Source organism: Takifugu flavidus, chromosome 1 (genome assembly GCF_003711565.1).
Source record: "Takifugu flavidus isolate HTHZ2018 chromosome 1, ASM371156v2, whole genome shotgun sequence".
Lineage (NCBI taxonomy): Eukaryota > Metazoa > Chordata > Actinopteri > Tetraodontiformes > Tetraodontidae > Takifugu > Takifugu flavidus.
In genome coordinates this window covers 4323155-4384102 of record NC_079520.1, presented here as the reverse complement: position 1 = coordinate 4384102, position 60948 = coordinate 4323155, and the positions used below count along the sequence as shown (strand labels likewise).

The window sequence follows — 60948 nt, the reverse complement described above, 5'->3', positions numbered from 1 at the left end:
GAGAATAGGCCATTCCCAATAAAACACAGCCAATCGCCCACGACCATGAGACAGAAATGGCTGTCTCAGCAAAGTGGCCTTTAATAAAAGCCTCTTTTATATTTTACTACAATGGCCTTTTGTAAATCTTGATGTTTCTTTTTGTGGCCGCAATAACACGGCTTAAGGTCACGTCCTTACAGAGTAACTAACCTTCTCCTTCATGCCACAGCGGTTTTAAATGAGGTCCACTTTATTTCTAATAAATACCAAATGGCACATTTGATGAGATGATTAAGATTATCACACCGGTTCCATCAGATCCAATAATAACATATATAAAAAACCTTATTTCATGTGTAAGGAATATTGATGTAGCCTCACTGTCTCTACAAGCACATTGAGAATTGTCAGCTTAAAAAAACCAAAACCATTAATGAATATAAAAAGTTGGCTCAGATCAGGGAAAAATCTTGAGTCAAGTCTTCATACAAGCAAACAGCTGTGAAATAATCTGCAAGTTTGTTGTGTGTTGACAAGATCTCTCTCTGTGCGATACAATCAAAGAGGAAGTAATAACCCTCGGAGGTGATCTGTTACCTCTGCAGAGACAAAAACAGCCGAGGAAGAGGGATCAAGAGAGGTAAAAGCAGAATGAAACAGCTCTGGGTTTAATATAAAGCTGAACTTCACGCTGGGGAATATATTGTGCATTTATTTGCATGCACAGCGGCAAAAGAGATGTGTTCAGCAAAGATGAGCATGGAGGCGCAGAAGTCGAAAACAGCTCCTTTAATAGCTCTGCACTCCACTGAGGAGGGACTAGAAAGGCACTGTGATCTTACACTGTGGTGCTGGTTCCTCTCCAGAACTGACAACAATCCTCAAAGTCAGAGATTGGCTGCCAACAAAACTGTGATTTATTTGCCGAAATATCGTCTTCGGCTTAATTAGAACTGTGGGTGTGCGCGTGAACCCCCGCCTGTCCATTGAATATTTAGTCCCCCTGCCTGCGCTGACAGTTGTGGAGATCCTGTAAAGTGTTGCCAAGGATGTCCCTGGCAAACCCTGAAACCCACAGAAGGGGCCCCGCTCCACCTGCAGACGTGCAAGAATCAAGACCAACACCTGCTCTTGACCGCCCGGCTTCCTATCGTAGTTTAAAGACAATCTGGGAGTGGAGACTTATCCAGGGTGTCCCCCGCCTCTCGACTCCAGCAACGTTACTCTTATGTGCCAAGACGGTTACCTGGCACACGCGTCTCAAACGTCCTTCAGCAACCTGCTCTGCTTGAGGCTTTTCTTCCCTGTAAATAGGTGCGTCCTTCAGCGCAACCACCAAAACCTGGCACAGGCCGAGGGGGAGATGGGGGGGGGGGGCTCCAAGGAAAAAGAGAAGGTGCCCTCCAGAAAGTTGAAGATACAGTTTCAAAAGAAAGCATCCAACAGCAGCGTTGTGAGGATGTGGCTCTGAGTTCCAAAGAAACTCGCATGAATTGTGGGGGCGGCTTCTTGCCGCCACCTTTGGACCCCTTCTGAGATCGGGTGTGAAAGCAGAATACAAAGAAATGTCACATGAACTGTTTAAATGCTGCTTCGCCTTTCTGGAAAGACTGGAAAGAGCCGAACGCTCCAGCAGGTTTTTGAAAGTTCAACACGCCGGATGCTCTGGTAGCCTGTTGAGCCGTTTCACCAGTTTAAAACCAAGCCGGAGTCAAAGGTCATCTACTGTGTTGTGCAACACGGAGACCTTTTGTGAATCTCAAAAAAACCTGACGTACAGGAGAAGAAATTAGACTTTCAATTCAACAAAGCTGCCGCGGGAGGTTGACAGAGGCTGAGAGGTGTAGGAATAAAAAAAATGGAAGCATTTTTTGGAATTGTTTGGGCCTCTGCATGTGAGCACTATTCATTTCTAAAGGCTGCCAGCTCGACACACAATCACCAGCTTTGGTGTAATTGTGCATGTTTGACGGCCAAATGACGACGGGCTTAGAGTGCTCATTAAATAAGACACTTGTTTAATGATTAAAAGGCCTCCTACAACAGAAAAGTGTGTTTCTATATGAAAATAATCCAGCAACCTAACGGGGGGCCAGTAAATGAAGCGGTGGCATTGATTCTTAATCACAGCATTGTGACCCCTGGTGTGACCCCGACTGGAGTCTGTCTAGGTGTGCTCAGAGGGGAAGTACACACACATAAATGCCGCCTCTCTTTATCGACATACATGTTTTCCAGCAGCTTCCTGCTGTTCTGATGTCTGACAGCAGGTACAGCATCGCCGCTTGAACCGCCACCTCTGCGTGCGCATTTATTTCACACTTAATTTGCACCGTTAAATCACACTATGGGGGCTGCTTCAAGTATGTCAAAGGGTGTGCAAATATATGTAGGACTAAGACATTAAACTGACTAACGACACTCTACGCAGAGCCAGCTTCACTTTGTATCCCTGCTGTGTGAAACCCTCGCTGTCGGCTGTAGTTCATGTCTCTGCCTGTTGGGGTCGCTCTTCACCACTGGTTGGAACACACTTTTTGGGTTGGTCTTTTGTAAAGAGAGGATCATGTAAGCAACATTTCCAAAATGTCCCAGTAAACCTTCTGCTCTGTCTGTGACTGACCAGAATCAGGTTCCCAGTGTGTTGAGAGGACACGACTGGTTTACGTTATTCTTTAAATCTTTGTCTCACAGGATTTTCCTCCACGTTGGGAGAAGATTTAGAAACAAACATGCACAGTCACGAAACCATTAAAAAAGCATCTAAATAATGAAGCTGCCCAGTCAGCCGTTGCGTCTTTGATTAGCTTCATGCTGCAAGGTCACCAGATCAGGGAGCATCGCCCTTGCAGGGTGAAAAAAAAGCCCCCCCCCCCCCACAACATTCACGTCATAGACAGATTTGGTCTTTGCATCCTTTGTTTCACATCTCTCTAGTCTTATTTTTGGCTCAACTTGGTTTGGTTAATGCTGAAATATTACTCACGCCACTGTGAGGCATGAGAACGTAAATATGCCCCAGGTCACCGGAGGTTGATCTCATTGGTTCAGTGGGAGGTGGGGGGGGGGGCAGAAAACTTCCTCAGAATTTTCTGGTCTAAATGGAGTAAACAGAAAAGGCTGCTATCATGAAGTGGAAGCTCTGTGCTGTCACATTAGCACGTCTACATGTTTTTTTTACACATGACGCTGGGGCATACAGTCTGTTACTGTAGCACATTATTACACGCATTATTATCTGAGTTAATGCTAATAAGGGGCGCTTAGAGACGCGACAGCAAGCGCATCAGACGCCAGTCTGCTATCAGACCCGATTCGGTGATTAGGCGGACGCAGTTCTGAGGTTAATCTCCTGGGAGTTGTGGTTTATTATTGTTGTGGCTGCTCAGGTTGGTGTTTACCTCTGCAGAGTCACGCGCTGTCGTGGTGCTTTAGGGAAACGCCGCCTCAGGCGCTGCAGGTTGCTGCTAACCTCCTCGCTATACATTTATAGATCTCAAGCCTGGTCTTTGATGGCTCATGTTGAGTGACAGCAGCGCACTGTCACGGCGGAGGAGGATCTTCCCCCACCATGAAGCGAGAACAGGGTGTTACAGGAAGCTGCATCGGAGAGCAGCCCCGGTTTAAGGAGCAGTACTTAAGCTCAGGTTTCTGGCATCTGTTCGCAGGTGCCCAGCTGCTTTAAGATGGATTCAATGCGTCTCTTGCAAATGACACAGTTTCTTTTGTCTCTGTTGCCTACAGCGAGCCTCCATTCGGCGCTGTTGGAAACAGAATGCTTTCAAATTTAGGAAAGCCACAGCGGCCGTTAAAGGGCAGGTGGGAATCATCCAGGAGCAGGAGGGCATACGTGTGAAAAGGACAAATGGGAGATTTATGTGGGCTCTGAGTCTTTACCACTAGCTGAGTGGATTTGCAGCATCAATAGAAATGGAATTAGGCCCTGGAGAAGTGCACTCGTTTATTAGGGCACAGAGAAGCCAGATATTGGCTTTTAACCTCCCGGTAAGTGCAGAGGAGAAGGACCGAGGCCGCGGGAAGACACACGTGTTCACGGGAAAATGCATCTTAGCTGCCGTTGGGCAACACAAGAGAGGTTAATGGAATTGATTGGTTGAGGGGGAGGTGTAGACGACTCTATTGAGATGTCTGAGAGCAAAGGTCCCAGTTAGGCTGAAGGACACCTCGTCATGTTGAAGGCTTCAGATCCGCGTCGCGTCAAGTTGTGCACAACAGCGAAGATCTGAGAGTTTGTCAGCAACACCGACTGCGCTGATGGGTCGTTATATCAGAGGCGTTTTTCCAACAAGTGTGCGAGCTGCAGCAGACACTTGTCATCTCGACGATAAGAAGAAGCCCCGAAAGCTGCACGCAGACAGTGAGGGATCAGTTTGAAAGCCCAATTTGTGCCTGATCACACATGAGAGCCTGCGTGAAGACAGGCAGACGAGATCCAACTTTTCCCCAAATGTTCCTCACTTTTATTTACTGTTTTCCCTCCGAAAGGTTGTGTTTTGTTTTTTTTGTGGGTTCATGGACTTGGAATTCCCACAATCGTCAAGGTGAAGCGAGAGACGAAATGATCAAGGAGCGCGAACGAGGCAAACATTCCTTCCTTCCTCCGTTTAAGTAGAAATGAAGTTTTTCTCCTCTTCGGGCTGGAACTAGAAGTTGTTTGCAAGTTGCACTGAAGCAAACACGCCACAAATGAGTTAAAGACAGGGGATGATGGCAATTAAGCTGTCAGATGAAGCAGAGCATCCACAGCACGAGTGGGAAAGAATGAGAAACTCAAGTTTTATCTAATTGCATCTTTTGTTCCTGTGGTGCTCCACATGTCTATACAGTCTCAGACATTATTGTTGATTACAGCTGTTAAGCCGAATCAAGCGTGTGTGTCTGTGTGTGTGTGTCACGTACGTACACCCAGAACCTCCCGAAATGATTGCAAATTTGTAGAACGAGCCCTTCTTGCCAATTAAATCAGTGGCAGTTGTAGAATTTGTGGTTTCAACCACAATGTGAGAGCAGCTGTTTATTCGGGCCCAAAGATATGGCGGGACAGGAGCGCTAACGCTCTCCGGTACACACAGAGAATCCCCGGGAGACGCTAAATAGGCGTAGCCATCTCAGAACACCTGCCAAGGCTCAGAAGCGTCTGCGTAAACAGCCCGAGGGAAAACGTTCCAAAGTTCTCTCAAAATAAAGTGTCTCCACGTGCTGTGCGAGCGCGCACGTCTCTCCCTCTGCTTTTAGAATCCTCTGGATAAATGTCGCCGTGCGCTACCGTCAGTCAAAATCAACCATCCTTGGAAACCTGTGATCATATCTGTGATGACAAATAAAAATTAATCAGGCTTTTTCCCTTCGCGGGTGGAAATCCTTCGATTCCTCCACTTTTCCGTCTCCTCCGTCATCATGACAGGTTGGCTTTTTTAAACTCTGCGACATCGTGTAATTAATGGAAGACGCCGGTGGCATGTCCTGATGAATGAAAATGACACAAAAATGACGCTCGCCGCATATGCCCCTGCCACTTCCTGTCTTCGTGAAGGGGTAATTTCCCTCTACAACCACAAATACGCACTCAAATCTACAAACGAGGCCTCTGGCAGCAGAGCGATTAAGCAAAAAAATCCCTGAGTCACGAGATGTTGGCGGGTGAGCTCTCATCTGTGCAGGGAAAACAACCCATTGTGCTGATGACACCCATAATGAGTCGGTAAGTGCTAGGTGCTTTTGTCATTATGTGTGCAAAAATCAACATTTGGGCAAGAGGCAAATGGAGGTTCGAGTGGCCTCCTGAGCCTGCTGGCCTGTCGTTGGGGTCACCCCACCCGGGTGGATGTTTGGGCTGGTGCTGCAGGTCAGACTCAACCTTGGGGCCTCCGGTCGTAACTCATCTCGCTTCTTCTTGTTGTTGTTTGTTTAATTTTTCTTCTTTGTTCAAGTTTAAATGGTAATTTAACCTCTTTCAATGACACCAGAAACCAGAGCAGCTGAGTCCGGCTTCTGATGCTGTTTTTTTTCGGGGGGGTGATTTTCTTTTTTTGCCTGATTTCTTTCCCCAAAGTCTCAGGTCGTATAACCAGTAAATAAACTCCCTCCATTCTGTCCCCACACACGTGACTCCCACTGCGCGAGAGTTTGTTCCCAACAGTTTGCTGGAACTGGCTGTCCTGAGAACAGTCTTTGTTGAGCGCCACCGCTGAGTCCCCCTTTATCTCCGTCCTCCCTCCTGGGTCCGAGCCCGCGGGTACATTGCTCAGGTTTGGAGATAAAAAGGTAAACAGTCACCGGAGGACGTTGGGCAGCTCTGGAGCCCGCTGCTCCTACAAACGCAACACGAAAGCAGAAAATGAGTCCTCTGAAAACGGCTCCGTTCACCGGGCTGTGTGTTTGTGGACGGCCGCCTTTTAACAAGCTCACCTTCTGCTCCGAGGACCAAGGACAGAGACCTGTTGCTATGCGGATGATTGAGACAGGCAGAAAAGTGGGCACCTGCTGACCTGCCACTTGACCGAGGCTTAGAGGAGCAAACACACACTCTGCACTCATTCAGCCATCAGTCCAGAGGGTCAGTCGGACCACCTACTGAGGGGGGAACATTACACACAGCCGATTCTGTGATAGTTTATTTAGGAACGTCATTTAATCCAGGGACACGTCACCAGAGCAACGGAGTCTCCAGTCGACCTAAAGCCACGTGCGTGGTGAGAAGATGCAAACTCCACAGAGACCTGAGTGAAAACACAGTGAATTCTATACACGAGGGGGAGGGGCTGAAATGTTCTGTAGATACAATCAACCGTAATAACCCTCACAGTGTGAGTTAAACAGCATTTTAGCATTCAGAACCAAGCGTGCATAAAATGGAGAGGACGGCATGTTGTGATGGATATTTACCCAGATTTCAGCTGACACGGTGGCCTTCCTGTGGTGATTTCCCCGCATACATTTGAGACACAGACGGTTCTCCGCGCGCTCCATATTTATGGCTCCATCTGTGACCCTCGTTGGGGCTGCAAACCAGCCACTGAGTAAATATGGTCGGGTTCCTGTGCATTTCTATCACGCCAGACTCCGCAGGTGTCTGAAGGTCTTTACCATCATCACGCTGGGCCTCACATGCTGCTTATTTACCTCGCAGCCCACCTTCCGTGCACGCTCCTCCACCTCTCAGGGTGTGTTGGAGAAGACTGCTATTTCTCCCAGACCCACCTTTGAAGGGGAGCTGAAGCACGCGGGCTTCCGCTCGCTCCGTTATCATCTTTCATCAGCGATGTTCAGAAACCCTCTTGACATTTTCCCCCAACAGAGAGCTCTCGACCGTTCCCCGTTCCTCGTCCTCGGCTGAGGAAAAGTGGCGGGAATAAACTCCGGAATGAGCTGACATTTGCGGCTGGTAGCCAAGTGCGATTCGCCAAAAAAGTAAAATCCTCCCCGGGGAAATGCCACAGTGGGCGCAGGCGGCGTGTTTTCACCCCCATAACGCATCTCAAGCTTAAAAGGAATTCATTTACAACAAGAAAAAAAAAGGATTTTCAACCACTGATCTCACCAATACTAATTCTTCCCTAAAAACAAACACGGTGCTTCGATTATATATTATTAAAACAGCGCTTTTGACAGCTGAGGACCTGCTTTGTGTGCTTTCATTGCAGAATTCTGGACCCACAGCAGTATAATTTCAGCTTTTCAGCTGGAGCCGCAGAGCTGGAACTGTTCCCCGACTGTGTTCTTTACTCCGAAGCCCCCTGGGGTGCCGTTGCCCCGCCAACTAAAGAAAAGTTAAAGTCACTTTAATGTGCTTGTTTTTCGTAACACGCGACTCGGGGCGGCCCGGCGCTGTCGCGGAGCTACCTTTAAAAAGTCATTAGGAGATAAAATGTGTGTAACAAGGCACAGCAGGCGGCCGCCATCAGTGAAGGTTGATATATTTGTTAACACAAGTGCAATCTATGGTGCGCTTCATTTTATTTGGTATTTTGTTCCCTGCTACTGTGCCCCCACTGTCAAAGGCATCTTTTATTCATGAAGTCACATTTACATAGTCATTAAAATAAATGTCAGCAAACTAAGGAGCCGACTTGTTTTTCAATGAGCGTTATTGCCCAAAACGTTTCCCGATGTCGCGTTAAAAATGGTGCTCTTCCTTCCATCTCATCCCTCTCTCCCGGTGCATCTGCACAGCAACCGCGCGGCCGTCGCTCCCTTCCGCCGGGGGGAAAATCCCGGCAGCGAAATATGACAGGTAAATTATGCTAAAGTGGTGAAACGCAGGGCCCTGATGATCCGCCTCCAGTCAAGAGAGTGTGTGAAAAAACACCTGGTCATTATTTATTATGAGGTACTTCATCAATTCTCCAATTAAGATCCACTTCCTGGTTCAGAATTTAGTTGGGAAAATCGAACTGGCTGATCATGTGGACGTTGCTAAAGCTTCTCTTTGTAAATGATCCTGTCAAATGAGCACGACCTTATCTAGCTTCATGTTTGACCCTCAACCTCCCTTAGATCCCGCTGTGGCCAACAGGTGACCATGAGACAGAACAGGAAGTGACCTAATTATAGCTAATTTCACTTAGCTTGTTTTTAGATACCAGAAGTAACATGTAGCAGTTCCAGCTCTTCAGTCACATGACTTATAGTCTGTTATGAGAATATGTAACAGATAGTTAATACATATGTGGTCAACGTGGTCCAGTAAAGAAAAAAAACTAAAGAAAAAAAGGGTTTTGTTTTGTTGGTGTGTGAAAATCTTCACAGTGGGCTTATTTATTATCAGGGAACATCCAAATACAGTAAAAAGCAAAGTTCCCTCCACCTCTGAGCGAATCGCAGCGGCGCTTCAGCATAATCTCCATGATTTAAACTCCTCTCCCACTATTAAAGACAGCAAAGCCATCAGATCTTCATTATCAGGCCATTGACCTGGATGTTTGGACCCATAAAAGACAAAGATGACAAACGGGAAGTAGCAGCTCCAGGTAGAATGAGTTTTAATTCCAGCCTGCTCAGCTGGGCGGGGGGGGGGGGGGGATTACGCTTTGACAATCAGCGGTGTAAATCAGAACCAAAGGAAGGGGCGGACACACGGCCAAGCTTTAAAGGAAGAGATGAGGTATCTATTCGATTAGCGACGCTGGAAACATGCAGATGAAGCTTAAAGCGTTAAAAAAACAGCCTTCTTCTCATGTAGGTGCCTCTCACACCTTTTGATCCCTCTGACTTCACACTCATTGAACACGGCGTCACAAACAGCTTGACCGCTTCGCCACAGACAAACGGAAAAGGAATTCCGCTTCCCTTTAAAATTAGAGCTGACCGACGTCTGGCATTTATCCCTACAAAGTGCTTTCAGCAAGATTAATAATAGCTTCAGTCATGTGTGGACTTTATTAGTGCCTAATGTGCTCTCATCGCTCTCAATGACCAATAAATAAAGAGCAGCGCCAAATAGAATCAAACAGCTATTTGTCATCCTGTAACCCCGGTGCTGTTGGCCAATGATTATCCATTACCGCCGTCCTCCGACTGAGCACGGGAAAGGTAAATCCTGCAAGTTGGAAGGCGAAAATATGACAGATTCCAGAACATATATGTTCCGAGCGTCCGTCCTGGTAAAGTTGTAGCAGCGAGACGGCGGCGTGAAGATTTACACCCTCGCGCGGGTGAAGAAACGCGGTTTTCTGCACCAGCGGCCGATAACGGGCGGAGACGGGCGGCAACGACAGCAAGAACAGATGCTGTCCGAGGGCGGTGGAGGCGGTCCAGGCGTGAAGATGAATGTGGTTGTTGGGATGGTGACGAGCACCAGTGAGCAGCATCCAGCAAACCTGCTGGGTCAAAGGTCACGTCAGAGCCGAAACACTCATCTCCCTGTCCGGAATGAGGGCTGATCAGGCCAGAAAACGACTTGACCTCGTTATTTAGTCACATCTCCAGACTGTACGAGCACTCAGGATGTAACGCTGATTAATGTTTAGTTCTTAGACGCACCCAAAACGTCACACGCAGCCCAGATGCCAGTGTTGTTGCCTAATTGTCTTGTTGCCACGTTAAATTATTAATTAATTATCGCAGCAAAATTTTAGCTCTGCCTCAAATTGTCACTGGGAATCTCCAAAGAATGAGCTCTCCAGTTATTTATGTCCTTCTTTACTGCACCACCCTCACATTCTATGACATTTGGCAGAGCTGGGGGAGGGAGCGCGGCTGCCGTCCGTCTCGTGAGCCGCTCGTCTGATCCTGTTGGCAACAAAATACCAAAGATGAGTCCAGGCCTGGTCTGAACTGCGCTGCAGCTAATGGGAAGATGCAGTAACACAGCGCAACAAAGGCTGAGCTCTATCCTCTCGAGTCGCCCACATTCATCTCTAATTACAATAAAAAGAAAGATCCTGATTAAAATATCCTCTGGTTTTAGACTTTAAGGACATCGTCTGAGCCCATTAGCACGGCACCACAACAGTTATTATAAAGAAATAATGAAAATTCAGACTAATTAATTATTGACCAGGAAGAGTTAAATAATTAATATAGTTAAGTGCCAAAGATAAATAAAGAACAAATATTGATGAAACAGCCGAAGCTCTAAAACCTGTTGGGACTCCGGGATTGTTCTACGAGGCAGATTCTTATATCCCTGCGCTGTTCTGTGTAATACAGCTGCACGACTGGCTGCCATGTCAATTTTGTGAAATTATTGGGAGGCCAAATTTTCAGATTAGCATAAAACATAAAGAGCCTGTGGAGAAAAATCAGCCCCCAATTATTCCACTCTGTCACTTCTGCACGAGCGACTCGGGGCTGATTGCAAGAGGCCACTCCAGAGCAGAAGCACTATCACTGGAGAAAAGAGGAAGAGTTTAGCGCCTGGTCCGCGGTGGGGGCCAGAGAGGGGGCGTGAGCCGACCTTCGGCTCCGCGTGGCAGATCTGGGACCTCAGACACGCCCATAAACACGTGAAATGCTGCATCCGAGGTTACCGGAGATACGATAATGTACACAGAAACACCAAAATACTGTCACGCCTCCTCGTCATCATCATCATACTTGATCTCAACCGTTTCAGGTGTTGCTAATGTGCGTGGGCTCACGTGCACGGGTGGGTAGTGATGGCCATAGAGGTGGACACATGTAGCCGAGAGGGAGACGAACCCTCGAACCGTAGACCAGATGATCCATGTAGAATATGGAAGAGGCCACGATGCAACGCGGGGGGGCAGAAACAAGGAGACACAGGCGAACGACATCAGGGCAAATCAAGGCCAGACAGGAAGGAAAGAAATGAAGCCTCCTTCCCAGAGCGATCACTGACGAGGGAGCCCGCGTCAGGCAGAGCGAACGTGGAGACGCTCCGAGTGGAAAATACAGAAGATAAGTGGGGAAGTGAGGGAGTCGGCCAGAGCAAAGCCTCTCGTCTGCATGCGGGCCCCCGTCGGCCCCTCGCCGCGCCTTCAGCTCTGCTCTCCTCACGGAAAGTCTCGCACTCAATCAGTCTCAAGCTGAGGCTTCATCACGGAGAGGCGGCTCACGCGGGTTTGCACACTTGGGCGTGCGCTGCAGACAGAATTCCAACCCGCCGGAGCGGCGTGCGAAGGCAGGAAGTTGCTCTTAGGACGGCTCCGTCGGCTTCTCGCGCCCAAAGTGTTGCTCAAAGTGACAACAAACGAACAATTTAGAAATGAATCTCTTTTTTATAATAAAGGCTTTTCAAGTGTTTGACGTCATCGCGCGACCTTCAGGGTGCAAAGGGCAAAGGTTTTGTGCCAGATGTGCCGATAGTCCTGCTAGCTGACCGCTCCAATGATCTCATCAGAGCTCCGTGACGGCTGCTAATCGCCTGGTTTCACGGTGATGAGCGAGCTCCTGACCTCAGATGCGGTTTTGTCCTGCCGTAATGAAGGCTGACATGTGCCGGACTTACTTTAACCTTTTTTTTCCCTGTCTCCCCCCATCGGCTTTGTTGTTAGCAGGAGAGAAGAAGACGTCAGAGCGTCCTCCTCCTCTTCCTCCTCCTCCTCCTCCTCCGTCAGGGTTGGACTCGCTCTTGTGGGCAACTATTAGGATGATCTGGCAGCTTTTGTTCAAAGAACTCTGGGAGAAACTCCGGACCGTTATGGAACATCGTCTTATTGATTTGGACAGGCTGCATCAGCTCACGCATCAGTTTACAAACCGCTTGTTTTCTCCCCCCCCACCTTTGAACCGCACAGCAGCGTTCTGAAAGCAAACAACAGGAATCCTGCTGGTGGAGGCTTTTCCACCACCTCTCCATTCTCTTTCTTCTCCTTTTGACTAATTACTTGAGCTGGGTGTGAGGTTTGAACGCAGCCTGCTGGAGCGATGGAGACGGAGTGCTGGTGGCAGAGAGTGAGGACTGATCAAAGATTTTTTTGCATTTACGCTCTCCCTTTGTTCTCCTTTCTTCACAATACAGTCAGCATTTATGAATAATGGATCTCACTGACTTTCCGAAAATTCAGACATTTCAGGGTAGGCTATTAACAGTTTTTGACAAGAGTGAAACTTGGAATTAATAGTTTTTTCTCCCCTGCGCGCGTGTATGTGTGTGCAGGGGTGTCAGCTTTGAAGCTTTGATGTGGAAATGGCAGCAGTCGGCCATTATGGCGGCACACAAGAGCCTTTTCTGGCCGCAGCTGCACAAACTGCTTTTGTTTTTCAATTTATGCTTTATTTTCAGTAGCCAAGTTTATCCCTTATTCATAAGTGAGAGTTCACAATAGCTCGAGGGGACTCCTCTCCGTTAATGGTGTCGCGTTAGAAGTTTTGTCCCCCCCTCCACCCGCCGTTCCAGTTTTTTGAGTCAATCTTAAATGAGGTTCAGGTTTTGTTTCAAGTTTCTGTCTCAGACTCAACAGTGGCTTTAATCACACGCTCGGTGCCCCTGTTGCTCTTCAGCGGTTTAATTACTACAGGACTTAAACCCGACGAAGGCGAGTAAAGACGCAGATTTACGTTTACCAAAAGTTGTTGAAGAACCTTGAAAGCCTGGAAATTGAAGCATCTCGGTGTAATGGCTGCGATTGCTACGTTGTCATAAGAAGCTGTAAACGACAGCTTCTTTCTGCTGTTTCCTCACATCATATAACCTGGTATTAAGGTGAAACAGCCTCCAATTCCAGGCTGCTGCTCCTCCGCGTGAGGGTTCGAGGACAGACACCAGCCCCAGTTTCCCAGGAATGAACAAGGCTAGAGTGACTTCTGATGCGGAGTAAGGTTTATAGACCTAAACATCACCTTCACGTCGACACTTTCTGTCGTTTATTGTCATAATGGGACAAATACACAGACGACAATGTCACATTTTGCATTTCATACCCAGATTATGAACAAAATGAACAAACGCCAGAGCAAACAAATGCACAATCGTGGGCCTGCACTTCATTAGATTTTCATTTTTTTTAACGACCATGCGCATTGGGGCATCGTATCACACTGTAATCAACAGATTGGAGATCATTTGAGATCAAAATTACTACAAAAATAAACCCATTTTCACATACCTGTAAATAAATGTCACATAAACCTGTTTTTAAACCAGCATGATGAACTTCAATTGATGTTAAAGGAAAATACATTCAGGCGTTGTTGAAGATCCGTGTGCACGAGCGACAGATATGTTGAATCACGATCTTGCAGCTTAAACCCCCCCCCCCCAGAAAGGTAACACCAGCTACGTGACACCGCCAAAAAACCAAAAAGTCCATATGCAACAATGGTTGTCATTTGTATTCTAACTATGGAGGATTAAAAAAAACCCTGTTTTTACTCGTCGTACCACTGCGCTCATGCCCATGCATGATTTAGTCGACAACACAACTTCGACGCGACCGACTGACGGCTACATTTACGACATAAGACGACTGACGTCACATAGTGACAGAGATAAATGAGGCCGCAAATCTCGTCTGTCCGCCGCTCCAGCTAGCCAAGCTAGCAGCGTGCGTGAGCTGCAGGACAGCGATGGGAATGTCTAGGGGGTGGGGGTGGGGGTGGGGGTGGGGGAAGTGTCAAGCACCAGCCACTGGAAATACACACTCGGGCCAATTTTGGCACACTAACAGATATTATTTCACCATTTGAAACAAATAAAGAAAAAGAAAGAAATAATGTTTCCAAAGGGTGTTAAAGAAGTGCTGAAGATTCGCCTGAAAGCGCTTCGTAGTGCTCCGATCTGCTGTGTTCTGATTGGTCAAAGCCAGATTGTCAGGAACTTAAATGTTCATGAAAACAAACCTACCTATTTGCTAGAGTTTTAGCTCCTTCATGATGTTGAATACTAAGAGCCCAATCTGTAATTTGGCATCTAGTACAGGAAAGATGGCAAAAAAACTAAATAAATCTATTCTACTCCTTCAAAGTGAGACCCTTTAAAAACTATCGTGACAGCTGATAATAAAAACTACAAATGTGGAGGCTGTGCCAGCTGTGCTAGCTAACGAAATAAAACTCCCGGAAGAGGAACAATTTAGAGGTGAAGCGGCATCACGATGACGAGCGGCCAGGCCTCGAGGTGACGAGATGGTGGGAGATGTCGCGTGGAACGCACCCCCCGGGTGCAGGAGGGACTGGTCACATGACACAGCGCGGAGCGCTTGAGGTGGTACGACGACAACACGCCAGCAACAGACGATGGTTGGACAGTGGCAGCTGCCGCGCTGCAGAAACTCCCCACTGCAGCTCTACCAGTTCACAGGTTCTCAGTGGAGGAGGTGTTGGAATAAAGCCACGCCCCTTTTGTCTCTTTGTGTGCTTCACAGTGCGTGGACATATTTACAGCAGGCGGAGGAGCAAAATGTAAACATCACGGGCAGAGTGGTAATAGAGTGAGATATTTAAGCTTCTGCAGCTTGTTTGGAATGGAGGCCACAGACGAGACGCGCAGGAGGCCACTGACACCGCAAACAAAGCACAGGAAGTCCAACAACTGTACGACGCACCGGAGTCGCCCCTCTTTCACCTCACAGAAAACCTCCCCACGCTCTCCTCCTGGACTAGAAACCAAAGTCGAAAACAATTTGGTCCTCAAAGATGGCGATGAGCAACATGATGGCGAACCCGGTGACCAGGCCGAGGTTCTGCAGGATGAAGTGTCCCAGCTGGCAGCGCTTGTGGTCCTCGCTGTCCCCGTGAAGCATTTCGGGCAGCTGTGAACAAAGAATGAAATAAAATCGTGGATGATGGGAGGCGCAGGGCGTGACAGCGTAACTCCTCCTCCCCTGGAAGCTCAGCACGCCGCCTCGCCACGAGGGCCAACTCACCATATCCACCAGCGCCACGTAAAGGAACATGCCGGCCGTGATGGCGAAGATCCAGCTGGTGACGTTCTCCGTGTACTGGCCCACCGCCGTGCCGATCATCATGCCAACGTAGGCCATGAGGGCGGACAGCAGGTTGTAGGCGATGGCCTGCTTCACAGACATCCCCGCTTTGAGCAGCACCGCGAAATCACCTGTCAGTCAGAACACACAGTCACCGAAACGGCGTGGGAGCGGAGCCCGCTCGCCTCGCTGCCACGCATCCTCTATCATGCCAAATCTGCGTCTCACAAGGTGGGTTTTGAACTTCCTGTTTCCTCTCCGCTGCCTATAAACCCCGGCTGAAACCATCAACGTGTCTGCCACCTTGTCTTCAAACAGGCGGAACGTTAGGCTCCTTCCCAAGGAATTCCTTCAGCTCTCGTGGTCGCGCGTGCGTGCGGCGGCGTCTGCATCCTCTCAGCGGAAACGCTCTGGATTCACGGGGAGAGACGGCGGATGGCCTACATTCCCCGCTCCGCGCAACAAGCGGCCCCTTTTTTCCGGCTAATTACCACAATGAATATATTAACCCTCCGCTCTCATCCATCCATCAGGCCCAGAGAAACAGGGGGAGGGATTTAAAGACAGATCGGCACGCACCTCATCTCGGAGGCTTTTGCTCCTCAACACTCCGGCGTTTCCGGCGCTCAGACACGCCTGCCGCCGCCGCCTCATCTACTACAATTAACGTACCCGTCGCTGCCAATTAGCTTCACTCTGGGTGGTTAAAGAACTCTCGTAATCATCATCTTTTCCATACAGCTGCCAGTCAGAGCTGCTTTTATTGTGCTCCAGAGGAGCTGAGGGGGGCCCACTTGTCAAGCAGCTCGGGTCCTGTGACAGCAGCCGCAGACGTGTCAACATGGAAGCGGAATTTTTCAAGTCGGCGACGTCCTCGATGCAGCATGATGGGCCGTCGGTTTTTTCCGGGCTTATTTATAGACTCAATTTGATCAACAGATGCTGATGTAAATGTGAAAAATTAATCATGAAAACTGTTCCAATATTGAGTTTAGTATTTAGTGTAAGAACGTATCAATATTTTTTGACATTAGCCATGGAGTAGGCGCTCCTGGAAAACTAGGATCCATATCAATGGGAATGCCAATATTAAATTACATGGAGAGTGATCTGGTAAGTCTTCCCTAGATGGGAATAGCACTGCGGTTAACCATCTGAATATGAGCCAAGCGGAGTAAAAATAGCGATAAAGGGGACAGAAATGTTGGAAAAAGAATGTTTTTCTATCTCGGAGTTTTGCTCGCACAGCCAATTTTTTGGCAGGGGGAAAGCGTTAAAGCATTTTTCTCCAGTACATAAACAAAACATGACTTTCATCCAACTTTATCTTACATGATTTTTCAGCAGGAGCCCATTTTCTCTAGTTTCATGTCCACGTACTGCAACAGAAGAGGCTGGGACGGGCAGACAGACCCACTGAAGGCTATCTGTCAGGGCTTTGCACCACATTTGCCACTGTTCTCTTCATCAGTTGCACAAATTAAGACATGACAACAGCACTGTGACCGGAGACATCATTATTCCCCATCAGCTGTAGCTGGCCTCCCTTTTTGTCTTGATGCTTCTAAACAAACAGGCAAAGGAGAGTGCTGGGGTGAGCAGTAACCGCACCACTGTGAGCTAGAAAAACTCTGTGCCCGCCGAGTCAAATTGAATCTGAAATGTCCTCGGAGAAATGGGACTTAAATGCAAATATTTGTCCTGGCAGCTGCGCTGTCTTCCAGCCTGACTGTACTGAACAATGTGTGGCAGACAGAAATGCTTCATCTTTGCTGACAGACACACCGATAAGCGGATCTGACCATCTGGGGGTGGGGGGGTGAGTGGTGATTATTACTACTGCTGGGGTTTAACAAGCACTGAGGGAAGCAACTTGGTTTCAAAGTTTTAGCTCGAGTGGGGAAAATGCTGTCTTGACTTGGCAGTGACTGCCAGTTCAACTATTCTCACAGCCTTCACGATGTCGCTTTAATAAATGATGCCGCCTGTGACGCGCCGACAACTCGGGAAACAAGATAATCGACGCAATTTACTCACCGAGTTCGTGAGGCAACTCGTGGCAAAAGACGGCCACGGACGTGCTGATGCCTCCTGTCAGGTTAGCGCTGAAGGCGGCACCTGCAGGAACAAGGGGTCAAAGAAATCGCTCATTAGCTCACCGTTCTGTGCCGAAACCAGATTAAAAATGAGATTTAACAATAGAAAATACTTTCAGATTCAGCTCCAGTGGAGCCGGTAGAACGACAGATACGAGCTCTCACCTATAGCCAGGCCATCGCTGAAGTTATGCATGCCGTCCCCCATGATCACCATCCAGGCAATGCTGGCGATACCAGCGTCCTTCATCTCCTGGTCAGAGTGGCAGTTTCCTCCGTGGGAATGGCCGTGGCCGTGGGAGTGCCCCTGATACTTTGCCTTTTGCTCCTTCTGGGTGGGCGAGGCGTGGGAGTAGGAAACGGCCGGCACCTTGCTCGTGGACGAGTCGGGCGTCTGGACTTCTGTGAGCTGTGTGTCGTTGTGGCCGTTGTCATAGGAGCTGGCGCAGTTTTCCGGGTCTGGAGAAGGGTCAAAAGTGTCATGGTGGTACGGAGAAGCCAAGTTACCCCAAACAGCGTTTTTGCTATTTTTACCTCCACTCAGAGGCTTAAGGTGCAGCCACTCTGCATCTGAGCGACGATTTAACTTGTGGTCGGACAACTTCCGGCCTATCTTTCCCTCCTCGTTCACTTTCGTCATGACCTGAGAGTGAGAAAACATCAAACATTAGCCCCAGAAATTCATTCAGCGTCTGTTTCAACTAATGAAACGGAGAAGCTACTTCGGAGGTCTTACCCTGTGGTCTTTGTAGTGTTTAAACATGCCAATACAATGTTCAATGATGAAGAGGAGGTAGATGCCCGCCAGTGCCGTTAAGCCCTTCCACACTCCGTCAAAGGCTGAAGCTAAATTAACGCTGTGGCTATGGCCGTGCTCACTGTGGTCATGATTCCCTTGAGACTATAAGAAGAGAGAAACCAGAGAAGGAGCTGAGTCACAGCTTATCAGGGAAAAAAAGGTCTGCACATATCTGCAAGTCTGTAGGGGGAAAAACAGTCTGAGCAGAGGATGGCTGCAGATCAAAACACCTTCAACCACAAATGACACATAAACTCCAGTATCTAAAAAAGTCCAGAAGCGGCTCGGCTAGACGTGCCAAACTCACGTGAGGAAGCAGATGGAGGAGGGCGTCGCCACTCAGGGTGCCCACTGCGAGAGCCACCAGGAAGGTGAGCAGGAACTTGAAGCAGGACTGTTTGAGGAAGGGTACGAGCACCACGCCCAGCAGGGACAGCAGGCTGATGATGGTGATGGACACGAAACCCCAGAGCCACACCCACACTGCAGGAGGACACCGATGATCATTTAGAGGAGCCGAGGAGTGACGAGAGTGACAAGATTTCAGCCAGCTGATTATAGCAGCATTTTTCTGTCACCGAGCTGCTGTTTCAAGCTGTTTGCGATCCATTTTCACACACCCCCCAACGAGTTTTCACTCCGTGTGCCCTTGTGATGATACACTGGGCCTAAAGCAAGAAATGTGAAGTGATATTTCAGCACATTTCTGCTCGGCCCATTTGTCATTCAAGGCCCCAGACATGACACGTGAAGCAGAAAAGGAGAAAATCAGAAAGGCACGCCATCCGTTAAAGCGTCGGTCCACCTGTCTGCCCAGGATGTGTTCCACTGAAACAATTTCCCCATCACAGGAGACAAAGCCGTTAATGTTGTATGAAATCCAATATCACACCAAAGCTGGTGATAAGTTCGCTAAAATGGATCCTTTACTGCTGACATTTAGCTTTAGGAACGCTATTGACTGAAATGCAGTCTGCATGTAATGTGCATTTACAGACAGTTGACTTCAGCCTGGAGTTCAGGAAGTAAGACTACAAAATAAAAGAGAAAATGGGAAGAAATGGGAAGAAATCCTCTCCTTGGAGTTGTGCGTCACGTAGCCTCTAGAGTCCCATTTCAATGTAACGTTTTATCACTCCAATAAAAACACTTTTTCAACTCTTCGACTACTTTTTCATGACACATCTTAGCTTACAATTTTTCTTTTCCCCATAAGTGTTAAGAAAATGTTTAAAAAATAAAAACCAGTCTGAAACGGAGCCAGTTTTCAACACAATCAAATAACAAAGGTAGTTGAAATCCCAAAGGGATTGTCAAAGAATCCACTGCTCGTGGTCAGAGCTGTTCTGATCAGCATAGCTTTCAGTTTTACCCCTTATTGAGCCTTAATATTTCACAATTCACAAAAAAGAAACAGAATCTGCCGCTTAGCCAGGGGGGGGATGAATAATAACACTAAAATCAGGAAGGCAGACTCTTCCTCTCCTTGCCTAATGGGCCCCAGGTGGTGTCGCCTGTGAAGAGATGCTTAAACATGCCTTATGCTTGACAGAGCAGTCTTTAGAGGGACTGAATCAAGCTGTTACCGTCCCATTACCCAGCTGTAGGATTAAAAAACATTCGAAAAAGTGCCTCCACCCAGGAAAGGGAAGGCGGGTCTTCCTCGGGGAGGAAATATTCAAAGTGAAGAGGAGGGCCTGATGCTTCCATCCTGATTGCGGAGCCACTTGTCATTAGCTTCATGGAAGCTTCCCACCGTGTCCCTGCCTCTCATGTGAGACTGTGCTCACCGTCTCCCCATAAATGGGCGGAGCTTTGCATATTCATTGATCTGTTCATGAGCATTTTGAAGCATTCCTATTAGTTTCCCTCCTGTCTGAAGGACCGCATCTGGCTTATTTTGACTGGCTTTTACAGTTCCAGGCGGATCTCGACAATCTGTGACATCCGACATCTGTGCTCGTTCTCACACTCGGCACATTTCACAGTGATCAATGCAGGCAAATAAAGTCATCCCGGAGGTTTGTGCGCCAGACGCAGGAATGCCTGCTGATTACTAGAAAACACAATAACTCAACATAATAATGGCAATAAAAACTATTCGTAGCGTTCCAATAGTTGGATGACACCGCATCTGCGTTCCTTTGGTATCTTTTACGAGACGCGGACAGAGAATCTGATTTCTTTTTCCACTGATAACCATTTTATCACTAACGCTGGGTTTCTGGTTTCATTCCTAAGGTTCTGGTGCTCCTGTCGAGTGCTTCCGGATTTGTTGTGTTAGCAGAACACTGTGCTGCCTGAGAGGCAACTGCACATCAGCCAAACAGTACATCGCTGTGGGTTCTTAGCACCCGCACAGCTCATCCGTTTTTCAATCTCATTATTCCGATGTAGTTGTGTATTTTATGTGCGTGTAGACATGGGGGAGGAGGGTGCGAGGCGGGGGTCGTGGGGGGTTGAAACAATGAGGGGAAGGCCCACTGGTCTGTGTCTTCGCTCCAATTACACATCCCCTGCGAGCCATGACTCAGAGAAAAAATGGCCCGTGTTGCCTCCCGGGCTCTCCTAATTGGCACGGTATAAAAAGAGAGGGGAGTTAGGACCATAAAGAAACTCACAACAAAGTTTCATAGCTCCCACGTGGATGCTGGCAGGAGGTAAATGTGAGATAGCGTCGTGGCGTGCCGTGATGCCTACGGTTGCATCTGGGCGCCCCATTACAGACAATCCAATGCTGCTAGTTTTCCACTAATGAGGAGAGATTTCTGCCCCTTTGACTTGTTCTTGCCTGTTCCATAGAGCCATTATCATTTTTATGACCGTTTTCAGTGTTGGCACACTGCTGCCTGCAGCGGGAGATAGAAGTGACTCTGGGGAGGAGTGTGTGTTTTCTAATTAAAGTTATAAGAGGGCACGTGGTTAAAGATTTAGCTCCTGATCCAGTCCTGATCCAGTGAACCGTACGAATGAACTAGTTCCTACTTTACTGACAGTGTTACTCCACCATAAAGTTCATAACAGCTACAGCAAATAACAGTATTTCAAATGTTAAAAGAAGGCCGTGGCTCTTCAACCGTTTAAATAATACAAATATACGGCATGTTAAAAGCTGCAATAAGGTCTGACCTAAATAAAACTGACTGCTGTTATCGTTAAATGCATTTTCATGACAGTAAACAAGTGTCACATGACCTGTCTGTCAATCTTTGTCTTTAGAAGTGAGTGTTTATTGTCCAGTTTGATTAGTAGAAGTGATTTATCACTTTATTCCACAAGCTGCTCAAAGAGCAGAAACAGCTTTTTCTATTCATTTGGGTTGAATCAGTCTCGGTAATCATTTCCCCGATACTGTATATACGATTTGTAAAAGTTAATAACAAAAAGACCTGCAGTGATAATACGGCCCGGCAATCAGCTCAGACAATAATAGCATTAGAGCAAAACGTCAATAGGCCATTCAGTCAGCAAATGACTCACTGATTATTTGCTCATTGTTATTTAGAGGGGCCACACCTCCACTCACAGGTGTGTCGAGCTGACCTAGAAAACTTGTGCTTCTGACACGCTGATATGCACTATCTGTCTGATAAGAAGCTGCCCTCACGTGTCCGTAAGATACTGCTGTGGCAATAAGATTAATAAGACCGTGCTTACTGGCAGGCTTTGTTTGCCTCGCGGTTTCACTATTTCTAAAACAAAGCATGTTGGGAAAAATCTACCAATAATAATGAAATCATACACTGTAGCCTCACCAGTACTGAGGGGCTCCAAAGGTTCCTGTTCCACCATCTGATGGTCGTGCCGGATGCAGACGCGGCTGTCAATCTGGTAGAGCAGAGCTGGACACAGGTAGGTAAACTGGCTGGGGGAGATCGGCGAATCGGGGTTCAGGCCATAATATTGGAGTAGCTGAGTCAGGTTCAGACACTGGAGTGAAGCCAACATAAAAGACATGAAACAACAACAGTCACGTACACTCGCAGGTGTGTTCAGTGGAGTTTAAATCAGTCCCACCTCCTCGTGCTGATGAGCCACTTCTCCTTGGTGCTGAGGTAAAACTGCAGCTGGCAAGGTGGGTGCCCCGGGTCCCCCCGATACTTCTCGCTTATCTTTCCGAACGCTGACGTGGGTGTCACCATGGCGATTGTGACTGTGTTCGGACTGATAGTCGTGACCTTCGGATGCTGGTGGAAGAGTAGACATCTTGCTCCTTCTTCTCTGTCTTCTAGACTGGGCAGGCTTTGGGGGCCTCTTGGGCTGACTCAAAGTAGTAGAGGGAGAAGATGGTGGCTCATGGTGGACCTGGTGGTCCTGGTTGGTTATGGGAATAACAGTACCTGTCTGCCCCCCATGGATGTCATTATGATTGTGATCACTGTGGTCACCATGGTCACTGTGTTGATGGTCACCATGGTCTTGTTGGTGGTCGCTGTGGTCACCATGGTCATGGGGTTGATGGTCACCATGGTCTTGTTGGTGGTCGCTGTGGTCACCATGGTCATTGTGTTGATGGTCGCCCTGGACTTGTTGGTGGTCGCTGTGGTCACCATGGTCATTGTGTTGATGGTCGCCATGGTCTTGTTGGTGGTCGCTGTGGTCACCATGGTCATTGTGTTGATGGTCGCCATGGTCTTGTTGGTGGTCGCTGTGGTCACCATGGTCATTGTGTTGATGGTCGCCATGGTCTTGTTGATGGTCGCTGTGGTCACCATGGTCATTGTGTTGATGGTCGCCATGGTCTTGTTGGTGGTCGCTGTGGTCACCATGCTGATGATCACTGTGGTCTTGTTGGTGGTCACTGTGGTCACCATGGTCATTGTGTTGATGGTCGCCATGGTCTTGGTGGTGGTCGCTGTGGTCACCATGGTCATTGTGTTGATGGTCGCCATGGTCTTGTTGGTGGTCGCTGTGGTCACCATGGTCATTGTGTTGATGGTCGCCATGGTCTTGTTGGTGGTCGCTGTGGTCACCACGCTGATGATCACTGTGGTCTTGTTGGTGGTCACTGTGGTCGTGATCTTTAAGACTGCTGTGGTTATGAGGATTTTGAAGTTCAGCAGTGGCGTTCTTGTGTTTCGGCTGCACTTGGGTCTGCTCGTGTTTGCGTTTTCTCTCATCCGTTGTCGGCACATGTCCATTGTCCCGTTTAAGGCCATTATCCTCTACTTTGGTGTGATTGTGATTATGCTCCGTGTTGTGGTCGTGGTCATGGTGGTGGTCATGGTCATGGTGGTGGTTATGAATATGATCATGATTGTGATCGTGGTGGTGGTGGTGGTGATCCTGATCATGGTCGTGGTCATGATCGTGACCATTTCCTGCTGGTGTCCCAGCAACCGGAGCATCAGCAGTGGGCTGCTGATTGCATCTCTTCGGGTCTTGGTCTATGTGAGGATTGTGGGTATCGTGGCTGTGGTGGGGATGTCCATGTCCATGTCCATGACCGTGTCCATGACCATGCCCATGACCATGACCATGGCCGCTGTGGCCTTCCTTCACAGAAGAATGTGTGTGCATGTCCCCCTGTGCATCAATCAGATCCAGGTGAGATACATGGTCATGACCCAGCTCATCATGTTCCACCTCCACCACTTTCACCTCTCCCAAACCTAAACTAAAAAGTAAACTCTGAAAGCCGTGGAAATCTAGCCGGCCTTTTTGGCCATATCGCTTGAACAGCTGCTGGATGTAGAAATGCTGCTCCTCTTCCAAAGTGTGCCCTTGAGAACCACTGGGCTCTGAGGCCAGAGGGGCCTCTCTCACGTACGGAGCCTGAGAAATCTGTAGGTCACTGTGGGAGTGGTCATGCCCACCATGCTGGTGACCGTGCTCCAGCTCATGGCAATGGTTACCCTGATGGAAGAGGAAGGTGAGCACACACAGGAAACAGAACTTGGTGTGCACTTGTACTCGCATTGTCTCCTCAATTGTGGTCTCCTTCCTACACAGGAGGGTGAAACAAACACATTTTGTCACATAAATGATGAATATGGAGCAATATATTCACTTAAACATATGCAATGCATTTATGAGAAGTGAAAGGCTTTAAAGGTTTGTTTTGGTTGTCTGACTTGCAAATCTCAGATTTAAACAGCAGCAAATCAGTGTGACATCTATAAGGCAGGTGCATCTAACGATGACTGAAGGTGTGACTTCACTTCCTGTGCTGTCTTTAATCAAGTGAGCTAAACTGTCTGTTATCAGTGTGCCTGAATTAACTTTTTTCACCAATAGATATAAAAATAGTGAAACTGTTAGCACATATTACAGAAAACATTAACTTTTCCCTTATGTGTTAAACCTTAAATAGAGCCGTTATTTGTCTGATTACTAGCTGGTTAACATGCAACTGATTACTAGCTGGTTAACATGCAACTTTGAACAGCACAGATTCGTGTCACAATCACACTGATTAAATCGCTGTTATCGCTCTGTAAACCGAACCATCGACGAGCCCCAGCGTAGAGCACCACTGTAACAGTATTTTTTAAACGTGTACACTTTTTCTGTCCCCATTGAACTAATATCAATAACAGAAAAGTTTATCCAAAAGCTAATTTAAGCTAATGTGTTTGTGGTGCCAGCGCACCACAAACCCTTCTGTCCAAACCCTTAAGCTTAGCATAACAGATCTAATCAGGGAACCTTCTGAGTACAATACGCTCCTTGAGAAGCCTTGGTGATTAATTGTTGCCCCCCCTCCCCCCAAAATGGCCCTGCAGCAGCAATATCATTCTAGTCAAGTGATTCTCATAAGGTCTCTGGTCATGCCTGTAGGTGAATGATGCATGAGGAGTGAGGTGATGTCAGATGATTAACCGGAAACTGACAACATCCACAAGAGGTACGCTAAACTCACACAGATACCGAGCTGCTTGTTAGGAATAAAAGCAAGATGGATGCTGCCTTTATTATGGTATGGATAGTGTAGCAGCAGTAACTCCTGACTGTGAACTCATGGGAGCTCCTCCAACAACAACAATGCAATCCAATGCGTTCAAAATGAGTTGCTTCTACAACTATTTCTTTTATCTGCTAGTGGTGTTAGCGTGACTAAATGTCATGATTTATTAGCCATATTTTGGTTTCGTGATTGTGAATGACTGACGGCTGAGTTCTGACTGGATGGAAGTAGCTGCTTCTAGGATTTATCTTGTTGGAATAATATGCTGAGAATTCTAAATGATTGTTTTTGCTGGGAAAATGACTGTTCCCTGCATCCCTGACTCCAAGACATGTGATGCAGAACTCTGATTATAGTCATTTGCAAAGATGTGGTCGTTGTTCAGACGACATCATTTGGGCATTAACTAAATTCCCACTTTATTATGTGGGATTAAGGATGTCGCTGAACGTCATCCACGTCGAACAGAATCTTGACTTCAGAGAATTCATCCAAACTTTAGTTGGTTTTTCAAAGACATTTCACCTCTTTCCCACGAGGCTTCTTCTGCTATGAACATAATCTATACATAGATCATATGGCCATGCCAAACGCAGGTACGTTTATCTACGATATGAATGAAGACTATATAATTGTTTGCACCATATAAAATGACAAAAAGAGTATTAGAATACGAACAAATATTTCAACAAAACATGAACTAAAACCTTCTGCTTATCTCCGTCTGGCCTCACAGCCTATAACAAACTCAAGTCTACTCACCACAGCGTGCGCTACAGTGACAGTCTTCGGATTTGAGTGCGTCGAGAACAAAATGATAACGTTGCTGCTCTAAAAGACTTTATAAGCACGAGACAGCAGTGACCTATGAACCTTTGCGGCAGATAGGATGGAGGAGAGGCAAGACCTTTTTATAGGAGCACAGCCTTTGAGCAGGAACACAGCAGACTGTGTTTGTCTGATTACATTCTTTGAGGGGAATCCTTATTTCTATTTACTGGTCTTGTAGCGGTGCATATCACAAACCACACGTCAGAGTTAGCATTACAACCCTTTATAGGTGCAGGGCTGATGTAACTGATGATTAAAACTGATTTCTGCTCTTTATACTATGGTTAAAAGAAGATTAATTACAATTACCTATTTTTTTCTTTTTTTAAAAAGTGTGCTTTGCTACCTCACTAAACTACCTCCTAAATTTGTGCTCATCACCTGAACCCCGCCGTTCTCCCTGCACGCCAGTTTAAATGTCTTATTTTGACACACATGTACAATAAATTCCAATAAATTAACACAGTTGTAGATTAGATTCCATTAAGAGGATATTACACATTAACCACAATCATTTCCTAGCACTGTTTATCTGCCACGATAACAATAATAAAAAGTGAAAAGTCCCCAAAAAACATTATTTGTATTAATGATTAATTATTACTGGGTCAACAACAACTTAGACTTAATTTCTTTGAACCACCAACATCGCATCTCTTTTAGCTAAAGGCTAATTGAAGCAAACATGAGTAAATATCCTGTGGACAGGATGGAATTCACCACATCTCATACGTTGAAATGCAGCACTTATAATTAACGTGATAAATAAACACAAATTACTGTTACTGTAACAAATATTCTGCGGGAAAGTAAACGTGTGCTCTTTATTTTTTGGCCGGATGTGAACCTTTGCCATACAAAGACATGGGATGTCGTATTCACATGTTTTCTATACATTCACAGGACAACCAACAGGAAAATAAGCTACAACATTCCTGATGATAACAGGACACTCATTATTTGCTTAAAGAGTAAATAATGACCTTGGCCCTAAAGCTGCTTCATATGATTTTCACCCGACTGTCTTTCCCTGCTAGAATAACGCTGCTGTCTGCAGGAACAGAGGAGGAACCAGTCACTGTAGCACAACTGCATCATCAGAAATGTATCAAATGCTAGCACGTAGCATCTCCCTATATTTAATCATTAGCTTTTGAATTGAAAAGCAGAATTTGCTTCAAAACATCACACAAACATGTCGGTAGAGGTCTGTTTTTTTCTGGCTTGGGGTGCAACTGAATGCCAATGGTCACATGAGCACCCTGCCTGACGTCATTGTTGAGGTTTTTAATTGTCTCCCTATAGTTAGACCACAGGCACAGTGGAATTCATCACACCTTGCAGGTGTCAGACTCCCCTCACGTCTGCTAGCAAACGATGTTGTCACTGCACGCTAAAAACAGCAGTTATGGTATTCATATGAAGAGCCAGGGACAATTGTTAGATTTAGTTTGAAAAGTCCCAAACGTTGAAACAGCAGCCCATAAACAGTATTTAGCACAGTCGCTGTGAGTATGAACACTTCACAAACCATATCCTGAATTAATTTTATGCCATTAAATTCCATCTAAGGTAGCGAGTGGCTGTAATAAATGGATGGATGGCTGCAGAGACCAGCTCAAAATACACCGAGATCATTTGAGACGAGACAAACGTATCTTTCAGCTAATGCCCTGCGTCCCTCCGTGGGGTGCGATTAGGCTGGAGGATAACGTGACCAAGGGGTTACAGGAGATCTTACTCTCCCGATCTCTGAGTCAGACTACAAAAAATAGCAGCAGCTATCTGAGATATGTATGCACCAAACAGGGTCGTGAGGACAGTGTTGCCGAGAAACCACTTGGTAAAAACTCCACAGCTCAGCAGATGGTGCTCAGTCCTGAAATATTCACATCCCAGTGTTAAAAGTAACCACAAGTCAAGATTAAACAGTCCTGGAAACACAACAGACAGCCACCGTGCACAAATCAAAGGGATTCTTCCTGCTCACCTCACAAAAATAAGCACATCCACACTAAAATGTCCATCTCAAAAGTAACACGGGCATAAGAGTGAACCTCTTCAGACCTCCGAGGGCAAAGGCTTCACTAATTTGAGCAGAGAGGATTGGAGGTGTGGGTGGAGGGCTGAGGGAGTATGCATGTCTGCATGTTTGAGCAGCAGGCAGCAGATCATCCACCTGAAAAGCTCCTGATTGTCCGACTGCACCGCTGTGAGGGAAGTCGGTTGGGAGGTTGTTTTTTTTTTTTAAAAGGCAGGAAACTCTCAAAACATCTCTCTGCCTTGTTAAGTTTGCCTGATCTGTTCATTAAAATAGAGGAATGTCCTTGGAACCAGCTGCAGATTTCCAGGCTTATCCACCCATCAGCCCTGATATGGACTGACACGTGCCTCCCAGACGTATGGGCTCTGGAGTTTCATACTCATGCAACAGCGCAATCATTCGAGAAGTGACCTGAATTAGACAACACAAGTGCTTGAAAAGCGCTAACAGATGTTTTACTACCGATCGTAGGTGGAAACTTACGCTACTTTAACACTAATGTAACGAATCCGTGTGTCAGCCAATTTAAGTTTGGATATTTGTGTTTGTGACCAATAACGCAGATGGAAATACAAGATGGTGTGATTAAAATGCCACCTTTTGTGGATCACCCAGCAGTTGCTGATCTTAATCTTGCGTGATCGTTAGTAATATTCCTGTGGAACGGACACAACTACAATGTTAAGTTAAATCTTAAAACCCTGGTGGAATCCCAACCCTGTTGTTTTTGCTGTATCCCTCTTACATCCAAAATAAGCGGCGCACCTCTCCCCCAACGCTTGTGTAAACAAGGCCCAGATCATCTTTCCCTTCGGTTCTTTCAACTGTTTAACAAAGGTGGTGTCGCACGTAAAGGAAAACACCCATTCTCCGTAGTCAGTTTCATATCGGGGGAACATTCGTCTGGATCAGTTTTCTCAGCATTTATTCCAAGAAAAGCTTGAATTTAACAATGCAAAGGTCTTTCCATACCATAAAACCCCTCAGAACTGCTTTGTGGACTATAACTGCACACATAAGAAGCTTACACCTTCAATACATCCGGGGGCTCAGTAGCTTCAAGGAACTTTAGGTTAAATTTAGGTTCGCCATGTTGGACGTGGCTATTCCCATGTTCACAAAGTTGAAGGGGTCTGGTGATAGTGGTTCGATGGTGCAGTTTTATCAAGTTAGGAACAAGATCTGCGTGAGACTGCACAGAACAAGGTCACATGTGCTTTAATCTTCCAGATCACACATCCTCAGAGATCCGGGGCAGCACCATGTGCGATGTTCACAGAACTGTGCGGCAAACGCGCATTTCGCCAAGAAATAAATATTACGCCTTACGCAAAGAGAATTAAGAGAGAGGAATTCCACGAAGAGAATAATTTCACTTTATTAACGAGATAGAGCAACAATTCCGTCCATACGTTAAGGGACTGCTGAACTCTACACGGCACATGGACAGCACCTTGACCAAAACTTCAGTCTAACACGCACGAAAGAGCACATCCCGACATAATACCTTGGTATCGGCTACGAAACACGGTACGGAAAAAAAAAGGCGAAGCTTAAACAAACCTAGTCCGCTTGTTTCGAAACGACAAGCTAGTTTGCGACATGCTAACATTGAAGCTAGCCTTGAGGCATTGATTCTACCCGCTACAGTCAGCTAGCACAGGTCCCAGTGAAAATTAGCCCACTGCCTACAATGAGCAGTGGCATTTAATGGTGTTTTGAATGAAATATTGAGAACAGGTGTTTAAAAACGGCAAAGAAAACAAGACGCGCACTAGCAAAGCACCGGCAGGGTCCATGTTGTGGGAGTAAATGATAACAAATGGCTTTATATAGTTACCTCACTCGAGTGCCGTGTGCATCTCCTCTCCGCTCGGTACCAAAATTCCCCTCCCCGTCCGATTTACGTCAACGCGCGAAGAGCAAGTCATTTACCAACGCCCTCTACGAACTTTACGTAGGATGTGGGCCGGGTATGGCCAGTTAAAACAGCGATCTAGGAAAAATGCGCAGCGCGCGGTGGAGAACGCTGACGCCCTCCTCCTCCTCTCGTCACGCTGTATGTGGCCTGTCATGTGACCACAATGCGGAAGTGAGTAAGAAACTGCAGAGAGAGAGAGAGAGAGAGAGAGTTTCCTGTGAGAGTGACAAGTTCCTTATTTGCTCTAACTCGAAAAACTTTTATTTTAACAGAAACTGGGCATATTTTCATGATTTATTTCAATGGCACATTTCCATGTTTTATCTAATGTTATCATATACCGCCTTATAAAGTGATAGATAGATAGATAGATAGATAGATAGATAGATAGATAGATAGATAGATAGATAGATAGATTCTAGTTACTCATCAGCACACGTTTATACATTTTTGTACACTATATTTTTGAAGCATGAATACTCCCCCTCTTGATCAGCCCATACAGATAATTAAAGGCAATTAAACCCATTGTGTACCCTCCCGCTGACCCCGAAAGGAATAAAGTTGTTAAGAAGATGAGACAAGAATTAAACACCACAATGAAAAAATGCACCTCCTGACAACAAAATGACTTTAAGGAACATAAAGTGTTAAAACGTCATTACAATATTACTGTGAGAGAAAAAAGACATTATGTCATTCAATTAAAGCAAATCAGGGCACATTTTTCCCCATTTAATCCTATTATTGACCTTGTTTATTTATCGATTTACTATACAACATACTACTCCCTGACTGGAGATATTTCACATCATATCATACTACATGATGGGGTTTAGGTGACAAAATGCTCCAGACCACTGGCTCCCAGCCTTCCTGTAGAGCATGTAGCCGTTTGATGGCCTGAGCCACTGTTCAGGTCATTTCTGTCGGCCTTGTAACACCTGGGTCCACTTGAGCTCCTCCCTGACATGTGTCTCCCTTCTGACATTGGCTTCCTCCTGAAACGTCAGGTATTAATAACAAGTGATTGGCAGCCATGTTCCCATTTAGCACTCTGGCCATGGTGCCTTGGGGTCCAAACCAATCATGAAGCCATAGCAGGGGTGTAGTAGTGGCTTTCACTGTCATTTAACCGGTACCCGGCCCCGGCAGACAGTGAATGAAAAGTGCCAAAGGCTGCATTGAATTATGAGCACCTCTCAGCCCCAGCTGTATATACAACCAGGCACAGGGAGCCATTTCCAGCTAAAATGCCTCTTGCTGCAGACTACTGTGGTAATATTTCATGGACTGCAAACAGAATTGTTATGGTCTGGAGGCAGACTACCTATGCGATCTTAATGACTGGCATGAAAGACAAGATGCTGGCTTGTGGTTGAATTTATTTTCTTTTTTTTATTACTTGGTGCTTAAAAATATAGATGGTTTTTTTTAATAAGCACAGCAAATATAAAATTTCATGCCAGCCTGAGGCCACAGGGGCCTAAACAGCCACCAAGCATAATTACAGAGACAAGTGAAATAGCCCTTTTGTGTCATATACCTTATTTTATACCTATATTACCAGAATCAAATTAAGGTCATCCATCTTGAATGCACACTTTCAGTTAATGGGAATAGGCATATTGTCACCATTGTGAGTGTGTGTGTGTGTGGATGTGTGTTCCCAGTTGACATTTTGCTGATACAGAGCAATATTGGCAGGCCAGCAGACTGGCTGCTCCATACTGGAGGGCGGCCAAAGCCGGGGAGGAGGGGGGGGGGGACAGTGCAAGTGACAAGTTTTAAATATCAGCTCATTAGCCACCTGTAAATCCATCTAATGAGGACTGGAGGATTTTTTTATTCCTTCTAATTGGGTAGAGTTTGCAGAAAGGCAAATGCACCCGCTGGATTCCCCTCTGGTTTGTTGTATTTGCCAGAGCTGTAATGCACACGGTGCTTCACTGGCCAACCAGAACCAGCACTCTGAGACTCACAGCACGTGCCTGATCGATGTAAAGCAGAAGGCAGGTGCCCAAAAGGCTCCATTAGGCTTGTAGTTGGATGGCATGAATAACCACAGATGCATTGCTTCAAACTACATGCAATGACCCATACACAGTGTATATATATATATATATATATATATATATATATATATACTGTATATACAGTATACACACACACACACACACAAACACACACACACATACATACATACATATACACACACACAGCTACACAGAGTGCTTTTACAGCTTAATTGGTAATTAGTTGTTGTTTTGCTGCTGCGCACATATGGCAGATGTTAGATTAGATACATGAGCCTTTACTTGCTCTTGTATTGTCTTGTAATGTCAGCGCAAGACAAAACTGGCTTTTCAACCTCCTTATATGCTGTCGATATGTCACAAAAACATTTAAAAAAAATCCCAACTGCATCTCTCTCGTCTTACAGGTGACAGATTTTGCTTCTTTCATCGCAGTAATAGCCACAAATGTTCCAAATATGGTAAATGATGTGTTAAGAAGGCACCGGATCATAAATAAGACCACGTGTTCAAAAAATAAGAGCTTTATTCTTTTCCAAATCCCGTCTTCCTCCCGACAGCTCTGGCATTTTCCTTAATTCATCCACAGCTTTTCCTGCACACACCCGCTATCAGCTGGGCTTCTGCTTCTGCTTCTCCGAGATGTTAAAGTCAAAAATGCTGAGAAGTTTAGCGGGATCCCTGCAGAGAAAACTAATTTCAAAGGTGATTAAAGTCTTGTCAAACTAAACCCATTCCTCCCCCTTTTTTAATCACGACCAAGACAATCTACTATTATGGGCTTGCAGAATGTGTAGTTTTCACTGATGTGAGTCAGCAGAACATTCTAAGTTTCTACTGTGGTTAATAGCCTGGTGACCAGATATCCTCCTTTGCCTGGAACTGTCCTCTAAAAATGTAAAGTCGATTTTATTCCACTAGAAGCTCAAACATGTGTCACACCCACCATCTCGTGCACAAACTCAAATCTGGTCACCCCAGTGAAACTCCTATTGCCATAAATCTTGATAAATTGTTCCTGAACAATCTGCATTCAGACACTGTTGAATTCACAGCTCTCAGTAACTTTACCTTTACCTTGTTAAGTCACATGATGTTCTTCTATGCATCTCCTATCTTTATTTCCGGGAACATTCCTTTTGAGTGCATGCACTATGCACTCATTATTTTAATAATGCCTTGGTGTTATTTGGATATTAAGTGCACCATTTTCATGACAGAGGAAGGTAGGAAGGCGTGATGCTCTGATGGAACACTACCTAAAAGCTTTCAGATCAAAACACAAAGGACTGTGACTGCCTCCGGTGGTCGGTTACAGTCACACCACATGGGATGGAGCGACACTGATCCGTCCAAAGATGTTCCCAGGAAGATGGTTTCTGCCTTGTTAACGAGTTTTTTATCAGGCAGATTGGTGTCTGATCTTCCAAAGATGGTGAACTTTAACTCAATTACAGACTCCATACTGACGATCGCCGTGCGTTTTACTAAAATATACAACATAGCGAAAAAACATGAATTAATCAATAAAGTTCTCGTCTAGAGGTTCTGAAAACTAACCCCCTTTAACTTTTTCTGTCTCACTTGGTTTTGACACCCAGGCCTGGTTTCTTGCGAGATCACACAGAAAGATTTATGAGCGCTGTCACTCAGAGGGAGCCTTTCTTCTGCATCTTTCTTCATCCCCTGTCCATTGGTGGGTTTGTTGTGTTGCTGCAGCTTGGGATCAAACACGCGCCGACGCTTTGTATTATCGTGGAAACAAAAGAAACTGCTCGTGTTGTGTGAAACAGGAGGAGTGTTTCCTGGTTTTTCATAGTTTTCAGGTGGGGTAGACATGACAAGTGAGACAGACTGGGACTTTCACTGAATCAGTGCTGACGTTTCTCATTCTGCTCTGGATTTCTCTGTCTTGGCCCTAACTTCCACATTTCCCCCCACTCGCCCAGCGCAGTGCAATCACTGTCTTCATTTTACCGGTTTCCTGTCACATTTGTTTGAGGAATCTTTTACCTAATGGCCGTGCTGCAATTTTACCCCAACAGCCCAAACCTGTTTGCCATGTGCGGTCATAATCAGTCAATTTCATTTGAAAGATCAATGCCATACTTAGCTACAAGCTATGAAGCTGTTATTCAATGAGAAGGCAATTTCGCCTTCTCATAAAGAGGGGGGCTCTTTGTCTCCCACCAGACCTGGGAGGAAAGAGTGCGGGGAGGAAAGGGGGGGATGCATCCTTCTTTTCATCCATTCCACGGATAACTCATGAAACCTGCCAGAGTTAGCAGGAATGCTAAGGACTTTGTTCAGCAGGTTCGAGAATACAACAAAACAGCCCTCAATAAATGAACAATAACAATAACCTGAGTTCTGAAGCCATCTGAAAAGCATTTGGACCAGTCATGGTAGACGCTGTCTGACTATGATAAATGGAAGAAGTTTAAGTCAAACCCCCCCCACCGGAGTGTCCACACAACTACAAACATGAGAAAATAAATGCAACAGGGAGAGAGGTCACTAAAGGACCCAGAAGAAGATTTAAATGACTGAAATCCTCCCTTACTCTGGGTAAATCTACTTGGAAACTCTTTAATGGAAGTTTTAGTTGTTTAGTAGTTTTAGTGACTCTCAACTTCCCAGCATGGAACCCGTGACCCCTCCGAGATGGTGGATATATCATGAACTGGACCCGTTTCACTGCGAATATTGCTGCAAAATCTAACTTTCACGCTCTCTTCTCTTGTCTTCCCTTTATAATGAACATAGTTGTAAAGTGTGTTATAAAAGGTGTAAAGTGAGAGTCTCTGGGCGATGCCCCCTTGGAAGGTTCCAGAGCTTACCACTCTAAACACTTGTAGAGTTGTGTTAACAAGAATATTGATTTGATTCTCCATCATTTTGCCGACTACTTCCCTCTTTTCCTCCCACGCTCGGTCGGGTTTCCAGTGAAATTGAAGTGTCTGCCTACTTTCCATGAGCAAATGTTTTGATTTCTTAAGCACAGGCAAACTCTTATCCATCTTATTGGCCCGGGATCAGATCCCTCTCGATCTACCTTGGCGACAGCGCTGTCTCACTCGCCCACTCACCCACTTTTTCTTCCTATTTTCCAACTACTGCACAAACTTTCTGACACTTAAATAGAACTAACAAGCAACCAGATATGTAATTGCAAGGAAATAATCAGCAACACCCTATTAAATAATAATTATTAAGAGGTTTTACTATAATGAGGAGGGTCTTGGATGGTTGATGGGCCGTTCCATTCTTTACAGGTTCTAATTATTCAACTGCTAATACATGCACATTTCAAATAAACAGAAAAAACACGATTTGATCAAAAACCGGGAGGAGAATTCATGTATCAAAGTCAATTCTACAATTACATCAAGTGTCCAAAGATTTAATTGTGAACTCCCAGCAAGACATTGTCTTAGTTCTCTGAATTTATTCCCAAAATGTGAAGAATTGCTGCCACAGCAAATTTAGGATGATGTGAAATGGTACAACCATGCAAAAGCCAGCACATCAGGGGCATTTTAGGTAACTTACATGTGTTAAGACTCAGAATATTTGGAGTTGTTGGAGCAAGTTTATGTTGTTTTCAGGGAAGGCCTTCGTTCATTCAGATTATTACAATTAGAAAAAGATTACAACATAAGTAAAAATGTTCTAATTTCCAGCATTCTGTCAGTATCAGTAAGCATTCAAATATTCAAATGTTCAATCTTGTTAGTTTCATTTGAACCTCATTCCATTTTACAGAAAACTACATGTTTCTTCTGAAACACAGTTTTAAATATATTTGTTATAGAGAGAACAACAAAGAGTTGAATAAGAAAAAACCCATTTGAACAAATAAACAAACTCAATGCCTTTGGATTTTTAACTCAGATTAAAGATGTGTTGGTTTATTTGATTGGCATCTTTTCAGTGCTCTAATGCATCCTGGAAATGAGCGAAAATTGGTCCAAAATGAGCAGAGAAAGTCACATTATGTCATCATTTGCATATCGGGCCTGAGCAGCAGATTAATGGTTTATGCCTCAGGCAGCTCAAATACAGGCCAGGGAAAGAAATCCACTATCGCAGATGGGGGAGAAGGAATAATATAACAAAAAGTTCCTCTAAATGTCCTGGAGCTTGGATAGACTTTCAAGTGCTCCATGACGTCCAGTGACATTTACATGGGAGGCAAAGGTCTCACTGTTTGACTTCATTAGTGTAAGTCTTAAATAGACAGTTATGCAGTATAACTTTGACTTAATCCCTGTAAAGGTCAAGTATATCTCCCAGAATTGCTGTGTGACGGGGCAGATCTATAGTCCGGCAGTAATTGAGAGGAAGTAGGAGGTGATGTGGCGTTCCAAGACCCCACAAACTCTTGCTGTGAAACATAGGTCATCTAAATTAACTGGCTGAAAGAGATCTCAGCGGTGGAGGCAGGGTCAGTCTCAACTTCAGACTTTAGCATATTCACATAAAAAGAAATATCATTTATTTTATTGTTGTGCTTTGCGTTCAGTGCAACTGTCATACCCTTTCCCAATGCTCTAATTAGCTGCTGTGTTGCTACTTGGTCAAGTCACAAGTGGCATTCCTTAAGAATTATATTATTTGTATGTGTATCTGAATCCGATTTCGAGGTTTCGCTTAGCATATATTGATATCCAGTTATGAATGTACACTGTGGCCGGGCTAATTGCAGCATTACTGTTTCAAGCCATAATGAATAATTATTTCACTCAGCCACCAGGGGGCGAGTGAGACGTTTCGCTGCAGTCATGTCATTCACGTTTACTTTGGTACTTTTGTCACGTGTGAAGGAGGTTTTAGAAGATATAAGCATGCTAACAGGGTGAAACATCAATATCATTCTACCCTAATTTACAGATTCAAATATGCATTTGGCTGAAAGCTGTTGTGGTTCGCACCTCGCAGAGCGTGGCCGTGGAATTTAATACCGTATGATAAGTTTTCGTATACCATAAAATCAAGAATCAGCATTGAGCTTTCAAAGCACAAACTGTCTCGCTGGGGCTGCAACTGTCTTCAAAAACAAATTAAATATTCCCTAAAGAATCAATTAAAGTGCTGCATTATGTCTGACGGTCCTCCGGTATTGTCGCTTCACATGCAGACGTGCCGAATGTTCTGAGACACACAGATAAACAGGCGCTCACACTGTCTGTCCTTTTCACTTTACTCTGTACTGGGGCGAGCTGCGCCTGGGTTCTTTATGTTCTCATTACTCCTCTGCAGAGAAGCCTGAGCTGAAGAACTTAAAGAACATGATTTATTATGCAGTTCTCCCCAGGTGACCCTCGCTTTCCTCTTGTTGAATATACAGTAAAATTATCTGAATGTCACCATCTTCCTCTGTCTCTCACTCTCATTATCTTCCTCTGCCAACACTCTGGCTTCAGGGCGACAAAAACTTTCCCCACGTCGCCGTGCGTTGTGGGACGAAGGCCTCCCACCGGAAAAAGTTTAATTAAAAGGGCCCTCTTTAAACAAATACTTGCAGCATTGCTGGGAGAGCCTGCATGTGTAAACATGGCTAAAATATAGAGAGCCAGTGTCAGTTAGCTTGGCAATGAGAAATGTTTTACAGCTTTCCAAATACAAGAACAAAAAGTCCTCGATAAGCAACAATTTGTTGATCCTTGGGGTGTAAAACTTGCTTTGCATCAGCATGACAGGAAGCTTGAGCGATGTAACAAACGTTATGTTGCTCTTGAAAACCTTTTTTAAGATTTCTCTCTCCACAAAAATGACCAAGAGGCTAAAACCAGGACAGAAAGCCACGTCTGTATTGACGGATGGTGGAGGAAACTTTGACCAGGCTGGACCGAGTAGGTCATAAATCCAGAGTAAACTTCATCTTTCAATTAATGATGTGACATAGCTTATATACTGAGCAGCAGCCTGAGCTCAAAGTTCTTTACTTATGTGGCAGAACATGAAACAGGCTTGATAAACTTTAATTCCCCACAGAGATGCTCTGTATTTATTATGCATGAATACAGTTTGGAAGAATGTGAATGGAACAAGACAGAACGGGGCCCGCAATATGTTTTGACCCTCTGGGAGGCAGCTGTGTTCTCAGCTGGTTGTAAGTCATGAAACCATTTTGGGTCAGAATGAATAAATGATGGAAGGCGGAGGAAAAGCAAGAACAGGCTGGCTAAATATTTCATCCCTGCAATCCAGCGCTTTGACTTAAAACTTGAACTTAAGCTCCAGACTTGCAAAATCTGATAAATATGAATTAAACTGTTCACACTGGAGCAAAACTTGGATCCGTTTTTTTTTTTTACCGCTGTGGGGGAGATGATGGCAGTGCATTGGTTTTAACTGAAGCTAAATATAATGTTTGGCTTCCTTAAAGCTCAAAAAAGTTTCTAATTTTGATACACGACGTGTTCAGCGATTATGGCAACTTTTGGTCATATTTTTGCCTGAGCTGATAGGAAATTGATGAGAATTAGTGGAAAATAATAACGTCACACTCAATTACATCACTTCGGAGCTCTATTTTTCCCCTCACCTGGGCAGAATTTCCAAATTGACTTTTGAATCCAATATTGACTCTGTTGAGGTCAATGAATGTGCTGATGAAGTGCTCAACTTAATTCAACAACCCCTACATCATTTCTGTGTTCTGGCATCGAAACGTTGTGTATTACTTTGATTAATGACGGGGTCCGTTGGGTCTTGACTCGCAGAGGAAGTGCAGAAAACCCAGAGGGAGTCGAGAGCTTTCAGCGATCATCAACTGAGGCTGCGACCATGTTTATTCACTCGTGTTGGGCAACGATAGAACCGCTTCAAACTCCACACCAGAGGGGGAGGAATTAGTTCCCTCTTCTTATTAATAGTCAAAAGTGGGGGCACTATTTAATTACGAAGCTCATCCATCAATCGTAACAACCACTGTCATTGATATTTAGCCGGGCATTAAAGCTACATTCTCTGCTTTATATGCAAAACGAGCTGCCACCAAGAATTTGCAAGTTTCCAATCTTGACACTAATGACTTCCATAATTTGATAAATGATGTATTAAACTGAGGTTTGAACCTTGGAGAATGGGGCCGGGGGGAGAGAGAGACACCGCATACAACAACAGCCACAGACTGTAATCTACGTGAGGAAGTTCTGAATGAAAGGAAGAGAGGGATTCTGGGAAAATGATGGCCCATCGTCACCTCACCAAGGCTGGTTAAACTCAGCTGGAGCTCAGGCGTTTGGTGCTGTTCTCTGATCCGCCATGAAGACGACGCCAAGGCCATTTCTGTCTTCCTCATTAACACCTCCTAATTATAATTACCTGACTGATCATGTGTGAATATGATAAACTCAGAGAAGATAATGGATTAGAGCAGATTGTATAGAGTTGTGTCTCTTCAAACAGTTAGATGGTGATTAAAGATTAAAAAGATTGATTTCATTTTTTAACAATTGCTATTGTCTTTTTTAGTGTCATAGTGTTGTTCATTAAACCGATCATTGTGATCTACAATCTTTGAAATTGGGGATTGTAAATAATGGTACGATAAAGAAAGTACTTTAGCTATTTTTATCTGTCAGACAACAGAAAAAAATGTTTTGCAGATAGTAAATGTGGAGCAAAAATACCCCCAAGTTTTAATTTAACATCCCTTTACAGCTCCTGAAACATTGGCATTATGATAAAAAATAATAGCAACATTAACAGTCATTCAATTAAGGTTAAAAAAAAAAAAAAGCTTGTTTGTTGTTGAATGAAAAAAATGTTTTTGAGTGCAATTTGTGTATGTTTCTGGGTTTGAACAATTTCAGTTAGAACAAATAATTAATGTACATCTCTTTTCAGTTCATCTTTGAATTTCATATTCTCAGGTCACATGACTACATAACAACATCATTTTTTCCATCTAAAAATGTGAACCCTTATTGGCCAAGAAAATGGAACTGCAGTAAATGCCTCGTTAATGTCCCGCAAAAGAAAAGAAGGAAACAGAGCAAACAAAAGCATCCCCATGTCTTTACAACACAAGCAACACACAAAACATTTGAATGCTCTTTCTTACGAGTCGGCCACGTGTGTCACTAATGAAGCCATTATTTTGCCTGTATTAAATTTGGTAGTGTGAAGTTATTGGCTTCATTAGGCAGCACGCTACCATCCAGAGCCTGTGTAATGCACTTTTCCGATCCTGTCCTGGCTATATTTCATCATTTGCTACCATAAAAGTATTAAATTACAGAGAAACAGATTATCCCGGGCTAACAGCACGGAATACTTTTATTGCAAAATGTGATTCGGTGTAACAAGCTGGTTCTGTGGTCATAATTTAACACCCTATGGGTGGGATGCCAGGGCTGATGTTATTCTTGTGCCTGCCACAGAGAGAAAAAAAACAACGTTGAAATACACATTGTTCTCCAGCTTGGTCTTATTATTTAAAAAAAAAACAAAAAAACCCACAACTAAACTAAGTAAGAAAATGATCCTCCTCTAAACGCATCATTTAAAAGAGTGAATGATAGTGTTGTGTAGGGACTGCCTTGTTCCCATCATGGTCAAATAGTGCAGAGGAATTAGCATCAAAATTGGACAATGCATGAACATCAACGTCCAGTCTGTCCTCTCTGTCTGGAGGTCACGCAGACCAAGTCAGTCTCCATAAGCTCAAGATGCATTCACTGCCTGTACGCTTTGAGAACCACGACCGTGCAGAAGACGCAGCTCAGCGCAGCGGCAGCAGGTTGGGTGATGGCAGCTTGTTACAGGTGAACCTCACCGGTGGGATTAGCCTGCAGTCGAATAAGAGCAACTGAAAACATTACGAGAATTCCCTGTGATGCCATGTTGCCATGTTGACAAAAGCTAGACTGGCTGATGAGTTCAACACCATATTGTTTGGATGTCAAATAAAAGACATTTGAATCCATTCTGAGTCAGTGATTCCTTCAGGCAGGCATGTCATCGTGAACTAGTGGATTTGGTGACCAAGATAAACATCTCAGTTTAGGTGAGGGGGTGAGTACCAAGTTCATTTACAGTAACCAAGAAAGTGAACAGAAATGTTGGTGAACAGAATAACAGTGACCAATAACCTGACTGTCAATCAGCTGAGCCTCGGATCTCTTGTATGCAGATGGGAGAACATCCCAGAGAGTCAAATATTCAGAGCAGCACCTGAAGCACCTGAACAGAACCAGTGTGGAGATCTACTGGTGTCCCTGTGCCAGGCATTATAATGCACTCCACACATTCGAACCAAGTCCAATTTGTTCACCTAATGAGCCATCTCTTTGTCTCTGAGCTCTGGCACTGATTCATTAGTTAGATGATGGCCCCAGCACCAGTCTACATCCAGCCCAGTAATGGTTTAACTCAAGCACAGCTTGTTTTTGGTGGAAAATTGTTGGAAAAAAACCCCTCCACTGTCTCAGATGAGAGGTTGTATTAATATTTTAACTCATCCGTCAACACACAAACGTCTCTATCAGGTCATCCTCTTGGTCGTTTCTGATGGTATGGCAAGTCTATTCGCAGCCAGTGAAATAGCTCGGTCTTGCATGAGGCTTTTTAATGTTGCAGCGAGTTGGCCGTGTCCTCCGCTTCCCTTCAAAGGCAACAGAGATGTGTATTGATTTTTAGGAAGAAGAAAACATCCTGTCTAACAACCATCAGAGGGTAGCTAGGCCACCACTGAAGTGAAAGCAATCTCCTAAAGTTGTGAAGCCAAATCTGCAGCAAACGCGTTCTTTTCCCCCACAGTTGGCTTCACTCGTTGGTGCTTAAAGGATTTTAAAGGGCTTCTGTTCGCTGCCTCATAGTGGAAAGAGCAGCAACTGATACAGGAGTTTAACACCCCCCCATTCCATCTTCATTGATGCTATATTGCGTTTACTCTAACCATGGTCACAAACATCTGATGTCATATATTTTAAGTATTCATAAATAGCTCGATCAGCACGTCATATTCGTTACTGTGCCCCAGCGTTAAAAAAGCACATTTCCCCCCCAGAAAAATTTAAATCGAGGCGGAAGAGACGTTCGCTTTCGTCAGACTCAAACATATTCTGCAGGAGGAGGCCAAGGTGGGAGCTCAGTGCGGCGTGAAATCATTTCACAGTGTTTTAAAAAAACAATTATGATGCCGCCTTTGAAATATGGACACAGGAGTGCGGTGTGACTCTCCGCAAATACGGGCAGCCATGCGGGCAAAGAGCAGGGTTTAGCAGGCGATGCCTCGCGGCGAACGCCGTGTGCAGCTGTAATGTTTAATTCATGCCCATGAATGTTTGACTGATTCCCTTCCAGGTGAGTCGGAGACAGGCGGCCATCGCTGTGGAATGGAGTTGGAGGGATTGCTGTGGCAATAAAAATGATAATTAAAGGACAGATAGCGGCCATATTGTGCAAATAATAATAAAGCTGGTGGGTCAGTGAGGAGCCAAACGCCGCCTCTAAAGTGGAGCTTTGTTGGAGTTGCGATGTTATCGGGAGTGAAAGTGCGCTGCGAAAATAAGAGAAAATTCTGCTCCAACCTTTTATCAGGACAGGCTGGTATTGCCGTGGTACTGGTCTGTGTGTGTGTGTGTGTGTGTGTGCGTGTGTGTGTGCGTGCGTGTGCATGTGTGTGTTTATGATTTTTTTCCCCCTAAGATATTGAATGTGCTCATTGACGTATTTACACAAATCAAGCAGACCTCTCTCTCTCTCCTTCTCTCTCTCCCTCTCTCTCTCTCCCTCTCTCTCTCCCTCTCTCTCTCCCTCTCTCTCCCTCTCTCTCCTCTCTCTCCCTCTCTCTCTCTCTTGGTAGCATCCAAAAATAGGATCTTTCCCCTGAAGGGACCCAGCCTTGGCACTCAGGGGGTCTCCACGGTGTGTTTGCCTGACGAATTTCCTTCTAATTCCACTAAGACAAATCCCACCCCAGCCTGAAGGAAACACAAAATCCACGAGATGCTCCCCCCCCCCCCCCATCAATACAGTTTTTATCCACCATGATTGAGCACCCGAACGCCTCGCCAGCCTGCTCTGGTGGCTGTAACCACAGCAGTGACAGATGTGGAACTAATAATAAACCCTCCCGGAGCGTCTGAACGATGTTACACAGAAATACAAAACTCTTTTGCCCGAACTAACCGGCTTTAGTCACACGTCTCCCTTTACCTTTTGGGTGATGTTCCACTTAAAATTGGACCGCTCCTCTGTGTATTTGATGGATAATTTCATTACAAGTGATTAGAGATTTGAGACCTTGCAGCCCGGTTGTAGCGGAAGCGAGCATAAAGAACCGTGTTAAGCTCCAGACTGCAGTGGTTTTCGGCTCCTTTCCCATTTTTTTAGTGACGGAACAGACTCGATGCTGGAAGGGAATCAAAATTGAGGATAACAACATTTGAACAAGCAGCTGTGGAACAGTGACGTAGGAGTGGATGAAGGACCTTTGTGCTCAGAGGCTGCTTTCTATTTCACAGCTGATAAGTGCTCAGAGATGGAGTTTTCTTTTAGACCAATGGGCTTGGTCCTTTTTCAGCTTTTTTTTTTTTTTTACAGCCTTGTAGGAAAGTTCTTTGAGGAACATGACCACCTGGTAAAGTTTGGTGATGTCAGCCTCATCCCAGAGAGGAATGTGACTCTTTTATGCACAATTCTGAAAAGCTGAATAGTTAAACTAGGCCAGGCTTCCTCCAAAAGTCAGAGTAATGCAGTGAACCTGCAGAAACTGACCCGAAACCCAAAGTCCCAGAGCTTCACGGTCTCGTTGTCAAACAGCTGCGAAGATGAAGAGATGACGCCCTACAACGCGTGGCAACATGGCTGCTGAAAGGATCTTTGAGTAAGAGCACCGTCAGATCCATTTGCGTGGTTTTCTAACACAACTGAGGACTGGAATTAATGCGGTAACGATCTCCTGGATGTTCCTGGGGACGAGAAATTACAGAGAAAGGCCTCAAATCAATGATAGCACACGCCAATCAATCACCGGCGGGGAGGTCGGGGAGTGCGTGGCAGCAGACGGCAGTCTCTTGGTCTCAGGCATGTGCCTGATTAATGCCTTGTCTCGCAGTGCGTGGCGACCGAGGCTCCCATAATGCATTGCAAACCACTGTCTGGAGACTTAATTCGCGTCACCCTCGATCCTCCCAACCCTCTCTGTCCTCGCGCGGCTTTGTGTGATGATGCCTCCCAGCAGACCGCGGCAATAATACAGCCATTAATACTGTTGCCATGGTGATTAATCACAAACCCTGAGTGAGCCGGGCCCCTTTGTGCTGTCTGAAATAATAGATTTTTGCTGGCACTTTCATTGTTGCCCTTGGTGTGTCTCACATTTGTATGCCACTTGTGCAAAAACCACAACTTAAAGAACAATTCGAATCAATGACTCCACCAGCCGCCATAAAAACACCGCCGAAGGGGGCACTTTTATCCTGTTTGGCCTCCGAGTGGAACTCCTGCAAGTGACACATGACTTTAACAAATGAGACGAGGTGTGAAACGGCAGATAAGAAGAAACTTCATTAGATCCCTGTGGGGAATTAGACCAGTGCAGCAGCAGCTGTAATAGAATTTAGCAGCGGGGGGAAAAGATAATGAAAAGGTACAAGTGGATTTAAATAAGCTCTATAAAATAAACGAGACAATGGTATGTTTGCAACTGTTCACAGCCAGAGCAATGCCATCAGTATTGCTGGGCTTGTTTTCAGCAAAACTCATTTTTCTTTGGGTTTTTGGGGGATTTAATAAGAACAATCCTTTTGTGGAGCACCAGGAGTCTGAACATGCCCAGCAAAGTGATAATTGCTCTGCAGAACATTCGTCTGGTGTGATATTTAAAAGAAGCAAAAACGTATTTCTAAGACTGGATTCTGCAGGATTCTCGTTTTAATCTTCCTGTAATTATGTTCACAAGCTCAGCAGCGATATGTTTTTTTTTCTTCGTTTATTACTGATGGAGCATTGCATCAAGGGAAAAACAATCTCTATCTATCCCTGGGTGCAGATACTGTTCGCGGCTTCAAAAATTACACAGGTACAAATATGAAAATGTAGACTCTGATTTTGTCCGCCGGTGTGCAGATCCGATATTAAGAGTTATGTTTTTAATTAACTTGTGATTCTTGGAAAATTTACCTTAATTGTTCCACATTTTGCCCCTCACGGAACTTCCAGAGACGCTTCTTTTACACTGAATTTCTCACAATCCATGAGGGCAGCACTTACTGTCACAACAAAACCAGACGAGACTTATTTTTGTGGCTTAAGAAAATCTATTTAAAGGATCCCGTGGAAAAAAAAAGTTTTAGCCCTGAGCTTAAAATGGCAGAATATAGAATTATTGAAATTGTTAGCATAGATCTTTGCTCGCGGTCTTTATTGCCTCCGTTTTCCTCTTCGGAGGATACAACAAGTGCACACGAGAAAAGCCCGAATTAGCGGCTAATGGCTGGCATCAATATGACTATAATGTCATTTGGTGATGCATCCCGGTCGTTACTGGCCCGGCAGAGAGGGGTGCTCGGCTCGGTGTAATGACCAGAATGTCAGGAAAACAAATGCTATTACGCTGCAGTATTAAATATAACTGTTATTCCTGTGACAGAAGTGGGGGGAAGGGAGCATTCAGCTGATGTCTAATCAGGTTCTCTCAAATGAAAGCACATGGTGGGTCTTCATCGGCTCAGAACCACCCCACTCAGGCAGAAATGGGGACATCTTTTGGTTTAATTCGAGATTTATTGATTCATTCTTTAGCTGCCACTAAAATGATTTTTCTTCAAAGATTTGATGCAAATCCACTCAGAGGAAACAAAGAACGGGTTGCTATTAGCCAGATCTGTGTGTGTGGGATGGGGGGGTCTCTTTGTTGGGCTTTAATAACCCTCATGCATGCACTTTTGAGTCTGACTTCAATCTTTACGTTTTCAATCTTATGAATAAAAATGTGATAAAAAATGTCATCATGTCGTGAGAAAGGGGTTGTAAAGCATGTAATTAGCTTACAGAATAACAGTCTTTCATTCAACACCATCCACTCTAGAAAGCACGTTAAATAAAATGGACATTAATTGGCGTCTTTACAGTTCAAATGAAGTATGAAATAACTTTTCCATGGATATTTATTGACATTTTCACAGCGGACAGGAGAAGACGGGGCTGCTCCTAATGAGAATGGAGCAGGGGGAAAAACAGGACACACTGAGAGAAAAATAATGAGACACCCAGGGATTGCTGCTGCGTCTCTGGTCTGCAGGACTCTGACTATTTCACTGACGTTCTGAAGGGACTTTTTTAGACCAGTCGATGAAAATCGCTCATTTCAACCTCATAAGAACGCAGGAAGTGAGTGAATGTTGAGGAGATACTCTCCACCAGCTAAAATATTAAACTTTTCTCCTGTCTTCTTCTTATTATCATTATACTGACGTATCTTTGACTATTTTTACTCTACTTGCTAATCCTGGAGTGAAACCAGCACATCAAAGCAGATTCCTTCACTGTGAAAACATAGTTAGCCAAAAAAAAAGATTCTGATATTCTGTTCTTGGTGATTTTCTTCCGATTGACCCCAGAGGTGTAGTTGTGTGAGGATAATAGCAGAAATTTCCAGGCAATAATCTGTACACAGTGCAGAAAACTGCCAATAATGGTGGTCGAATATTGCCAATCTCAATCCCACTTGTGTAGAAGATCTGAAGGACACAAGGTTGTTCTAGCAAACTGATAGAACTCTCATTCTTCCAGAAGGTCCCACTTCTTAAGCTAACACTAGCACTTTTTGGACAAAAGCACCATCATTTTTAGCCCCACAAAAAACCTGTAGAACATCCAGATGAACCTGCTGCAACCAGGTGAGGTGAAGAACAGTGATGAGGAGATTTAAGCTGAATGTTCAGAACTGGACAGGCATCCGTTAGTGAGCTGGGCTGTCATTACAGGCCCGATACACTGGGTGAGCTCATGCTGGAGTTCATGTATGAAGCCTCTATAAAGGCTTTGGCTTGGACTATTCTCATCAAAACCATCCCAACACGGCTTAAATACCTGGCATGAACCATCACGAGTCAGTAAAATCTTGTGGTGAAAGTGTTTCTTCCAGCTGCTCCACCACTGGCACTGAGGAAAGAGAAAACATCGATTGGTGCGTTTGAAAAAGCGGCAACATGGTCTTTAAAAGGCTCTTCTGTAAATAAACAGAGAGTTTTGATCCCCACCACTTCAACTTGCCATTAGCGTCCACGCATGAATCGATACTTTGCCCCACAGAAGGCTGTGAACCAGTAATTGGTCACTCATTACAAGTGGAAGACTGTATTAGCTTGGCTGTTAATGACTATCATCAACACATTTGCTCTGCTCTGTTATTAAGGTGTTAGGTCACAGAAGCTCGCCAGTTTTAAAGCCATCTTATACACTGAATTACATCACTCCAGCTTTTCCATATACATGTATGTATAGACTTCACCACATATGCTGTAAGGTAGTGAATTAAAAAAAAAACAACTTAACTTGTATACATTAGTCATTTCTAACTGAGCTGGAATTGCAAAGCACAGTTTAGCAGTCTTTATTTCAAACACAATTTTGCTCCCTATTGATCGGTTTGCGGGCGTCGGATTCCTAATTAAAGTCTCCTGACCTGAGCCTGACATCAGGGTGAAGTGGTAACACCTGCATACGATAGACTGTGACGTGTGCATGATGAGGCTTTTTCACTATATCTTTTAAACTGTCCAATAATCTTTAAGGTTGCCTTTCTAATGTAAACGTCTGTATGTTCAGGTCTAAAATAAAGCTTTGTTGGAAGACATGCAGAGAAATTTCCCTCCCAGCTTCATTAAAAGTGACCTTAATCTTGTCAGCTATGCATCAACAGGGCCTTCCATGCTCAAAATGCCATTGACTTTCCATATTAAATGTAAATCTCACTTCCTGACCTTTGTGGCACTTTCATTTGAAAAAAACTTACATCAGAGCATCATTGGAATTCCTTCTTTTCTGACAACAAGATCTTCAACAAGTTCTTTGACTTGCCGATGATCAAAAAACATCCGCTGGCAACAGCCGCTGCCAAGCTCGCAGAATCTAGCTTTACTTATTGAGAAACACTCCCATGTTCCTTTTAACAAAGCCCCCTAGCCCCCCCCCCCCCACCCACATATGCATCATCAGACATTAATCATAATGAAACATAAATATTCCCTGCAGCTTTACATCTCACAAAAGCAATCCATCCTCGGATCTCCTATAGTTAAAAAAAGATCCTCCATGTTCGGCACAGCTAGCGTTTCATAGTTTCCACACACTCCGAGGGAGATTTCCTCACCTCTTCGACCTTTCAAGTCGGTGGAGTTGTGAGTCAAGGTCTGCTCGGCTTTAAAAGGAAGGCTTCAAAGAAGGAAGAGTAAGAAGGTAGAGAGAAATACATCATTAGGCTTTTCTTAACAACACTGGCCCGGCTGATAATTGCATACAGTAAGAATCCTCTTAAGGAGGACGTGTCGCTTCATGCTTCATGCTGATCAAAAAATGTTCCGGGTATTTTCCCCCCCCCCACTCATCCCCGTTGTTGATGATGTGGATAATGAGCCACCTGTCCGCCCGCAATCCTACAGCTTTTCCCGTTCACGAGGGGACTCAATCGCTCGGTGTGTTTGGGCAGAACTGAACATTCAAGCTGCGTCACCTTCGCCTTTGCAAAGTTTTGCAAATTTTTTTCAAAACCTCCCAGGATCTGCGGCTCTAGATTGATGTGTATCACTGAGGCACACCCCTCCATGGTGGGGACTATTAATCTGCTGTGCAGATGAGCAATGTCCGCCCTGTTGGGGTAAAACTACCGAACAGATTTGAAAATATAGCTGAAAATCAGGTAATATTTCCAGATTTTAAGGGCTAAAAGTGGGACTTTTTAACCTGTCCCCAGAAATGCAAAAACTAATCACATATAAAGAATACATCAGCTAAGGTTCAGGATTTGTGTATCTTTTCACATTAGTTAGCTGTGCATTTAACATACATACATCGTTGACATACACGGGAAAGTGCAGAAGGGAAACCTGATGCACCAGCAGTGATTCAGCAACCGTAAAGTTTATTTTACTAATTAGCAGTTGTGATTGAGATAGGATCATAGAGCCAAGATGACTTGCGCTTTTTTCAGGTGCTAACAATCAAAGCTATCTTAGCGAAGCAGAGTTATAGCTTACGCCATCATCCTGAAACCTTGTCTAAGCACAAGGTTGTGTTTTTTTTTTGCGTAGCGAGATGTTCCTGTTGATTTTCTGCTTTTATGTTTGTGAAGAAGCACAAATAAAGTCTTATCTAGTTCTGTTATATTGCAGGGAAAGCAGACATCTCAATAGATCACATTCTGTAGCTCATGCCAAGAAAATCAGGATGATGAATAGCCCTACAGGTACGGGGAAAATGTGTAATTTCAGCTGAAATGTCTCTTTAATGGCTTTTTTTACTGCAGAGCAAAGACTAAAATCATGTGTGACTGAAGATTTCTGACATTTTCTGACATGATTTTATTCAAACAGAAGGACGGCATTAATCCAGAGGGGTAATTTCCTCCCAAAAAAAGGTTTACTGACCAATTTCACATCGCTGTTGTGCTCTCATTTTTCTTCCTCCACCCACAGAGCAGCAGAAGGGTCTTCAAAATGCAAATGTGAACTTTGCAAACACACCAACTTTGATGCCCAGGTCTCCTCGGTTGACTGAGAAGGAACAAACGGCTCATCTGATGAGCCTTCGCGTCTCACGGGGGCGTGGTTTCAGTGGGTGGTTAACAACGGTCTGTTCACAGGGAGCACAAAAGTGGTCACGTTAAGTATGGGGGGGTCAGGATGCTGAACTTTGATCTAGGTGGCGCCCGAATGAGAGGGAGACGTCGGTTATTTTCTTTCCAGGCAGAAAATCCCACTGCCAAAGAGCTGGTTGGTTAACTATTCAGTGTAAAGAAACATGTGTGGAGTATTTCAATGAATCTAGTCTCATTGCGGATTGGGCTCACGATTGCGAGTTTTAACTGACATTAAGCAAAGGTTCACTTTGGTCATCCACGGGAGGAAGAGTGCAGTTAACTACAAAACCAGGGTGAAAAGGAGTACATGTAGGACTTTGCGTGGCCTCTGAGAGTAGAGCAAGTGGTTCTCTCAGAGTAACAATAGAAGAATTCATTGTATTTGGACTTTAAGCTTTTGCTATCTAAAAAGTAGTATACAGTTTAGCCAACCGTTAAAGGCTAATGCTAATAGTAGTAATTCCTAAATTAGCCATGATTGCTAATTGGTACAGTTATAGCTGGCACCACTGATAATCATAATTAAAACCAGATATCTGTTATACCAAAATATCTGTTGACCTCTTGTTGTTGGCTGCATTCAAAGAGCACATTATTTTAAAGAACCCTCAGGCCAAATAATTGATGATAATTTGCGGAATGTCCACTAATCTAATGAATTCATTCACCTTCGCAAGAGAAAAAGAGAATAAACGTTGATTTAACAGGAGTGTCTCTCTGAACAGGAAGTCAATACCAGCTCGATTTCCTGATATGCCCTCTGGCTTTAAGGTCATTCAGCTTTGCCACAGTGAGGAAAAGAATAAGTCAAGTTTCTGACTCCCAGCTTCTCTGTTTAGTAAGCAGCTGCTCACAGCTCCTCAGTTGTGTTGGTGGATGGATGGATGGATGGGTGGGTGGATGGATGGATGAATGGATGGGGGGTGGGTGGATGAATGGATGGATGGATGGATGGGTGGGTGGATGGATGGATGAATGGATGGGTGGGGGTTGGGGGGGTGGGTGGATGAATGGATGGATGGATGGATGGATGGATGGATGGATGAATGGATGGGTGGATGATGGGTGGATGGATGGATGGATGGGTGGTGGGGGGTGGATGGATGGATGAATGAATGGATGGGTGGGTGGGTGATGGATGGATGGATGGATGGGTGGGTGGATGGATGAATGGATGGGTGGATGGATGGTTAGGTGGGTGGGGGTGATGGATGGATGGATGGATGATGGATGGATGGATGGATGGATGGTGGGTGGGTGGGTGGATGGATGGATGGATGGATGATGGATGGATGGATGATGGATGGATGGATGGATGGATGGGTGGGTGGATAGATGGATGGATGGATGGTGCTGGGTGGGTGGGTGGGTGGATGGTGGGTGGATGGATGGATGGATGGATGGACGGGTGGATGGATGGATGGATGGATGGATGGGTGGGTGGGTGGATGGATGGATGGATGGACGGTCGATGGATGGATGGATGGATGGATGGATGGGTGGATGGATGGATGGGTGGGTGGGTGGATGAATGGATGGATGAATGGATGGATGGGTGGGTGGATGGATGAATGGATGGATGGATGGGCAGGTGGATGGATAGAAGGATGGATGGATGGATAGATGGATGGATGGATGGATGAATGGATGGGCAGGTGGATGGATAGAAGGATGGATGATGATGGATGGATGGATAGATGGATGGATGGATGGATGGATGGATGGATGGATGGGTGGGTGGGTGGATGGTGGATGGATGGATGGATGGATGGATGGATGGATGGTGGGTGGGTGGGTGGATGGATGGATGGATGGATGGATGGATGGATGGATGGATGGATGGATGGGCAGGTGGATGGATGGATGCTTTGCTCATGTTTCCACTGGGCCGTTCCTTATCAATCCTCAGTCTTGTTGATCAAAAACTTGTAACTTGTGACACCAAAGATCAGCAGCAGGTGAGAGAATCCAAAGGAGACAGTGGGACTCAAAACATCAAAAGTGGCACCAGACTGATGCTCATGAGGCCCCGAGTGAGCATTTATTTAAAAGCCAATGAAACTAATCACATAAACCAGCCGTTTGACAGAGAAGCTCACAGTCTGATTGGATAACAACCAGGCTGATATTAAAGGATTTATGAGGAGAAAGTGAGAAATGTATAGGTCAGGCTGGAATTAAGATGGAGCGTGGATTACAACCCCCCCTGATTGTTTTATAACATGATTTGTACGACCAACCAGGCTGGAGGGCTGATTCATCAGCGGGGGGCGGCTGTCATCAGCCGTCACCGCTGCGTGGTGAGAGATGAGCCGGTGAGTGACGCGGCGCGGCGCGGCGCCGTGTCCATCGTCGTGTTTATGAATCCGTCTTCATCTGGCGAGCGCAGGCCGCACGGTGCATCTGCATGATGGAACCGCCGGCCCTCGGCCCCGGTGTCGGCCGCTTACGCCTCTAAATGTAAGGTGATCAATGCGGAACAATAGCTTGGATGCATCTGTCACAGAGCCGCCGGGGGTGAGCAACGAGCGGCGCCGCCCTCAGCGGCCGCCGCTCCATCACACTTTATGAAGTGCGGCGGGGAGGGAAGTGCATCCAGGGAGAGCAGGAGGGGGGGGGGACTTTTCAAGTCTGGAATCGATATTCCCTTTTTCAAATCAGATCCCGTTTAAAATGGGAGGTTTATTGATTCCTGCGGGACAAAGCAGCATCAAGAGATCATTAAAGGAAATCTAATCCAGAGAATCGCCGCTATTAAAGGCTAAACAGCCGTGATCTTGGTGGCTGGAAGCTGGTTTGGGTTTTGAGACGGAGGCAGGAACAGGCGCTCATCCCGGCAGACTGTTTCCAGCAGACAGTGACATCCAGGTCCTTGTCCCTGGGGTGGTCCTGAGGGAGCGCAGGCAGGAATCCTGGAGAGGGAGCAGAGCAGACCTGTCGTGCACAACTGTGGGTTCATGTCACGCTGTGAGGTTTGTCCTGACGATTTGCAATTTTATCAGGCCCATTCAGGACTTTTATCCAAGCGACGGTTGTCAAAAGAATCCAAGCACTCACTTTTTTCCTGCTTTTGCAAATGAAATCAGGAATACCTCCTCTACAGGGAGGGAAAAAAGGAAAAAGCACTTGTAATATAGTATAATAAATGAATGAGTTGGCTCACATTAATTAGTTAGTCTCATCTTTGATGATGAATTGATCTCCCAACCCAAATACTCCAGGAATCATTTGGGATAAATCTGTGGACTCCATGTTCGGCCACAGGCGTCGGAACCATATAGAACACCTTATAGTGTGTTTTGGAAATCCGCCCTGGATTTTGCTGGATTTACACCTTTTCTGTCGTTGGATTCCAAGATTTCGTAGGTGCAAATGCACCTTTAACATCTGTGAAACCCATGAAACCATCACGCCAACCATCTGAATCCTGCCATCATCATGTCTGAGGGGCAGACGCCCCCCCCCCCAGCCGTCAGCAGAATCAGATGGGCTGAACTATAACACCATTTTCATGTTCGTGTTTGTTTTTATCGTTGACAATTTCTTTACTGGCGCCGTTATTAGAAATGAAAACTGTGACAGCTGTAACCTGTTTTAAATACTGTAAAAAAAAAAAAGCGTGAAGACTGTTGTTGCGAGCGTGCGCCTTAAAAAAGTCCGTCTGTCAGAGGAAGACTTGCCTGGGCTCTGAGCTTGTTAGATATCTGCACCTCTGTGATGGATCAAACGCCTTCTAAAGCCTTCCTTTCTCCTCAGACACTTCCACAGGAGCATTGTTCTTTTCCTTTTTTTATCATCTGAGTCTTGGCTGCTGCCATTTCTGGCTCCCCCCCAAGGGTACCGCTGTCGTTTTAATCTCAGTTTACCCCACTGGTGCAAAAACACAAGCGATAGAAAACAGACAACACAGAACGCGGTGCACCGCGGCCAGGCGTCACTCTCGGTTCCAAAATCAATGCTAAAACGCCGAGATTCAGGGGGAATCTTTGCAATAATAGTTGGTGGTGCAAGAATGACATTATGGATGAAGCTATGCTTGGACAGAACCGACCCCAGAAGGTCCCAGCAGGGTCAAAAACAGACCGGATCTGAAACACGAGGAACTAAAACCCTCAAACAAGCTGGAGGAGTGGTTGAAATCCACGAGGAGGGGCTGGTGAAAACAAACACGCATGAGTGATTTTATGTATCTGAAAACACACGTGCACACGCACGTGCACCAGGCCGACATCAGCACCAGTGCTCGGTGCTGCTTTGTTTGTTGGTGAACTACTGGCCCTCAATAATTAACTTAATTATAAATCAATAATTAAAGTCATGTCTAGCTTCTCTTGTGCAATTCTAAAGGATGATGGGATTTGTTGCTCGCTTAGGGAGCATCAGTCGCAAACTACTTTTCACATTGCATTATGGGATACACTGATTGGTTCAAAGGGGCCGAACTCATCCTCAGTTCAGAGTGATTGAGTCTATCTGAGGCAGGATTAAAGGTTTCGCTGCCATCGCTGTGCTTAATCGATACGTGAGGTCACGTTTTAGATGCAAATATTTGAATATTAAGGATATAAAATCAAGAGCGTCAATTGTGGGACTGCAGAGAAACTGCGACCCCCAAATATGAAATATGGGGCAAAGCAGGATTTTAACCATTCACCTCTTTTAGATTAAAACACCTTTGAGAGTTGAACCAACAACCACCAAAAGAACTGCATTACTGGTTATAAGAATATGTTCGATGCCCCCTTCCCTCGTGCTGCTGTGAGTTGGAGCCCCGCGTGCCTCTCGGGGGTTCGAGGGAATATTTTTGCCTTTTGTTGCACCAGGAGCGAAAACAACCAATGGAAAGACGCGGCAACGACGGCGTGCGCGCCTGGAAAACGGTGACAGGCATCATTACCGCGCACCTCGCTGAAACAGGTTGACACATTTATAAAACTGTTCCAGCACAGATCCTGCGGTTGCAAAACAGACGCCTGATTGCCGTAACTGCTGCAAATTGATGTGTGATGGCAGCAAACATGCAAGAAACAACAAATATATAAAGAACTGATGGGAGGGAGTGGGGGGTGGGGGTGTGAAGGTGGGGGGGGCTGTTAAAGCAACCCAAAGAGCAACCCAACCTGAACGCCTCCGCTCCTCCTCAGCCCCCCGTTCTCTCCCACTTCCTTCTCTTACTCTCCTCGCCTGCAGAGGGCGTTGTGGTTCTGCTCAAATGGCCACTGTTGCTTCTGCAGTGTGCACTGTTACATAAAAGGAAAACACACCCACAGACCACCCCCCCCCCCCCCCCCCCCCCCCCACAGATAGAGACAGAGACTCTTCATATCAAGAGTGACACGTCATTTGTATTTAATTGCATGTCATAAAAGACATAATGTCGATGCTTTACATGATTATAGTGTGAATATTTCACCAGGAAGTCTAAAACAGTCCAGGAAGGTCTGTTCAAGGATTAAGATTATGTTTATTATAGTCTTGACAGTCTTTTTTCCTCCTGTTTGATCAGAATAAATAGAGAAAGGCGCAGGACAAATTTCACAGTAAGGTGAACTGTTGATAGATAAGGGGGACTGTTAATAGATTGTACATCTCGATGAGGGGTCGTGGTCTTCTTGTCATCCAGACTGCTCTTCAAACGGGCTGAGAAGGTTTTATATTATCTATATGAAGCTCTGGACTGCAGGCGCTGTGCTGTATGTGGCTGCAAATGAAAGCAGGATTAAGTTATCATCCATTCAGTGCTGTCAAAGAAATAATTAAAAGCCAACACATCATAAAAAACGGACCTGGATATACACCGCGGACATGTAGGCCCGTGTGAAGTCTCTCTTTACGCGCTGTAGTGATCTGCGAGGTTAGGGGAAACACGTTGTGGGTTCTAACACCCGCTGGAGACCTTCGCGTCAAGCGCGCGGCGGTCCATTCATCCTCCCGGTTCTGTCTCGCTCCTTCCTTTTCCACTGCTCGGTTTGTTCCTTTGTCGCTGTGGGTTGGCAGCCAGGGAGAGCGACACCTCTTTCTGTCATGGTTTCACAATAGCTGACATCTGAAGTATGACGCGGCGTGTCGTTACCCCCGCAGCAACGTTTCCGGAGGCGCTCTCTCTGGTGCAGGAGCAGAACGCAGAGTTGGGTGTGACTTCGTGCTGGAAAGCCTGTGAAGACCCGTGTTTGCTGCAGACGGGCTCGGCAACTCTTTCCCCGGAACGTCATTTCATTAATATCTTTGACCTATGTGATTTTTTAAAAATGATCAGAGTTCCTCTTTGATTCCTGGTTTCCATCCTTGAAACATTGTTCTCTATCTTTGATGCATGAAAGCGCGCCACCTCAGTGCAGTCGCAGATGATGTTTTCTGGTGTTTTCCCCGCTTAAGAAAGAAAAAAAAAGTCAACCAGGAGGGAAGCCAACTAGTCACAAGTGACTCGAGCTTTGTGTGGCTGTGCTGTGCTCAGGGAAATCAATGGTGGCTTCAGCCTCTGCAGTCGAGATGAAAGGTAGATAAAGGGAGAGGAGATTTATCATGCTTTTGATATTATTACTTTCATTATCGTGGGTAAAATGAAGCAGAACCTTGATGGCGTCGGTGTTGGATCAATTTTTACAATACAAATGCAATTCGGGGCTTTTATTGTCCATCAACACAACAAGTGACTTTATTCTTTCCTTTTTAGAGGGAGGTATAATGTGCTCTTCATGTACGGCGGTGCACGATCCAGAGAACATCTATCACTGGAGGCCCAGTTTTAGTGGCTGGGGAAGATGAAAAAATGCATGAATCCAATGAAAGATGCATTAAACTGAACCAGAACAATAAAACAATGTTTGTTAAAAAACAATGTAAGATAGCTACACTGTAACATTTACAGTAAATTGTTATTTTAACGTGTTTCTGTATCGGTGGGAGGAATGCAGCTGGAGGTCGAGACCTCTGCTCCACACACACATGCTCACCGTCCTCACTAATGCACATCCATTTGTCTGTGAAAGTGGGGGGGGAATCAAGGTGAGCAGTGCAACTGGAACTCAGAGTGCTTTGTAGTACCAGGAGACATGTGCATTACCCCTGAAGGACCCCCAACTGAATTCATTCTATTTCTAGACCCCCTTTCTCTGCTGTGTCCTTTTTCACCCTTTGGAGAGGAGGGGGTGTAAAGCAAAGTGCTTTGTGGCCTGCCGAGAGTGGACGACGATGCAGCATTTCAGCCTGAGCCTCCGAGTGCTGCTGTCCCTCACGAGCTAAGACGCATTTCTCTGTCATATATTGGTCAACAGCCACATGTTGACCAATAATAATAAATAATAGCAAACATGGTTTTCCCTTCAGTTAGTCGCCTCCATGTTGCTGCCTCTCTTGTCTTTAATTACGATGAATTAACGCCACGGTGACCTTCCACTGAGCTGCGGCCGACTGATACCCAGCGCTGTTGGATTCTGGGAAGTGAAATATGCTCCGATTCGCGGTCCTCTGGTTTATTCTGACAACACACGCTGGCGACGACCAGTTAGCTCTGCCACTGATTTTTGTAATATCCAATTAAAATGCACGTTTGACTTTGTGACACATTCAATTCCTTTTATGAACCGGCCAATTTTATTACTGTCATTCTTGAATAATGGTGGACCCCCCCCCCCCCCCCCCCACACACACACACACACACCTTATTATAAACATTCTGTTGGTTAGCCAACATGCTGTTGCAATATATATTCATATATATATATTTACATACCTGGTTTGTAGAGGTGTTTTTGAGCTAGAAAACTGTTTTGTTGATAGATAGATAGATAGATAGATAGATAGATAGATAGATAGATAGATAGATAGATAGATAGATAGATAGATAGATAGATAGATAGATAGATAGATAGATAGATAGATAGATAGATAGATAGATAGATTCATGAATCTTCAGACAACCCACACACACACACACGCACACGTACACACACTCCCATGATTGTTCAACAGCAGTCCTTTTTTCAGCCTTTCTATCTTTCATAACTCCTCATTCTCTCCTCGTCCATATGAAGGTCAGGTGAAGGTAATGTTGGGGATTATGGGAGCCTGGTGTCTGGTCCCTCTGCCTGCCATGAAAGGGTGAAGTTAATGGCTCGGAGACGAGTGGGAGGTCTCCAATCTCTCCGCCGCAGGCCGTGAAAACGGATGCCTTTTATTGCAGATTGACCCCCGTGAGCTGTAGCTGGAGGCCTCTCACCTGATGTTAGATGGGACCTGAGGGCGGTGGGTTGGGGGCAGGATTGCAGTGTGGTTGCCTGGATTTGCAGTTAATGTTCTGGCGTTAATGAAGCTGCCGTGGTCTGCTGGCCCTGCCGTGTCAGAGTCTCTCTGCTTATATGCTGATTACTGCAGGACGGTTGTGGGTGTTGTTGATAGTAAAATGCCTTCAGAAAGGAGGCTTGAAAAGCAAAATTAAAAACCTTAACAGCAGAGGACATGTTGCGAAAGTCGGCAATCGGTGCCGTTTTAAAGCCATTTTATAGGCGGTCGCGCTGCTTTGTGCATGTTTCTTCAACCCTCTTTCTTGAAAAGCACCAACTTTGCTGTCCCATCATCCACTGCTGCTCATCTCAGACATTCCTCCCACAACTGTGGCTTATTTACTTCTCTAATTCTCCAAAATCGCTTTGGAATCGTGTGCAAACTTTACAGTGGGTGAGCTTTCTCTTTTTTGTCACTCTTAAAAGAACTGTTTATGGACTCTGAGGGTATGCTGGTGTCTACAAACAACCTGCAAATGCACAATTAAGGAAACATTAACAGACATGAATATTTATTGTTGTTGTGAATTGCTCTCAACTCCATCTTTGGTGGTAAAGATTGACAGGAAACTGATGATGTTTGATGCCGCCGGAGCATCCCCTCCTCTCCCCACCCCCTCCTCCTCTTCCTGTCTAGACCTGCTCCCTAAAATGCACATTTCTGCAGTCATTTATTCATGAAGAATGTCAAGTGTGTGACAGTAATCAGAGCTCTACATATGCAACAACACTCTGACCTTGTTGCATTTAACAGAGGGTAAAGGATCCTGTACTCCAGCCTGTGATTGCTTGATTTATTTATGCATTTTCTTTTCAAGCTCGGACAGAAAGTCAGCCATTTAAAATGCATCTACTATGTCTGCGTTGCTGGTTCTCTTCCACTGGTACCCAGATCCACCTGCCTGCCGTTGTTGGTCCCTGTGGAGTTTATTGCCTCTTCAATGGTGTGGAGGAAGCAGGATTCCCACGGGGGTTTCTTATGAAGTTGGACTATTTTCTTGACCAGTTTAATAAAGGGAGAGGGTGCTCACGCCCTGCTTGTCTCTCTTTAGACATTTCCTGTGGTCTCTGGCCTGTTAAGATGCTGTGGAAGAGGAAGAAGGGGAGGAGGAGGAGACAGTGTTTATTCTTTAACCTAAAAGTTTGAAAAGGGTGACGCATCCCTGGTTGAAACATTTTTCTGATCACTTTTTCAGTATTTCACAGACTATATAAACACAAGAAGAAAAGACGAAAGGAGAATGGAGCTGCTGGCAGCTACAAATCATTGAATGGCTTTAATGGAGCAAAGGTGCCATATTCACTTCCACAAGTAGACAGTACATCTTAGTCCAGCGCCTAAATAAATGCAGCTAATAACATTTCATCAGTGCAAAATAGAACATTTCTGCCATAAAAGATGTGGCATTTCATCCCTATGTTCTCCTGATCAGGGTTTGTCTGCCCTTCATAACAGAATATCTCCAATACTCTTTCACCGTGTCATGACATGGAAAAATACTGCAGGCTGCTGCCTTTCTGCGGTACAGCCATGACCTTTGTCGGGGAGTTTGCTGCAGGCTGTTGTTGTTGATTCTTTGCTCTGGATATGAACCGCAGGTGCGGGGAATCGTGCTGTGGCCGGTGTCAATAAACTGTCTCCTGAAGACAAGTGATAGTTCAGAAAATGCTCTTTCAACGCCGCGTCGGAGCGGTACAGTCCTCAGGTCGGTAATTATGAGTCCTGAGTCTCAGGGCCAAAAGCGGATGTCAGGAGGTTGGAGTTAATGGATGGGTTGACCAACTGTCAGACAGCCAGCAGCACTCTGCAGCTTCGGAAAACCTCATTTACTGGAAAGAGATGATACATTAGAATCTGAAATTCTACGCCATGGCGTTGCTAATGCTAAAACTGACGGCCCCGGATCCTCCCAACCCCATTAGACATTCAAGGCAAACAGTGGGATTCAAATGTTGAATTAAAACGAGATGCAAATGTTTTATTTTCTCCAAAATAAGCCCCCACTTCCGTGCAACTCAAGCCAAACATACGAGACTTCACAGCACGGCTCCTCTACTGTAGGCATCGGCTTCTCGATTTTTTGCGCAGAGCCGCGAGGTCACATCATCACTTGCTTTAAAAAAATGATTGCACTTTGATGAGTGGGGAGGTTGGAGCGAGGTGGGTGGTAGCAAGTGGCAAAGCGCCATTATTTAGCAGTACATTACCTCCTACCTCCTCCCGATTAACAGGTACAGATGGTGCCCACTCCAAGGTTCTCACAGCTGGCCAACCCCAACTACCTCTGGACTTTAGCCATTCACAGAGGGCAGCAGATGGAAGGTGGAAGCATCGGCGCGTGAGTGTGCAGGCATGAGTAATCACACTTATATGCAACGTGGGCACACATCTTGTAGCGCAAACTGAAACAATTTGCACGGCATCTGGTTATTGTTTTTTTCTTTTTTGTATTTACTTTGCATTTATTTGAAAGTAAAACCCGATCCTGTTGTGTTTATTCTTTGAAGCAGTTAAAGTGCTATAAAATATGAATGATAATGCAGAAAAAAACACAAGTGGACACCAGGATTTTAGCTTTTAGCTCAGGAAACTGTTGCATTACGGGTAATTTAAACAGGAGAAAAGAGCCAGTTCCATTGAAATTGCTGTATAAGTCCACCTTGTATCTTTGGTGCTGGCTCCCTACAGGGATATTTTCTAAGAAGCAACAAGATAAATGCCCCCACCCCCTACCCCCCACAGAGAGCAGACCCTGCTGGTGATGCTGTTGCCTCTGAAGGGGCTGATGAAGACTGGATGGAGGGTGCCACAGATGTGGAGCAGCATAATGATGGGTTGAGGTGAGCATGCAGCACAATTGAAAGACCACCTCCCCCTGGAA

The 60948-nt window shown here is 45.3% G+C and overlaps 1 protein-coding gene and 1 long non-coding RNA gene across 5 annotated transcripts; both read right to left on the bottom strand.

Moving 5' to 3' along the window:
* Positions 1-13249: 13249 nt before the first annotated feature.
* LOC130535678 (zinc transporter ZIP10-like) lies at positions 13250-30008 on the bottom strand. 4 transcript variants are annotated; one of them, XM_057050836.1, is made up of 10 exons: positions 29850-30008; positions 22245-24171; positions 21983-22157; positions 18535-18710; positions 18165-18329; positions 17963-18071; positions 17594-17887; positions 17370-17450; positions 15273-15463; positions 13250-15158 (listed from the first exon to the last, which is right to left on the bottom strand). In XM_057050836.1, the coding sequence occupies exons 2-10, from the start codon at positions 24144-24146 to the stop codon at positions 15006-15008; spliced, it is 3246 nt and encodes a 1081-aa protein (XP_056906816.1). In that variant the 5' UTR covers positions 24147-24171; positions 29850-30008; the 3' UTR covers positions 13250-15005. The 4 variants fall into 4 exon arrangements, with proteins under 4 accessions (XP_056906816.1, XP_056906843.1, XP_056906826.1 ...); XM_057050863.1 differs by having other exon boundaries at positions 17963-18063; positions 18166-18329; XM_057050846.1 differs by lacking the exon at positions 29850-30008 and adding an exon at positions 27956-28967.
* Positions 30009-55109: 25101 nt separating this feature from the next.
* On the bottom strand, positions 55110-56273 carry LOC130530436 (uncharacterized). Its single transcript, XR_008951840.1, has 2 exons — positions 55571-56273; positions 55110-55485 (listed from the first exon to the last, which is right to left on the bottom strand). It is a non-coding gene; the product is annotated as an uncharacterized LOC130530436 (long non-coding RNA).
* Between the last annotated feature and the right edge of the window lie 4675 nt (positions 56274-60948).

What these genes read in the sequence shown, in the direction of transcription:
- LOC130535678 (XM_057050836.1), bottom strand. Translation starts at nt 24,146, where the DNA reads ATGCGAGTACAAGTGCACACCAAGTTCTGTTTCCTGTGTGTGCTCACC. An exon ending in TTTGGAGCCCCTCAGTACTG is followed by an intron (nt 18,711 to 21,982) that starts GTGAGGCTACAG and finishes GTCCTCCTGCAG; the next exon opens with TGTGGGTGTGGCTCTGGGGT. An exon ending in CGAGTTGCCTCACGAACTCG is followed by an intron (nt 15,464 to 17,369) that starts GTGAGTAAATTG and finishes TCTGACTGACAG; the next exon opens with GTGATTTCGCGGTGCTGCTC.